This window comes from Oncorhynchus nerka, linkage group LG11, assembly GCF_034236695.1.
Source record: "Oncorhynchus nerka isolate Pitt River linkage group LG11, Oner_Uvic_2.0, whole genome shotgun sequence".
Taxonomy (NCBI): Eukaryota; Metazoa; Chordata; class Actinopteri; order Salmoniformes; family Salmonidae; genus Oncorhynchus; species Oncorhynchus nerka.
Window position 1 is genome coordinate 10,112,203 of NC_088406.1, and position 72,089 is coordinate 10,184,291.

The 72,089-nt window shown below is 43.4% G+C and overlaps 4 protein-coding genes across 4 annotated transcripts in view; all 4 read right to left on the reverse strand.

Moving 5' to 3' along the window:
• Positions 1-1,455, reverse strand: part of LOC115117510 (P2Y purinoceptor 13-like) — a 7,261-nt gene extending 5,806 nt beyond the window's left edge. The window contains 2 exon segments of the mRNA XM_029645983.2: positions 6-205; positions 355-1,455. Coding sequence (XP_029501843.2) covers positions 6-188 — 183 coding nt within the window. The 5' untranslated portion in view covers positions 189-205; positions 355-1,455.
• Positions 1,456-8,842: 7,387 nt separating this feature from the next.
• LOC115117512 (P2Y purinoceptor 13-like) lies at positions 8,843-10,886 on the reverse strand. Its single transcript, XM_029645984.2, has one exon. It carries the CDS (start codon positions 10,369-10,371, stop codon positions 9,394-9,396), a length of 978 nt encoding a protein of 325 aa, XP_029501844.1. The 5' UTR covers positions 10,372-10,886; the 3' UTR covers positions 8,843-9,393.
• Positions 10,887-17,063: 6,177 nt separating this feature from the next.
• On the reverse strand, positions 17,064-22,418 carry LOC115117513 (P2Y purinoceptor 14-like). Its single transcript, XM_065024209.1, has one exon. The coding sequence runs from the start codon at positions 22,043-22,045 to the stop codon at positions 21,020-21,022; it is 1,026 nt and encodes a 341-aa protein (XP_064880281.1). The 5' UTR covers positions 22,046-22,418; the 3' UTR covers positions 17,064-21,019.
• Positions 22,419-26,060: 3,642 nt separating this feature from the next.
• LOC115117508 (P2Y purinoceptor 12-like) lies at positions 26,061-31,153 on the reverse strand. The gene is made up of 3 exons (XM_029645978.2): positions 30,967-31,153; positions 30,349-30,608; positions 26,061-30,231 (listed from the first exon to the last, which is right to left on the reverse strand). The coding sequence occupies exons 2-3, from the start codon at positions 30,598-30,600 to the stop codon at positions 29,395-29,397; spliced, it is 1,089 nt and encodes a 362-aa protein (XP_029501838.1). The 5' UTR covers positions 30,601-30,608; positions 30,967-31,153; the 3' UTR covers positions 26,061-29,394.
• Between the last annotated feature and the right edge of the window lie 40,936 nt (positions 31,154-72,089).

Consider the following 72,089-nt stretch of genomic DNA (forward strand, 5'->3'; position numbering starts at 1 on the left):
CTTACTACGTTCTTCAGGTAGACCACGAAGGTGGTGGTGCTACGGATGTTGAAGAAGATCCATGCAGCCAGGCAGTTGAGTACCAGCGCAAACAGGAAGAGGGCGCTGTAGAGACAGGGGAAGACCACCGCCGTCACACTGGTGTCACGCACACACTTCAGAGACTGGTTTGATTGGCTGCCGTTCATCCTCACGCCCAGAAGTACTTTAGAGAGAGAGAGAGAGAGAGAGAGAGAGAGAGAGAGAGAGAGAGAGTGTAATATACAGCACAATTAGAATGCACTTTTTCATAAGAGAGCGGTTCAATTTATGCCGATGATAGACAGTACATTTACTGTGTCAGTCGTTTCTTACAATCTCCACCTGTCTGTCTGTCCGTCTGTCCGTCCGTCCGTCCGTCCGTCCGTCTGTCTGTCTCTGTATCCGCTTGGCCTTCCGCTTTACATAAGGAGTCTAAACAGCTTAGAATCACATTCAGTGCAGTAACAGGTGCTATGGCAACCGAGGCACATTTTCAAAGTCAGATCCATTCAGGGGTCTATAGGCTGTATCCCTTTAAAAATATGTTTCTACAACTTGATGAGAGATTTGAGCCAAATTCCTGAAAATACACTTGATGTCCCTACATGAATCTGCATTCATTCAGTCTGATTTGGACAGCTCAAGAAGAATGTGCTGTGAAGTAGGCCATTAAACGAAAAACTAAATTGAAATGCTTGAATGTATACTCTTCCCTGTGACATAAAAAAATATTCAATTGTTATGCAGAATTGTTATACACTGTCAAACATAATTATAAATTACATTAAATGCATAAATGAAAATGTCCTTACCCTCCCTTGATTGAAGTTTTAATGTTGAAGATGTGAAATTCACAGGGAACATTCAATATGAAGAGAAAAACTCAGCAGTCTTCACTCAATATGAAGACAAAAACTCAGCAGTCTTCACTCAATATGAAGACAAAAACTCAGCAGTCTTCACTCAATATGAAGAGAAAAACTCAGCAGTCTTCACTCAATATGAAGACAAAAACTCAGCAGTCTTCACTCAATATGAAGAGAAAAACTCAGCAGTCTTCACTCAATATGGACAAGTGAAATATCCAATTCAGCTGTTTTTTTTCCTTACAATCTTTCCAAGACTTAACAATTCCTCTTTATTTTCAACGGTCACATTGGGTTTCACACCGACCAACAAAACGGTCCATTTCAGCGTACTGTATGCACGTGTAATGGTATTTTCTGTAGGAGGTCTCTGGGTCTCTACATAGAGCTCGTGTGTGGCTGTCTCGTCACAATCCCAATGACTTTGCCAATGAGTGACTTTGCCTGTGTGAATGAGCCTGTACCTCCTCTCTTCCTGTTTAATTGTCCACTGAGAGGTTAGTACGGCATGGTGCCAGTCTCCCAGTGCCAGTGTGCGTCAGTTTCACTAGTTGGTGAACGAGCGGCGAACGCAGCAGGCAGGACACACTTCCTGACTGTGATCTTAAAGAGGCCCCCCAGGGCCACACCCCATCCACTCTCCCTGGCCTAGTCCTCCCACCCATTTCTCTTTCCTAAGTTCAAAGCCCTGTCTTAATGATGCCAAACCAGAGCAAAGCGGCAGTGTAGTGGCGAGCGTGCAGAAATCATTCATCTCTGCTGATTGCTTACTGTCTTCAACTGTGTATCTGTGGGGCCATCTTATCTCCTGACAGGTTTTGATTGAATAGGGCCCAGAGTCTTCAGCACCCTGTCTACTACGCTGCATTGTAGTGTGCATGGTAGTAGAGTTAGGGATAGCAGGAGCCTAGTGATTAGAGCGTTGGAACTTGTAAACGAAAAGTTTGCAAGATCGAATCCCCGAGCTGACAAGGTAAAAAGCTGTCGTTCTGCCCCTGAACAGGCAGTTAACCCACTGTTCCTAGACCAGTTAACCCACTGTTCCTAGACCAGTTAACCCACTGTTCCTAGACCAGTTAACCCACTGTTCCTAGACCAGTTAACCCACTGTTCCTAGACCAGTTAACCCACTGTTCCTAGGCCGTCATTGAAAATAAGAATGTGTTCTTAACTCACTTAAAAATAAAAATGTATAATAATAAAAGTGTGCATGGTAGTGGTGTGCATGGTAGTGGTGTGCATGGTAGTGGTGTGCATGGTAGTGGTGTGCATGGTAGTGTGCATGGTAGTGGTGTGCATGGTAGTGTGCATGGTAGTGTGCATGGTAGTGGTGTGCATGGTAGTGGTGTGCATGGTAGTGTGCATGGTAGTGTGCATGGTAGTGGTGTGCATGGTAGTGGTGTGCATGGTAGTGTGCATGGTAGTTTGCATGGTAGTGTGCATGGTAGTGTGCATGGTAGTCATGTGCATGGTAGTGGTAGTGGTGTGCATGGTAGTGTGCATGGTAGGGGTGTGCATGGTAGTGGTGTGCATGGTAGTGTGCATGGTAGTGTGCATGGTGGTATTGTGCATGGTATTGTGCATGGTAGTGGTGTGCATGGTAGTGTGCATGGTAGTGTGCATGGTGGTATTGTGCATGGTATTGTGCATGGTAGTGTGCATGGTAGTCATGTGCATGGTAGTGTGCATGGTAGTGGTGTGCATGGTAGTGGTGTGCATGGTAGTGTGCATGGTGGTGTGCATGGTAGTGTGCATGGTAGTGTGCATGGGGTGTGCATGGTGGTATTGTGCATGGTATTGTGCATGGTAGTGTGCATGGTAGTGGTAGTGGTGTGCATGGTAGTGTGCATGGTAGGGGTGTGCATGGTAGTGGTGTGCATGGTAGTGGTGTGCATGGTAGTGTGCATGGTAGTGTGCATGGTGGTATTGTGCATGGTATTGTGCATGGTAGTGGTGTGCATGGTAGTGTGCATGGTAGTGTGCATGGTGGTATTGTGCATGGTAGTGTGCATGGTAGTCGTGTGCATGGTAGTGTGCATGGTAGTGGTGTGCATGGTAGTGGTGTGCATGGTAGTGTGCATGGTAGTGTGCATGGTAGTGTGCATGGTGGTGTGCATGGTAGTGTGCATGGTAGTGTGCATGGTGGTATTGTGCATGGTAGTGTGCATGGTGGTTTTGTGCATGGTAGTGTGCATGGTAGTGGTGTGCATGGTAGTGGTGTGCATGGTAGTGTGCATGGTAGTGTGCATGGTGGTATTGTGCATGGTAGTGTGCATGGTAGTGTGCATGGTGGTATTGTGCATGGTAGTGTGCATGGTAGTCGTGTGCATGGTAGTGTGCATGGTAGTGTGCATGGTGGTGTGCATGGTGGTATTGTGCATGGTAGTGTGCATGGTAGTCGTGTGCGTGGTAGTGGTGTGTATGGTAGTGTGCATGGTAGTAGTGTGCATGGTGGTATTGTGCATGGTAGTGTGCATGGTAGTGGTGTGCATGGTAGTGTGCATGGTAGTGTGCATGGTAGTGTGCATGGTAGTCGTGTGCATGGTAGTCGTGTGCATGGTAGTGTGCATGGTAGTGGTGTGCATGGTAGTGTGCAGGGTAGTGTGCAGGGTAGTGTGCATGGTAGTGTGCATGGTAGTGTGCATGGTGGTATTGTGCATGGTATTGTGCATGGTAGTGTGCATGGTAGTCGTGTGCATGGTAGTGTGCAGGGTAGTGTGCATGGTAGTGGTGTGCATGGTGGTATTGTGCATGGTAGTGTGCATGGTAGTGGTGTGCATGGTAGTGTGCAGGGTAGTGTGCAGGGTAGTGTGCATGGTAGTGTGCATGGTAGTGTGCATGGTGGTATTGTGCATGGTATTGTGCATGGTAGTGTGCATGGTAGTCGTGTGCATGGTAGTGTGCAGGGTAGTGTGCATGGTAGTGGTGTGCATGGTGGTATTGTGCATGGTAGTGTGCATGGTAGTGGTGTGCATGGTAGTGTGCAGGGTAGTGTGCATGGTAGTGTGCATGGTAGTGGTGTGCATGGTGATGATGTGCATGGTAGTGATGTGCATGGTAGTGTGCATGGTAGTGTGCATTGTAGTGGTTTGCATGGTGGTGATGTGCATGGTAGTGTGCATGGCAGTGTGCATGGTAGTGGTGTGCATGGTGGTGATGTGCATGGTAGTGTGCATGGTAGTGGTGTGCATGGTGGTGATGTGCATGGTAGTGTGCATGGTAGTGGTGTGCATGGCGGTGATGTGCATGGTAGTGTGCATGGTAGTGGTGTGCATGGCGGTGATGTGCATGGTAGTGTGCATGGTAGTGGTGTGCATGGCGGTGATGTGCATGGTAGTGTGCATGGTAGTGGTGTGCATGGTAGTGTGCGTTGTAGTGTGCATGGCAGCATGCACGCAATGCAGAGTCGGAGTTAGCATGCAACAGGCAAGATATCTCAATGCCCTTGTTGTCCTCTATTATAATTTGTTTGTTGTTTGTGTGTTATAGTGCTTCTGTGTTTCTTTGACTTGGAGGGTTTGTTCTGTTGTGTAATCTCTAAAACCCACCATAATTCTGTGTAACATGCAACTGAAACATGAGGCTGAGAGTTTAAGGGCTGATATCTTTAGTGGAAAAAGTACCCAATTGTCATACTTTAGTAAAAGTAAAGATACCTTAATAGAAAATTACTCAAGAATGCGTGAAAGTCACCCAGTAAAATATTACTTGAGTAAAAGTCTAAAAGTATTTGGTTTTAAATAGACTTAAGTATCAAAACTAAAAGTATAAATCATTTCAAATTCCTTATATTAAGCAAACCAGACGGCACAAGTTTTTATGTTTTTTAAATTCACGAATAGCCACTGGTAAACTCAGACATCACTCAGACATAATTTACAAACAAAGTATTTGTGTTTAAGTGAATACGCCAGATCAGAGGCAGTAGGGATGACCAGGGATGTTCTCTTGATAATTCCGTGAACTGGACCATTTTCCTGTCTTGCTAAGCATTCAAAATGTAACTTTTGGTTGTCAGGGAAAATGTAAGGAGTAAAAAGTACATTATTTTCTTTTGGAGTAAAAGTTGTAAAATATATAAATAGTAAAGTAAAGTGCCCCAAAACTACTTAACTAGTACTTTAAAGTTTATTTTTATTTTTACTTAAGGACTTTATACCACTGCTATGAGAAATGGGCATGCTGAAGCTTGACTTTTTTCCACCACTGTCACTTTATTTTGCTACACAGTTTAGTTATCAAATATCTGACTTCCTGTGTAATAGGTTTTTTATTTTAATTTTATTTTAAAGAAGGCCAGAATGTGTAATGGAACCAGCAGTGAGTGACACACTTCTTTCCTTCGAAATATCCAACAACTGTTACAAAACATGCAAAACCATAATGAGAATAGTTTCTCTACCACTGAGGAACCTGTATGAAATTAAAGTCCAACTGACAAACTTCTATTATGGTATTTCATTGAAGTTTAAAGGTTATTTACAGAAGTGCTTGAAAAGGTCAGTTGTGTGTGATGTATATGAAATACCATTTACTATCACTACTATTATCATTGTTTTAATGGACTCATTTTTAGGTTAGTCACGCCCTGATCTGTTTCACCTGTCTTTGTGATTGTCTCCTCCCACCTCCAGGTGTCTCCTGTTTTCCCCATTAGACCCCGGTGTATTTATCCCTGTGTTTCCTGTCTCTCTGTGCCAGTTTGTCTTGTTCTCCTAGCTCCTATTTTTTTTCCCAAGTCTCTGTTTTTTCCGAACCCTCCTGGTTTTGACCCTTGCCTGCCCTAACACCGTCTCTACCTGCCTGTCCCGACCTCGAGCCTGCCTATCCCCTTGTACTGTTTGGACTAGGACCTGTTCACTGACCACTATGCCTGTCCCGACCTCGAGCCTGCCTATCCCCTGGTACTGTTTGGACTCTGACCTGGTTTATGAACTCTCGCCTGTCCCCGACCTGCCTTTTGCCTCCTCCCTTGTGTTTAAATATCGGAGCTCAACCATCTGCCTCCTGTGTCTGCATTTGAGTCTCGCCTGGTGCCCTTATAATAATCACCCACTCAAAAACACAGCCAAAAGTTCGTTGAATTTTCAATGTGTTAATACTATGCTTTCAACTATCTAAAAGCACAACAAAGTTCAAATGGGAATACAATGTCAGATATTTTACATCAACTCAATGTGTTATCACTGTGCTTCATCTAATAACCTGGATTGCAGTTGAGAATGAGATTACATCAAAGTACATGGTGTGATGTGATCAACGCTGTTCAATATTCTACACAGATTATTACAGCGATTGTGAAGATCTTCACAGACCTGCGACCTTTGCACACTATCTTGAAACATGCATTACCCCGAGGGTAATGACTCCGGAAGCTAATTGGAGTCAGGAGTCAGCTAACCTGGAGTCCAATCAATGAGACGAGATTGGATATGTTGGTTAGAGCTGCCCTGCCCTATAAAAAACACTCTCAAAATTTGAGTTCGCTATTCACAAGAAGCATTGCCTGATGTGAACCATGCCTCAAACAAAAGAGATCTCAGAAGACCTAAATGTTGACTTGCATAAAGCTGGAAAGGGTTACAAAAGTATCTCTAAAAGCCTTGATGTGCATTAGTCCACGGTAAGACAAATTGTCTATCAATGGAGACAGTTCAGCACTGTTGCTACTCTCCCTAGGAGTGGCCGTCCTGCAAAGATGACTGCCAGAGCACAGCACAGAATACTCAATGAGGTTAAGAAGAGTGTCAGCTAAAGACTTACCGAACATGCTAACATCTCTGTTGACGAGCCTACGATACGTGAAACACTAAACAAGAATGATATTCATGGGAGGACACTACGGAAGAAGCCACTGCTGTCCAAAAGTGCTGTTAGCAAAACAATTGAACTACAATTGAGTTGTTTGGAAGGAACACACAACACTATGTGTGGAGAAAAAAAGGCACAGCACACCAACATCAAAACCTCTTCCCAACTGTAAAGTATGGTGGAGGGAGCATTGTGGTTTGGGGCTGCTTTGCTGCCTCAAGTCCTGGACAGCTTGCTATCATCGACGGGGAAATGAATTCCCAAGTCTATAAATACATTTTTCAGGAGAATGTAAGGCTATCTGTCCGCCAATTGAAGCTCAACAGAAGTTGGGTGATGCAACAGGACAACGACCAAAAACAGAAGTAAAGCAGCAGTAGTATTTGGAGATGGCATGGTGTGCCATGCCGAATTTCTTCAGCCGCCTCAGGAAGTAGAGATGCTGTTACTCCCTCTTTACAAGAGTGGTGTTGTTAGTCCATGACAGGTCCTCGGTGATGTGGACGCTGAGGAACTTAAAACTTGAGACTCTCTACTGTAGTCCCGTTGATGTGGATCAGGGCATGTTCCTTCCTCTGCTTCCTGAAGTCATCAATCAACTACTTTGTTTTGCTGACGTTGAGGGTAAGGTTGTTGTCATGACACCACAATGCCAGTTCACTTACCCCCTCCCTATAGGCTGACTTGTCATCGTCGGTTATCAGGCCTACAACTGTAGTGTCGTCAGCAAACTGGTGGAGTTGGTGTCGTGCAAAGCAACACAGTCATGGGTGAACAGGGAGTACAGCAGAGGACAGAGGACAGACCCCTGGGGGGCCCCTACGGGAGTACAGCAGAGGGCTGAGGACACACCCCTGGGGGACCCCGTGTTAAGAGTCAGTCGTGGGTCAACAGGGAGTACAGCAGAGGACAGAGGACACACCCCTCGGGGGCCCCTGTGGTAAGAGTCAGTGGGGAGGAGGTGTTTTTGCCAATCCTCACAGCCTGTGGTGGTCTGCCCGTCAGGAAGTCCAGGATCCAGTTGCAGAGGGTGGTGTCCAGACCCATGGCTCTGAGCTTGGTGTCGAGCTTGGAGGGAACAATTGTGTTGAATGCTGAACAGTAGTCAATGAACAGCCTTCTCACATAGGTGTTCCTCTTGTCCAGAGGTTTTACGGCTGTGTGAATAGCGATGGAAATGACGTTTTCCATGGATCTTTTAGACAGTAGAAAAATTGTGTGCCAAGTATGCTGGCCTTGATGTGAGCCATGACCAGCCTCTCTAAGCACTTCACGACCGCCCTGCGCCAGCAGCATACCACCCTGCATCCCACTGCTGGCTTGCTTAAGAAGCTAACTAGGTTTGGTCCTGGTTGGTCCCTAGATGGGAGACCAGATGCTGTTGAAAGTGGTGTTGGAGGACCAGCAACCATTCCTCTGGTCCCTCAAATAAATATCCCAATGCCCCAGGGCAATGATTGAGGACGTTGCCCTGTGTAGGGTGCCATCTTTCAGATGGGATGTTTAACAGGTGTCCTGCCACTCTGTGGTCACTAAAGATCCCATGGCACTTATTGTAAGAGTAGGGGTGTTAACCCCGGTATCCTGGCTAAATTCCGAATCTGGCCCTCATATTGTCATGGTCAACTAATCATCCCCAGTTTACAATTGGCTCATTCACCCGCCCTCCTCTCCCCTGTAACTCTTCCCCAGGTCATTGCTGTAAATTAAAATGTGTTCTCAGTCAACTTACCTGGTAAAATAAGTGTTAAGTAAACTTAAAAAAGGACTGAGGTGAGGGCAACAGCACAATATTCATTTGGGCATGTCACCTTGTTTTTCTTGGGCACTGGGACAATGGTGATCTACTTAAAGCAGATTGGGACTACAACCTGGGACAGGGACTACAACCTGGGACAGGGACTACAACCTGGGACAGGGACTACAACCTGGGACAGGGACTACAACCTGGGACAGGGACTACAACCAGGGACAGGGACTACAACCTGGGACAGGGACTACAACCTGGGACAGGGACTACAACCTGGGACAGGGACTACAACCTGGGACAGGGACTACAACCTGGGACAGGGACAGGTTGAATATATCTGAGAAGACATCTGCCAGTTGGTCAGCACACACACTGAGGCCCGGGGGACGTCATCTGGGCTGGCGACTTTGTGATTATTCACTCTTTTGAGAGTTTTCCTCAAGTTAGCCTCAGAGACGGAAAGCACCTGGTCGTCAAATCCAATGTATTTTTTTCACGTAGATTCCACATCACAATACTTTGACAAATTACGTTAAAACAACATTGATTCAACCAGTTTATACCCAATGGGTGGTTTTACATGCTCTGTGATAACAAGCTAAATTAACAGTGAAATAACAGCTTGTGTGACCTAATTCATTTTACATTTAGATTTTAGTCATTAATCAGACACTCTTATCCAGAGTGACTTACAGTTAGTGCATCCATCTTAAGGTAGCTAGGTGAGACAACCACAAATCACAGTAATCCAACTTGCTCTCCAACAATTATGGGTAGAAACATTTGAACAAGTATAGAACAAAAGAAAACCCATCTAAGACAAAGTTATTTAGTTTTCCTCAGGAAATTTTATTCAAATCCCCTATTTAGCCTACAATGTGTTTTTGTCTCAATTAGAGAAATGTCTAATTGGATGATACTCCTCCCTGTCTATGTTGAGCGGTTCTATGTGGTGCCTGATGTTATTTGTGAAGGTGTCCCTTTTCTGTTCAGCATCCCCATAAGTTTCTCTTTGAACTCCCTGCACAGGAAGAAGTAGAGGAGTGGGTCCAGGCAGATGTTGACGGTGGACAGCCACAGGGTCACCTTTTGAGCCATGTTGATGGAGACTTGAGAACAGCCGTTGACATTGTTGGTCTGCTGAATGGTCCGTGGGATCCGCATGATGTGGAATGGAATGAAGCACACAGAGAACACGACCAGAACCAGGAAGACACGGACCTTTGTCTTTTGCTTGCCCTGACTGTTTTTGCTTCCGGAATTTCTGAAGGACTGGAGGACCTTGTTGGTGATGCACATGTAGCAAACTACAACCAGTATGCTTACGGCCCAGAACAAGACATCCATGAACACAACCACCACTGTGTGAAGTCTGACCCCGGCTGGGCTCTTCATGGACATACAGGAGGCATCCGTCTTGTTGCTGGCGTCCTGATTGGTCAGGATAATGGTAGGGAGAGCAGTGGCTCCAAACAGCGCCACCCACACAGAGACAGACAGTACCTTACCGAAGACCAGGTTCTGACCCAACAACCTGCCACAGGGCCTGACGATCTTGAAGAAGCGGTCCAGACTGATGAGGCCCAGTAGAGTGATGCTTGTGTACATGCATGTGTAGAAGATGACACCTGAGTAGCGACAGGAGAACAGTCGTAACCCCACAGATGACGTAGGAAGTTTACTGGCCGCCACAATAGGCATGGTCAGGGTCATGAGAAGGTCAGCGGCCAAAAGGTTCTTCAGATACACCATGAAGGTGGAGGTTGAGCTCAGGTGCAGGGAGACCCAGAACGCGACCCCATTCAACATCAAGGCAAGCGGGAACATTGCAAAGTACAGACATGGGATAACCACATCTAGGTCGTGATAATTGAAAGAGCCACAGTCCAGAAGAAACAGGGGGGATGTCAGGTTAGATGTCATTGTAGCATCTGAAAAAAGGGAGAAGAAAAGTTATGGAAATATCTCAGTCTAATCCATTGTTTGCCAAATGAGGAACTTATTCAAGGACTTTCCTAAGTCAATACAAAAACATGCAAAATGAAGACACAGAGGAAAACCTTTGAATCACCTTGCATCATTTATCATGATTTGCATTACTTTTGTTATCAATAACAAGCTAGCTCGCTAACACAGAGTGACCCAGCCCCAAAGCTAGCCCTGAGCCAGGCCCACCTCCTGGCCTACTCTGTGATCACTCGGCTACACAGTCGATGCCTCCCGGACTCTACCCCAACACGGATAGAATCCACTACTCCACCAGATCCTTGTCATAAGCTCTAGACCTTTGCATCGGATCATCGCTGCTAGCTAGCTGCTACAGAGTGGCTATGCTGGCTAACGTCCCTGCCCCAAAGCTAGCACCAATTAGCCGCGAGCCAGGCGCATCTCCCGGCTAGAAAACAAAATTACTACAACTACAATACCTCTTTCGCCACCACGACTGGTCCGCCGACGTAACTCCATCTGCTGTGCCCTCAACCGGCCAATGCCGGACGTCGGAGCAGATGCTCCTACTTACCCCAGCCTGCAAACTTTAAACACTGTGTCTCCCGCGTGCTAGCGTAGTAACGCTTCCCTGTTCTATCTGTTGCTGTTCACTGGATCCTATGATCACTTGGCTACATAGCTGATGCCTGCTGGACTGTTCATTAGTCACGATACTCCATTTAGTTTATTTTTTTGTTTATCTTTCGGCCCCAGCCTAGAACTCAGGCTCTATGTGTAGTTAACTGACCATCTCCGCCCATTCATCACCATTTTACCTGTTGTTGTTGCCTAAGCTGATTAGTGGTCGTTGTCTTACACGTTGTTGTCTTAGCTAGCTCTCCCAATCAACATCTGTGATTGCTTTATGCCTCACTTTATGTCTCTCCCAAATGTCAATATGCCTTGTATACTGTTGTTTAGAATAGTTATCATTGTTTTAGTTTACTGCGGAGCCCCTAGTCCCACTCAACATGCCTCAGACACCTCCTTTGTCCCACCTCCCACACATGCGGGGACCTCCCCCAGCATAACTAGCACGTCCAGAGATGCAACCTTTCTTATCATCACTCGGTGCCTGGGTTTACCTCCACTGTACCCGCACCCCACCACACCCCTGTCTGTACATTGTCGTGGAAGGATCAGAATTTGTTGGTAACATTTGTAAGATGTTTAATAGTCATCAAATGTGTGTAAGTTACTTCTCATCAGAATGGTATTGTTGTATAATACTGTGGCGAGGTTGCAGTTATCCGTTCTATGTCAAAACTAAGTTGCATGGGCCACAGAGAGGGGAGAGGTCAAAGTGTCATCATGTGTAAACATATCTTTTACTCCCTACCTTTCCCAGTGGGGAAAGGAGGGTTGCAGTGTCTGGAATCATTCTATGCTCCCTCTAATGTTGTTTCTATCTTAACCTATAGCCTCACCCTCCTCTCCGTGAGTTTGTCCAGGAGGTTGTATTTAGAGTTGGTTGTATCTAAATGACAATTTGATATATGCCTGTTGATATGGAGGATTGGTTTATGGTTCTGGGTTTGAGTAAGGAGACAAAGCTGAACGATGAATTATGTCTATGCTGTCTGACTATGTGTGATCTTTGCTATAAAGGATCCCATTTTGCCATTGTGTGGGAACTCTCAACTTTTCATTAGAGATACTGAACTGTTGAAAGTCAAAATGCTATAGAGCTTATAGAATTAAATATGGACTTTTATAAACTCTGACTTGTGTGTGTGTTTTGCTCCCATGATTTGGTAAATAGAGGAAATTTCCACGACAACATTATGCCCTGAATCTATTCTACCACGCCCAGAAATCTGCTCCTGAATTCTGAGATTTCCATACACAACTACAACATTTTCCATCAAAAAGGTGGAGGAGTTGCAATCTACTCCAGAGAGCCTGCAAAGTTCTATGCCCAAACAGTTTGAGCTTCTAATTAAAAAATTAATCTCTCCAGAAATAAGTCTCTCACTGTGGCCGCCTGTTATAGACCCCCCTAAGCTCCCAGCTGTGCCCTGGACACCATATGTGAATTGATTGTCCCCCATCTATCTTCAGAGTTCATTCTCTTAGGTGAGCTAAAGTGGGATATGTTTAACACTGTGGCAGTCCTACAATCTAAGATAGATGGCCTCAATCTCACACAAATTATCAAGGAACCCACCAGGTACAACCCTAAATCCGTAAACATGGGTACTCTCATAGATATTATCCTGACCAACTTGCCCTCCAAATACACCTCTTCTGTTTTCAATCAGTATCTCAGCGAGCATCCGCTATGGGTCCGCGGTCAAACAACCACCCCTCATCACTGTCACTAGTCCCCGGGATATGCAACTTTTCATGGAAGTCAGGAACCAATACCGCAGGCAGTCAGGAAATCAAAGACTATCTTTTTCAAACAGAAATTTGCATCCTGTAGCTCTAGCTCCAAAACGTTTTGGGACACTGTAAAGTCCATGGAGAATAAGAGCACCTCCTCCCAGCTGCCCACTGCACTGAATCTAGGAAACACTGTCACCACCGATAAATCCACGATACTCGAGAATTTCAACAAGCATTTCTCTACGGCTGGCCATGCTTTCCTCCTGGCTACCCCAACCCCGGCCAACAACTCCGCACCCCCTGCAGCTACTTGCCCAAGCCTCCCCAGCTTCTCCTTCACCCAAATCCAGATAGCAGATGTTCTGAAAGAGCTGCAAAACCGGGATCCGTACAAACCAGCTGGGCTAGACAATCTGGGCTAGACAATCTGGCTAGACAATCTGGACCCTCTCTTTCTAAAATTATCCGCCGCCATTGTTGCAACCCCTATTACCAGTCTGTTCAACCTCTCTTTCGTATCGTCCGAGATCCCTAAAGATTGGAAAGCTGCTGCATCCCCCTCTTAAAAGGGGGTGACACTCTAGACCCAAACTGTTATAGATCTATATCCATCCTGCCCTGCCTTTCTAAAGTCTTCAAAAGCAAAGTTAACAAACAGATCACTGACCATTTCGAATCCCACCTCACCTTCTTCGCTGTGCAATCCGGTTTCCGAGATGGTCACGGGTGCATCTCATCCACGCTCAAGGTACTAAACGATATCATAACCGCCATCGAAAAGACAGTAATGTGCTGCCGTCTTCATCGACCTGGCCAAGGCTTTCGACTCACGGTGAATCACCGTATTCTTATCGGCAGACTCAACAGCCTTGGTTTCTCAAATGACTGCCCTGCCTGGTTCACTAACTACTTCTCAGACAGAGTTCAGTATGTCAAATCGTAGGCCCTATTTTCTGTACCTCTGGTAGTCTCTATGGGGGTACCACAGGGTTAAATTCTCAGGCTGAGCAAATTCTCAGCATTGTTGCTCTTGCTGCGGGTAATTCCCTGATCCACCTCCACGCAGGCAACACCATTCTTTTACATCTGGCCCTTCTTTGAACACTGTTTTAACTCATCTCCAAACAAGCTTCAATGCCATACAACACTCCTTCAGTGGTCTCCAAATGCTCTTAAACGCTAGTAAAACCAAATGCATGCTTTTCAACCGTTCGCTGCCCGCACCCGCCCGCCAGACTAGCATCACTACTCTGGACGGTTCTGACTTAGAATATGTGGACAACTACAATTACCTAGGTCTGGCTAGACTGTAAAAACTCTCCTTCCAGACTTATATTAAACATCTCCAATCCAAAATTAAATCTAGAATCGGCTTCCTATTTCGCAACAAAGCCGCCAAAAATACCCTTGTAAAACTGACCATCCTACCAATCCTCGACTTCGGCGATGTCACTTACAAAATAGCTTCCAATAGCTTCCAATACTACTCAGCAAACTGGATGCAGTCTATCACAGTGCCATCCATTTTGTCACCAAAGCCCCTTATACCACCCACCACTGCGACCTGTATGTTCTAGTCAGCTGGCCCTCACTACATATTCGTCGCCAGATCCACTGGCTCCCGATCATCTATAAGTCTATGCTAGATAAAGCTCCGCCTTATCTCAGCTCACTGGTCACGATAACAACACCCACCCATAGCACACGCTCCAGCAGGTATATCTCACTGGTCATCCCCAAAGCCAACACCTCATTTGGCTGCCTTTCCTTCCAGTTGTCTGCTGCCAATGACTGGAACGAATTGCAGAAATCGCTTAAGCTGGAGACTTAAATTTCCCATACTAACTTTAAACCAGCTTTCTGAGCAGCTAACCGATCGCTGCAGCTGTACATAGCCCATCTGTAAATAGCCCACCCAATCTAACTACCTCATCCCCATATTGTTTTTATTTACTTTTCTGCTCTTTTGCACACCAGTATTTCTACTTGCACATCATCATCTGCTCATCTATCACTCCAGTGTTAATCTGCTAAATTGTAATTACTTTGCTACTGTGGCCTATTTATTGTCTTACCTCCTCATGCCATTTGCACACACTGTATATAGACTTTCTTTTTTTTCTATTGTGTTATTGACTGTACGCTTGTTTATTCCATGTGTAACTCTGTGTTGTTGTTTGTGCACTGCTTTGCTTTATCTTGGCCAGGTCACAGTTGTAAATGAGGACTTGTTCTGAACTAGCCTATCTGGTTAAATAAAGGTGAAATAAATAAAAATAAATTAGCTTATAGACTTGTATCTATATCACTGAACTATTCCCACCTCTATCCCTATATTTTGTTAGCATTAGCTTATAGACCTGTATGTACGTCCTCACTGAACTATTCCCACCTCTATCCCTATATTTTGTTAGCATTAGCTTATAGACCTGTATGTACATCCTCAATGAACTATCCCCACCTCTATCCCTATATTTTGTTAGCATTAGCTTATAGACCTGTATGTACATCCTCAATGAACTATCCCCACCTCTATCCCTATATTTTGTTAGCATTAGCTTATAGACCTGTATCTATATCACTGAACTATTCCCACCTCTATCCCTATATTTTGTTAGCATTAGCTTATAGACCTGTATGTACATCCTCACTGAACTATCCCCACCTCTATCCCTATATTTTGTTAGCATTAGCTTATAGACCTGTATGTACATCCTCAATGAACTATCCCCACCTCTATCCCTATATTTTGTTAGCATTAGCTTATAGACCTGTATGTACATCCTCACTGAACTATTCCCACCTCTATCCCTATATTTTGTTAGCATTAGCTTATAGACCTGTATCTATATCACTGAACTATTCCCACCTCTATCCCTATATTTTGTTAGCATTAGCTTATAGACCTGTATGTACATCCTCAATGATCTATTCCCACCTCTATCCCTATATTTTGTTAGCATTAGCTTATAGACCTGTATGTACATCCTCACTGAACTATTCCCACCTCTACCCCTATATTTTGTTAGCATTAGCTTATAGACCTGTATGTACATCCTCACTGAACTATTCCCACCTCTACCCCTATATTTTGTTAGCATTAGCTTATAGACCTGTATGTACATCCTCAATGAACTATCCCCACCTCTATCCCTATATTTTGTTAGCATTAGCTTATAGACCTGTATGTACATCCTCAATGAACTATCCCCACCTCTGTCTCTAAGTTACATACATAGTAGACTTGCCATTTTTGTGAATGACTTTAAGTTTCTTTCGTTAACAATTGATGCAAAAGCCGTGAGAACCAATGGCAGTAACAAGGGAGTGTGTGTTTGACACATTCATTATTTTTAATTTTCAATTAGTGTACAAAACAACGTCAATTGAGTATTGAGCATAAAGGATACCTTAAATAATCAGACTATTTGCTATAGGGAGTTATTTTAATGATTTGAAGTGACAACCAGCTGAAGTAGGACTGAAGCACTGAGACTGAAGTGAATGCTGAGAGGTGTAGTGTTTAGATAGCCCTACTAATTTGTGTTTTCCTCTGCCTAGGCTCTTTAATTCATTTGCGTTATTAAGCATTAGTAGTTAATATAATTATTCAAGTCAATGTAGTTGGTGTCATCTGAATCATATTTCATATTTCATAATGAAACTCACTTCAAATACCTGTTTTTGAGCACTAATGAAATCATAAAACCTTTTTTTCTCCGTGAATAGAAATCTCTTGAGACAACAAAAGGTCTGCCATGAGAGGTGACTGTATAGTTCCCCTAAGGAAAAGCACCTTTAGTAAATCTGCATTCTCTGTGAGAGCTTCCCATGTCTGGAATACACTGCCATCAGACACACATAACTGCACCACATATCACACTTTCACAAAATGCTTGAAGACCTGGCTGAAGGTCAATCAGATTTGTGAACATGGTCCCTAGCTGTGTGTTGCCGCTTTCCATGTTGTCTGTTGTCTAGCTTGTGAGGTGTGGAAACACTTTGTTGCTTTTATGAATTTTGTCTTGCTGCTTTTTGTTCTATGTTGCTCTGTCTGTATGCTATGTCTTGCTTGTCCTATGTTGCTATGTCTTGCTTGTTCTATGGTGTTATTGTCTATATTGTAATTGTTTTTAATAACCTGCCCAGGGACTGCGGTTGAAAATTAGCCGGCTGGCTAAAACCGGCACTTTTACTGAAACGTTGATTAATGTGCACTGTCCCTGTAAAAATAAAATGAACTAAACTAAAACAAGAGAAGACAACCCACAAATCTGTGTAAGGCAAAGAATCATGAATGTTTTACAACTCTTTATTACACATTTAGCTACTATAGAACCAATAAACAAATAAATAACAATTTATGAACTATACTTATAAACCCATTATAATTTATTTGAAGTGTACCTTGATGAAGCTATGCATAAAACAGAGCAGGATAAGAAGAGGCAAGTGAACTAACGATGTGCTCACCTACCTGAAGAGAATCAGTGATCAGACGGAACAGTACTGTGGTGTGGAACTCTGCCACAACGCCAGTGTACAATACATGGGACTCACATCTTGAATTACCCAAGAAGGCTCTACATGTTCAGACAGATGCAAATCCAGGGAAATCCAGGGAAATAGAGTGACACTAAAGCAACAGCGAGAACAGGTTGTAATGTTATTGTGACTCTCTAATGCAGTGTATCATTTACCCAACATTATTTTACACAATAGAGTCTTGTTTTGATATACTGTAGATTAACCTGACAACCAGAAATATATCTGAAACCTAATAGGACCACTTTATTCATTTTTTTGGTATGTAATTTAAATAGTACATGATATGAAGTATACTTCACTTGTCCATTTACATGGAAATTCATTTTGTGATTTCAACAAACAAACATAAACACACCATAGTAATACAATATGGAAAACACCAGAAAGCTAATAGTTAGCCTAATGCGCACACATTCAGTCCCTGCGGCCTACTGTCCAAACATGCATTGGTAGTATATGCAAACAAAAACATAATCATCACTGCAATCATCTTTACAAACATCAAATCAAATCAAATCAAATCAAATTTATTTATATAGCCCTTCGTACATCAGCTGATATCTCAAAGTGCTGTACAGAAACCCAGCCTAAAACCCCAAACAGCAAGCAATGCAGGTGTAGAAGCACGGTGGCTAGGAAAAACTCCCTAGAAAGGCCAAAACCTATGGTTTTTCATAAAAACAAGATGTATTCTGTCTCTTCTCTTAATGTAAATGTGTGGACTTCGGTAGTACATCACACCCAGTGGATTCATTTTCAATATACTAATATACTTTTTCCACATTTTGTTACGTTAAAACCTTATTCTAAAATGGATGAAATACTTTTTTCCTCTCATCAACCTTCACGCAATACCCCATAATGACATCACAATACCCCAAAATGACTTCACAATACCCCATAATGACTTCACAATACCCCTTAATGACTTCACAATACCCCATAATGACATCACAATACCCCATAATGACATCACAATACCCCGTGATGACTTCACAATACCCCATAATGACTTCACAATACCTCATAATGGCTTCACAATACCCCATAATGACTTCACAATACCTCATAATGACTTCACAATACCCCATAATGACATCACAATACCTCATAATGACTTCACAATACCTCATAAGGACTTCACAATACCCCATAATGACATCACAATACCTCATAATGACTTCACAATACCCCATAATGACTTCACAATACCCCGTAATGACTTCACAATACCCCATAATGACTTCACAATACCCCGTAATGACATCACAATACCTCATAATGACTTCACAATACCCCATATTGACATCACAATACCTCATAATGACTTCACAATACCCCATAATGACATCACAATACCCCATAATGACATCACAATACCCCATAATGACTTCACAATACCTCATAATGACTTCACAATACCCCATAATGACATCACAATACCTCATAATGACTTCACAATACCTCATAAGGACTTCACAATACCCCATAATGACATCACAATACCTCATAATGACTTCACAATACCCCATAATGACAAAGCAAAAACAGGTAAAAGAAAAACATGAAATACACATTTACATAAGTATTCAGACCCTTTACTCAGTACTTTCTTGAAGCACCTGTGACAGCGATTACAGCCTCTAGTCTTCTTGGGTATGACGCTACAAACTTGGCACGCATGTATTTGGGGAGTTTCTCCCATTCTTCTCTGCAGATTCTCTCAAGTTCTGTCAGGTTGGATGGGGAGTGTTGCTGCACAGCTATTTTCAGGTCTCTCCAGAGGTGTTAGATCGGGTTCAAGTCGGCGTTCTGGCTGGGCCAATCAAGGACATTCAGAGACTCGTCCCGAAGCCACTCCTGCGTTGTCTTGGATGTGTGCTTAGGGTCGTTGTCCTGTTGGAAGGTGAACCGTCGCCCCAGTCTGAGGTCCTGAACGCTCTGGAGCAGGTTTTCATCAAATATCTCTTTGTACTTTGATCCATTCATCTTTCCCTCTATCCTGACCAGTCTTCCAGTCCCTGCTGCTCGGAAGAGTTTTGGTGGTTCCAACTTATTCCATTTAAGAATGATGGAGGCCACTGTGTTCTTGGGGAACTTCAATGCTGCAGAAATGTTTTGGTACCCTTTCCCAGATCTGTGCCTTGACACAATCCTGTCTCGGAGCTCTACGGACAATTCCTTTGACCTCATGGCTTTGTTTTTGCTCTGACATGCACCGTCAACTGTGGGACCTTATATAGACAGGTGTGTGCCTTTCCAAATCATGTCCAATCAGTTGAATTTACCACAGGTGGACTCCAATCAAGTTGTAGAAACATCTCAAGGATGATCAATGGAAACAGGATGCACCTGAGCTCAATTTAGAGTCTCATAGCAAAGGGTCTGAATTCTTATGTAAATAAGGTATGTCTGTTTTTAGCAAACCATCCCAAAAATTGGTTTTGCTTTGTCATTACTGTTTTTGCTTTGTCATTACTGTTTTTGCTTTGTCATTACTGTTTTTGCTTTGTCATTACTGTTTTTGCTTTGTCATTACTGTTTTTGCTTTGTCATTACTGTTTTTGCTTTGTCATTACTGTTTTTGCTTTGTCATTCCAAATAAATCAAATCAAATCAAAACAAATGTTATTTATCACATGCGCCGAATACAACAGGTGTAGGTAGACCTTACAGTGACATGCTTACTTACAGGCCCTAACCAACAGTGCAGTTCAATAAATAGAGTTAAGGAAACATTTATTAAATAAACTAAAGTAAAAAATATAAAATAAAATAAAAAGTAACAGCAATAACGAGGCTATATACAGGGGCTTCCGGTATCAAGTCAATGTGAGGGGGTGGAGGTTTGTTGAGATAATTTGTACATGTAGGTAGGGGTAAAGTGACTATGCATAGATGATAAACAGCGAGTAGCAGCAGTGTAAAAACAAATGGAGGATGGGCGGTATCAATGTAAATAGTCCTGGTGGCCATTCAGCAGTGTTATGGCTTGGGGGTAGAAGCTGTTAAGGAGCCTTTTTGGACCTAGACTTGGCACTCCGGTACTACTTGCCGTGGGGTAACAGAGAGAACAGTCTATGACCTGGGCGACTGGAGTCTTTTACACATTTTAGGGCCTTCCTCTGACACCACCTATTATAAAGGTCTTCAATGGCAGGAAGCTTGGTCCCAGTGATGTACTGGGCCGTACTTACTACCCTCTGTAGCGCCTTACGGTCAGATGCCGGGTAGTTGCCATACCAGGCGGTGATGCAACCGGTCAGGATGCTCTCGATGGTGAAGAAGTATAACTTTTTGAGGATCTGAGTACCCATGCCAAATCTTTTCAGTCTCCTGAGGGGGAAAAGGTGTTGTAGTACCCTCTTCACGACTGTCTTGGTGTGTTTGGACCATGACAGTTTGTTGGTGATGTGGACACCAAGAATCTCGCTCCATTACAACCACATCGATGTTAAATGGGGCCTGTACGGCCCTCCATTATTGGGTATTGTGTGTAGATTTATGAGGGAAAAAATGTAGTTATTCTGTTTTAGAATAAGGCTGTAACGTAGCATTTCTAATATAAAGAGTAGGATAGTACATTACACCTGGTGGATTCATTTCTAGTATAACTCTTTGGATAGTTAACCCTCCACCAGGTAGCAGTATTATACTCTGTCAAACAGAAAATCTCACAACATGAAGTAGATATTTCCAAAGAGTTTTAATTTTCTGTACAGGCACAGGAGTCTCCCTCCTGTGTTGGGGTCTGATCCTCTATTGTGTTGGGTCCTCTCCCAGTGAGCCAGCTACAGGTCCCAGGTGGGAGACGGAGCGTCTTGAACAGGGTGATCCTGAAGGGCTTACACAGGAAGAAGTAGATGAGAGGGTCCAGACAGACGTTCATGGCTGACATCCACAAGGTGAACTCCTTAGAGATATGTAAGGTAACCTTAGTGCAGCTGGTTGTTGAGGTAACCTGAAGCAAGGTGTAGGGGAGCCGTATGGCGTGGTAGGGTCCGAAACACGTCAGGAAAACCACCAGAACCAAAAACACACGCACTTTGGTCTTATGCCTCCCTTCGTCATTGCTGCTTCCTGATTTCCTGTATGATTGAAAAACCTTCCTTGCTATGCATATGTAGCAGAAACAAATAAGAAGACACACCACCCAGAAGATTGCGTTGTTTAGTTTGACCACGCCACTGTGGAAATATTGTCCTGCATTGCTCTTCATTGCCATACAGAATAGTTTAGTCTTGTTTGTGGGATCCTGATTGGTCAGGATCATGGTTGGAATGACAGTAGTGGACAACAGTACCACCCAGATGGAAGCAGCCAGCACTTTGCCGAAGACAAGGTTCTGACCCAACAACCTGCCACAGGGCCTGACGATCTTGAAGAAGCGGTCCAGACTGATGAGGCCCAACAGAATGATGCTCATGTACATACAGAGGTAAAAAAGAACATCAGAGTAGCGACAGGCAAAGGCCTTCAGAGTCAGTGGAGTGCTGGGCAGGATATTGGCTGCTTTGACAGGGATGGTCAGGGTCATGAGAAGGTCAGCGGCCAGAAGGTTCTTCAGATACACCATGAAGGTGGACGTTGAACGAAGTTGCATGCAGACCCAGACTGCTACCCCATTGATGATGAGGGCCGGGATGAACAACAGGAAGTAGAGACTTGATATAGCCATTTTTAAGGTATCTTCATTAAAGCCACAGTCCTTTGGAGGGGAACGTGATGCCATTGTGGCTACTAGTTTTGAGGAATCTGCAAATGAGGTTAGCAAGAAAAATGATAAAAATAATAATACTTTCTAGATTAAAGGGGAAATCTGCATTGGTACATCAATTTTAGGAATTTTGGCACAAATTATATGTAGCTATTGCCTCTTGAAGAATACAATTTAAGAATATAAATGGATCATGTGCTTAGTGTCTTCAAAACATTACCGTCTGGTTTCCCAGAGACAGGTTAAACCTAGTCCTAGTTGGCATGTTCAATGGATAATGTCTATCTATCAATAAATTAACCCTCAACCTACCATTTTGACCCCAAGAAGAAACTATTGGAAAAGCAACAATCATAGCAAAACATAAACTGATTTCTTATCAAAACATATTTACACATGCAATTAATGTTATCTGAAATAAAATTAGACCAAAATGACCATTAACCTGAATTCCATATGTTACTAAGCTAACATATGGAATTGTTTTAAGATGGTCATACCATGGATCATTTACCCATTTGTTTTTGAATTTTAGGATGCCTTTAAGATATAAAAAAATATATATTGAAAAGTGATTTGATCAAATATTTGGCCTTTACTATTATAGCCCACGCATTGAATTACACATTCAGAAAAGACGCAAAAAAGACAGTAAACTAATTTATCATAAGAAATAAGGTTTTGAAGTCGTTGTCCTATATTTTGGAGGTATAAGAAATATCTCCATACTTCCATTCATTTGTATGGGTTACCTTCAGATGAAGGTTTAATATCTATATATATCTCCATACTTCCATTCATTTGTATGGGTTACCTACTTATGAAGGTTTAATAATATCTATATATATATCTCCATACTTCCATTCATTTGTATGGGTTACCTACTTATGAAGGTTTAATAATATCTATATATATATCTCCATACTTCCATTCATTTGTATGGGTTACCTACTTATGAAGGTTTAATAATATCTATATATATATCTCCATACTTCCATTCATTTGTATGGGTTACCTACTTATGAAGGTTTAATATCGATATATATCTCCATACTTCCATTAATTTGTATGGGTTACCTTCAGATGAGTCCCATGACACTTGTGGGGGATATAGAGCAAAAAGGAGAATAACATCGTGTCCAAGAGAGTCTCCTCTTTCCACAGAGGGGTTTGTAGCCCAAAAGGTTTGGACGCTACAGACATAGATGGATACGGTGGTTTGAGATGCAGCCCATGCAAAAAAAAACAGTCATTTTGCACGAGATCTGATCACTATATTCGGAGGAATTTCAGATTAGTCCCGTGTACCAGGTAGTGCTGAGACTGCGGCTGACCCCCGTAATTAAATACTGTAGTAGCCGACATACTACATCCACCTCTTCCTTTTCTCAACTCATTCCAGAGAGGAATGGTAAGAGCTCTACGTTAGAGTGTATAAGAGCAGAAGTGTACCGGCTGCTATTCAATAGCTTGGAGCAGCTAGCTAGTTAGCCTCTCTATCAGAAGACTCTATTAGAAGTGTACCAGCTGCTCTTCAATAGCTTGGATCAGCTAGCTAGTTAGCCTCTCTATCAGAAGACTCTATCAGAAGTGTACCGGCTGCTCTTCAATAGCTTGGAGCAGCTAGCTAGTTAGCCTCTCTATCAGAAGACTCTATCAGAAGTGTACCGGCTGCTCTTCAATAGCTTGGAGCAGCTAGCTAGTTAGCCTCTCTATCAGAAGTGTACCGGCTGCTCTTCAATAGCTTGGAGCAGCTAGCTAGTTAGCCTCTCTATCAGAAGACTCTATCAGAAGTGTACCGGCTGCTATTCAATAGCTTGGAGCAGTTAGCCTCTCCATCAGGGTGCTCTGCTGTCCCTCCATTCGGTTTTGGCTTGTGCCATCTCCTTTGGGTTCTTTCCTTGTTTTTATTGCTTGTGACAGTGTACCAACCTGGGCGATACTCAGTTTGTTCTATCAGTATTGCAGCGCTGAGGGTTTGTCTTAGTTGTGACAGCGCACCAACCTGGGCGATACTCAGTTTGTTCTACCAGTATTGTGGTGCTAGTTTTGTCGACTAAAACCCTCACGGTTCTAGCCTTCGCGTTCAGGGACCGTGCCTAACCCACAAGATTGGTAGACTGTGTATGTTCCACTGAGAGTAAGCCAGGTGTTTGGAGGTGCACCACAGTGAACAAGCTATGCAAAGTAGCTAGTTTAGCGAGAGATGATCGTTGCAGGATTAAGCACAGTTACAGTATAAACACACTTTCCCTTATATCCTGCCAACCTGAACCCTGTCTTATATAGCAAAAAATGAAGCCATAAACGTGACGTGAGGTAGAATGCCCTGCCCCTTCACGGTCAGGCAGTTCACACTCCACGTCTCCTCCTTCACATAGTGTATGAGACTAAGGCTGATACTGTAGGTCCGCAGTAATCTTTACTATTATCCAGTATTGCACAGTGTTTACTATAGGACACAGTATATTACATTGTTGGCTGAATTATTCTTCCACATTGAAAAGCTACAGCCATTCATGTCTCCTGTCCTTCAGATAGTGTATGAGACAAAGGCTGGTACTGTGGGTCCCATGCTACACTATAATACAGTAGTGTGCAGTGTATACTATAGACACAGTATATTACACTGTTGGCCTCATTCTCCAGTATTGGGTATAGATAAACACAGGCTGTACCGTGATCAGGTTCCGACTGGAGTCTGGAGTAGAACCCTTCAACGACCTGGTCTTCGGGTGGAACCGTCATGAGGTGGCCAGTCTATGCTAGACTGACCTTAGTGATATTACACGGGTGTTTTTTCACAAAGTTGCTGGGTGACAATAGTTTCTGTTACACTATTTGACAGTACAAAGAGTAACTATCTTAGTTTCCCATGGAAACTCACATCTCATCTCTATTACAGTTTCTCGTTGTGTTTATTGTAGTTCTGTTACACTATTTTACAGTACAAACAGTAACCTATCCTAGTTTTTAAAATTTAAATGTTACATTACTTAGATTGACGCACAAGTGTCAATAGACACTTATGGATTAATTTGCATATTCTATCAAATGAAATGTAGTTTTGTACAGTTTTGAGTTTTGAACAGAATTTTGTCATATTTTTGTGGTAAAAATGACTGCCATGTAGCCCTTTCCTGCTGCCAATGACCAAAAGCACCCTCTTTGCCCTCATGGGTGGAATGTTATTAATATTTTTCATAATTACTCAAGGTTATAAAAAATTTAACAAGATGAAAATCTGGTGTTTCTATGTCAAACTGTTTTGTTATATTTCAGTCTTCTGTGCAAACTCAAAATGTAATACATTTTCAATATCTGACCTGGTACAGGTGTCTTCTTTTCGTTAAGCCTATAATCATGTGTGTGAGGTGTAGACTTTCGTTTCAAAGTAGATATGTTTAAGACTGCCAAGAATCTACAGTAAAATGTTTTAGAGGCAGTACACAATATTTTGAAATATACTTAATTTGTATTAAGAAAAGGCCAATTCAATTCACTTCAAAAAGTTATCATGAGAGTCATTGACCAAAATATGGCTTTGTTTCCTTCATTTACTTACCCCACCAACAGCATCTCTGCGAGTGAAACAATGGGAGGGGTAGGGGCTACATTTTCTAAGCCACTTCAAACCAAATGGTATAGCACTCAAAATAGCATAACAAGTTGTCCATATAGAATATTGGAGGTTATACAATGGGTGGGTCTAATCATGGATGCTGATTGGTTAAAACCGCGTTCCTGCCAGTGTCCATTCCACAAGTTACCACCGCCTAAATCTATGATGTTGAAATGCCTATTTAATCTGTTCCATCTCACTGCGCAATCCATTGTCTCATCTGCCCAGCCAGGCATTTTATAAACTTGATCTCCACTGTAAAAATCATTTAAAAATGAAAAGCTCGAATGTCTTGAGTCAACAAATATTCAACCCCTTTGTTGTAGCAAACAAGTCACATAATAAGTTGCATGGACCCAAAATCCCAAAGTATTTCTTCAAAAAGTCCAAACATATACCAAACACAGATTGCCCCTTTAATGTTTGTTTTTTAATTAAAACCTAAATTTGACACCACGATGTGGTTCATTTTCATTGTGTGAATTAATAGTTTATTGTTATTGCAAAATACAATTGAAAGCATAAAAGTCTAATGATTGTGATTCATAAAGTTCACAAGAAACATTTCTCAAAAAATTCACAGCTTGTTCTTTCTGTGTTCAAAGGCAACCTTTTGTCAGATTTGGGATATTTACGAACAATGTTATTTAAGAAAAAAATGTCTATGATGTATTATTATAAATAAATAAGGAAACTCACCGGTGAAGTTGAGAAAAACCATCTTATCATGGAGGGAAAGTCACTACGATGTCTTTCGTGTGAGATATGTTACTGTGATGTATTGGGCCTGCGTTTGTTACATCACCTAATACACTTCCTGAAGATGGGGAAGTGGTAAAATAAGAGCTCACGCACAGGGTTAGTTATCAATATCTTCGGCTTTTTGACCACAACTGAAAAAAAAGCCACCCTTGTTTGTCAAACTTCTTATAATATAACAATATCATGCAATTTAGCAGATGATTTTATCCAAAGTTACTGACAGTCATTCATGCATATATTTTGTGTGTGGGTGACCCAGGAATCAAACCCACAATTCTGGCATTGCAAGAGCCATATGATGGGACTGATGGAACTGCTGCTGTTAGCATCTGCCCATGCAGATGGTATTTCTCCTACTAGTGACCTGGATTCGGCAGGTTAGGGAGGTTATGTATGTTTGTTATATTTTCACAGGGAGGTTGGTGTTTTTTTAAACATTTTTTATCCTGGAACTAATTATTATTTAAAAGATCAGACGTGTTGATCCCATGTTTCTCTCTCTCATGCTCTTACACTATGCACACACACCATTTCTTTCACATGAACTATTGTTTCGCATTAACTTTCAGCTGTCTTTCGCAGTGTGGTTTTTACTGGTGTTGTTTTCACATCTTGCTACTTCCACGGAAAGCCTCCGGCCACTCACAGCTTGTTTTTCTAGGTTCCTCTGTGGTCACTGTACAGCAGTAAGTAGCAGCCTCCCACCTGCCCTTAGGCCAACTGTTAAAAGGTTGTATACTGTCTGTCTAAACATACAGCACATCTGGCTTTCAATGCATCAGAGAAATCAGGGGATTTTTCCCTCAGTATCATATTGATTTGTTGAAGAATGGTTAAAGACATGGATCAACGAATGGGAGAGAAAAAATATTTAGGTTTCACAAGTTTATGTAGTATAGGACGTTTTGCTGTCCATTATAGGCATACGTGTTGTGCCATGGTTACACATAATTACATACAGTGCCTTGCGAAATTTTTCGGCCCCCTTGAACTTTGCGACCTTTTGCCACATTTCAGGCTTCAAACATAAAGATATAAAACTGTATTTTTTTGTGAAGAATCAACAACAAGTGGGACACAATCATGAAGTGGAACGACATTTATTGGATATTTCAAACTTTTTTAACAAATCAAAAACTGAAAAATTGGGCTTGCAAAATTATTCAGCCCCTTTACTTTCAGTGCAGCAAACTCTCTCCAGAAGTTCAGTGAGGATCTCTGAATCATCCAATGTTGACCTAAATGACTAATGATGATAAATACAATCCACCTGTGTGTAATCAAGTCTCCGTATAAATGCACCTGCACTGTGATAGTCTCAGAGGTCCGTTAAAAGCGCAGAGAGCATCATGAAGAACAAGGAACACACCAGGCAGGTCCGAGATACTGTTGTGAAGAAGTTTAAAGCCGGATTTGGATACAAAAAGATTTCCCAAGCTTTAAACATCCCAAGGAGCACTGTGCAAGCGATAATATTGAAATGGAAGGAGTATCAGACCATTGCAAATCTACCAAGACCTGGCCGTCCCTCTAAACTTTCAGCTCATACAAGGAGAAGACTGATCAGAGATGCAGCCAAGAGGCCCATGATCACTCTGGATGAACTGCAGAGATCTACAGCTGAGGTGGGAGACTCTGTCCATAGGACAACAATCAGTCGTATATTGCACAAATCTGGCCTTTATGGAAGAGTGGCAAGAAGAAAGCCATTTCTTAAAGATATCCATAAAAAGTGCCGTTTAAAGTTTGCCACAAGCCACCTGGGAGACACACCAAACATGTGGAAGAAGGTGCTCTGGTCAGATGAAACCAAAATGGAACTTTTTGGCAACAATGCAAAACGTTATGTTTGGCGTAAAAGCAACACAGCTCATCACCCTGAACACACCATCCCCACTGACAAACATGGTGGTGGCAGCATCATGGTTTGGGCCTGCTTTTCTTCAGCAGGGACAGGGAAGATGGTTAAAATTGATGGGAAGATGGATGGAGCCAAATACAGGACCATTCTGGAAGAAAACCTGATGGAGTCTGCAAAAGACCTGAGACTGGGACGGAGATTTGTCTTCCAATAAGACAATGATCCAAAACATAAAGCAAAATCTACAATGGAATGGTTCAAAAATAAACATATCCAGGTGTTAGAATGGCCAAGTCAAAGTCCAGACCTGAATCCAATCGAGAATCTGTGGAAAGAACTGAAAACTGCTGTTCACAAATGCTCTCCATCCAACCTCACTGAGCTCGAGCTGTTTTGCAAGGAGGAATGGGAAAAAATTTCAGTCTCTCGATGTGCAAAACTGATAGAGACATACCCCAAGCGACTTACAGCTGTAATCGCAGCAAAAGGTGGCGCTACAAAGTATTAACTTAAGGGGGCTGAATAATTTTGCACGCCCAATTTTTCCGTTTTTGAATTGTTAAAAAAGTTTGAAATATCCAATAAATGTCGTTCCACTTCATGATTGTGTCCCACTTGTTGTTGATTCTTCACAAAAAAATACAGTTTTATATCTTTATGTTTGAAGCCTGAAATGTGGCAAAAGGTCGCAAAGTTCAAGGGGGCCGAATACTTTCGCAAGGCACTGTATCTCTTGTTTCAGTTCCTGAAGCCTAAAAAATAACGAGGTCAAAGCAGAATGCCGGTATGGGGAACTAAGCTGTTATGAGAGAGACATGGTGATTAGGTGATTTCCTTTGGCATGAGGTTATGGTGACGTTTAGAGGGGGTTATGACATTCTACAAAATGTTACAGACTGGTGTTACAGACTGGTGTTACAGACTGGTTTGCATATTATTGTAATTATCACTGGTCTGTGCAGAGTTTCCTACTCTACTCTTTCCATTGCCCAGACAGAGCTACAATCAACACACAGTTGATGTTTCCGTCAGTCTTCCAGCAGAGGGCAGTATGATACTCTGTGAAACATTCATCAGACCACAATACATGGAAGTCCTTCAGAAGAGAGCTTTAGTTCACTACAGACAAGCAGAGGAGTCTCCCAGAGGGGTACTGCCTGTGTTGGGGTCCGGCCCTCTCCCAGTGAGACAGCTACAGGTCCCAGGTGGGAGACGGAGCGTCTTGAACAGGGTGGTCCTGAAGGACTTACAGAGGAAGAAGTAGATGAGAGGGTCCAGGAGGGAGTTGAGGGAGGACAGCCAGAGTGTACTCTCCTTTAATTGGAAGAAGAACAGCTTGAGGTTGCAGTCAAACATGCGTCCCCGGGTCTGGCTCATGGTGTACGGCACGCGGGAGAAGTGGAACGGCACGAAGCACACAAAGAACACAGCCAGCACCAGGAAGACGTTTGAACTCACAGTCTTTCTCTGGGGCTGGCGCTGCCCTTTACCAGTCCCAGTACTGCTGGCTCCACCAGCACGGTAAGCGTTGGCGCGGGCGTAGGAACTGTACAGCTCTTTGGTGATGAGGGCATAACACACTATCACCGTCACCAGGTTGCCCCAGAAGATGACCTGGCACACATGGTTGACCACCTCATGCCAATGCAGCCCAGCCGCCGTCTTCAGATCACTGCACTTGAAGTAGACTGAGGTGGGGCTGCGGCTGGTCAGGACCATGTTGGGCAGGGAGAGGGCCAGCAGGGAGCACCAGATAACCCCAGAGAGCAGTTTCCTGTGGGACAGACGAGCCGCGTTGGTTCCCTTGAAGGGCTGGAGGGTCTTCCTGCAGCGGTCGATGCTGATGAGGCCAAAGAAAAGGATGCTGATGTACATGGTGAGATAGAAGAGCACAGAGGAGACACGACAGACGAAGACACGCAGACCCACGGACGCCATGTTGGAGTCAGACAGCACCTACAGCAAAATACATTAATAAAGTCAGTGATTTAATTGCTGTTTTTTCATACTTTTTCATAGTTATCAATATTATAACTTTTATTAATATTATGATTATTATAATTGTAACTGCACCTTGAAGGGGAAGGTGAGGGTCATGAGGACGTCGGCCACCACAATGTTCTTGAGGTAGATGATGAAGTGGGAGCGGCTGGGGATGCTGAAGAACACCCACACTGCCAAGCCGTTGAGGGACAGGCCCAGCAGGAAGAGGAGGGAGTAGAGAACAGGAAACACCACAGTCTTCAGCACGTTGTCACGGGAACAGCTGCTGTTGGTGTGGTTGTGATTGACAGGGGTCCGGGCGAATCCTGTTGTGCTGTCCATATCTAGGGCTGTGACGTATGAAGCAAAATAAAAAAAGGAAAGTTGTACAGTACTGTATACTTCCTCATTTCATCCATTACTTACTGTAATGATGACTGGCTTAGAGATAATATAGCTGCCCTCCCATACAAAACAACTTGTTTGGATATTCAGAATACATTACTAAATTGAATTAAAAAATGATGATGAATACACTCACAAAATGTACTGCAGACGAACTTTGGAACCACGTACAGCCAGGAAGTTTTTTTTTTTAAACAATTAACAAAGCTAAACATTTTTAACAATCAAAATTACACGAGTTGTAATATCTTATTCTATTTTGTTTTGGGTGTAAGCCTGTTTGATGTGTCTAAGTGAACCCACCTGAGTAGGCCAGGGGGAGATTGAGACTGACGGGTCCTGATAGAGGATCCTGGAGGACCGTGACTTCTTCTCTCTCGGCAGGTTGGATTCGTTAGATTACTTGGAATGCAGGGGTTTGGGCTCTTCAAGACAGAGAAATGCATGAAAATACCCCTTTCTCTCTCTCTTTAAATCACTGTCAATCTGATCTGACACTAGAGAAAAGTGACAAAATGTGTGGAGATGTTCTCTCATCTCTCTCTCTCTCTTTCCCCCTTCTGCTTTTGTTTCCGGTCATGCCATTCAGAGGAAAGACAGTCTGGTCCCCCCCCAGGATCCTGCAGTCCACAACACCCTCTCATGAATGTTATCCTGTTGCACAATCTGACCATCAGCTGATGTGTGTGTGTTAATACACAGTACACTGAGTGGACAAAACATTAAGAACACTTGTTGAGTTGCACCCCCCCTGTTTTTGCCCTCAGAGCAGCGCCAATTCGTCGGGGCATGGACTCTACAAGGTATTAAAAGGGTTCCACAGGGATGCTGGCTGAAGTTGACTCCAATGCTTCCTACAGTGTCAACTTAGCTTGATGTCCATTGGGTGGCAGACCATTCTTGTGTCGACACACAGGAAACATTTGAGTGTGAACAACCCAGCAGCATTGCAGTTCTTGACACAAACCTGTGTGCCTGGCACCTGCTACCATGCTCCGTTCAAAGGCACTTCAATATTTTGTCTTGTCCATTCACCCTCTGAATGGGACACATACACAATACATGTCTCAATTGTCTCAAGGCTTAAAAATCCTTCTTTAACCCGTCTCCTCCCCTTCATCTACACGGATTGAAGTGGATTTAACAAGTGACATCAATAAGAGATCATAGCTTTCACCTAGATTCACCTGGTCAGTCTGTGTCATGGAAAGAGCAGGTGTTCTTAATGTTTTGTATATTCAGTGTATAGTGAGCTACTTTTGACCAGAGCCCAATCCCATATGTCATAGACAATACTGTCATAGTACAGTATATCTGTTTAGTCATGGACAATACTGTCATAGTACAGTATATCTGTTTAGTCATGGACAATGCTGTGATAGTACAGTATATCTGTTTAGTCATGGACAATGCTGTGATAGTACAGTATATCTGTTTAGTCATGGACAATGCTGTGATAGTACAGTATATCTGTTTAGTCATGGACAATGCTGTGATAGTACAGTATATCTGTTTAGTCATGGACAATACTGTGATAGTACAGTATATCTGTTTAGTCATGGACAATGCTGTGATAGTACAATATATCTGTTTAGTCATGGACAATACTGTGATAGTACAATATATCTGTTTAGTCATGGACAATGCTGTGATAGTGTAATATATCTGTTTAGTCATGGACAATGCTGTGATAGTACAATATATCTGTTTAGTCATGGACAATGCTGTGATAGTGCAATATATTTGTTTACTATGGACAATGCTGTGATAGTACAGTATACAGTGTGCAGCCTACTGTAGGTCACCATATTTGTGTTTTCATGCTGAGCAGATGCAGGTGTGTGTGTGTGTGTGTGTGTGTGTGTGTGTGTGTGTGTGTGTGTGTGTGTGTGTGTGTGTGTGTGTGTGTGTGTGTGTGTGTGTGTGTGTGTGTGTTTTAGTATGCCGAATACGATGGGTGGTTTTGGTTATCATATTTCACATTTTGGGGTTTTGTTTATTCAACAAGTTATTTCCATTTGAAGCATTTATCAGCACCGTTACGGACCAACAGTCTCTGAATAAAAAACACATGGAAAACTGACCCTTTAATGAGACAGACTGGTTTCCTTTCGGGACACAATTCAATGACTTAAGAGGAGCTTTGTGACATCACTGTCCCACTGGCCTCACACTCTGTATGTTCTCTTCACTCTTCAATCTATGACATCATAGAATTGGCCCAGACCATAGAAATAATACGCCCCCTACTGTCATAAAACGTCTCCCTGTACAGAAACCCAGCATAAAAACCACAAACAGCAAGCAAGGCTAGGAAAAACTCCCTAGAAAGGCAGGAACATAGGAAGAAACCTAGAGAGGAACCAGGTTCTGAGGGGTGCCCAGTCCTCTTCTGTCTGTGCCGGGTGGAGATTATAAGGGCACAAAGCCATTAAGGCCAGATTGTTCTTTAAGATGTTCAAACATTCATAGATGACCAGCAGGGTTAAATAATAATAACAGCGGTTGTGGAGGGTGCAACAGGTGAGAGAGAGAATTAGATCAAATCAAATTGTATTGGTCACATACACATATTTAGCAGATGTTATTGCGGGTTTAGCGAAATGCTTGTGTTCCTATCTCCCACAGTGCAGAATTATAGAGAGCATATATAAAATCACACAGGACACCAGATAAGACAGGAGAATTACACCAGATAGGACAGACTGACCCAACCCGAAAGGTTTCTGTATTGAATCCCAGAGCTGTCGTTCTGCCCCTGAACAAGGCAGTTAATCAACTGTTCCACCGGTAGGCCGTCATTGTAAACATTAGTTATTTTTCTTATCTGACTTGCCTAGTTAAATAAAGGTTAAATAAAAAACAACTTTACAAAATGTAATGGTACATCAACTGGTGAAAGCTTGCTAAGTTTATTTACTTCTGAAATGTAACAAAACAAAGGCTACAAAACACGTCCTTACAAACAACTGCTGTTAGATAGTAATAATAGCCACCTCATATCTGACAGATAACTAGAGGCTAGAGCTGACCTGGCTGTGGTAGCTACTAACTAGTGTAGCTTATTCATTCACCTCAGTCCAAAAGGGATGAAATATTAGCTAACGTTACATGTCAGTTACAATAATAGTTCAGCATTGCGAATAAACACTAGTTTCGTTTTTTCTTCCTCTGTTAAGTTAAACAGCAGTTACCTTGCCAGCTACATCAGTCAATTAAAGAGTAGCCAGTTTCTGTTCCTTCCACAACTTGGTGAAAGAGCGTAACGTGTACACTGAACTTTTGCCCAACTCTCCCGTGCCGGTCCAGCCAGCCTTCCAGAAGCTTTGCCTTCACACAGCCTGTCAGTCCACTCTGTGGTGTCTGTGTGGTCCTAAATCCAGTCGGATAAACACTGCGAACAGCCTACCGACTACTCGGAGGCGTCCGCATGGTCCTAAAGCACATTATTGCCTTGTTTGTATCCCATTCCAATGATAAAAGTGGAGGGGGGGGACAAAAATACAATTTCAGAATGTGGGAGGGACATGTCCCCCCCATCCCCAGTGGACATGTCCCCCCCATCCCCAGTGAACATGTCCCCCCCATCCCCAGTGGACATGTTCCCCCCATCCCCAGTGGACATGTCCCCCCATCCCCAGTGGATATGTCCCCCCATCCCCAGTGAACATGTCCCCCCATCCCCAGTGGACATGTCCCCCATCCCCAGTGGACATGTCCCCCCCCAACCCCAGTGGACATGTCCCCCCATCCCCAGTGGACATGTCCCCCCATCCCCAGTGGACATGTCCCCCCATCCCCAGTGGACATGTCCCCCCATCCCCAGTGAACATGTCCCCCCATCCCCAGTGAACATGTCCCCCCATCCCCAGTGGACATGTCCCCCCCAACCCCAGTGGACATGTCCCCCCAACCCCAGTGGACATGTCCCCCTCAACCCCAGTGGACATGTCCCCCCATCCCCAGTGGACATGTCCCCCCAACCCCAGTGGACATGTCCCCCCATCCCCAGTGGACATGTCCCCCCCAACCCCAGTGGACATGTCCCCCAACCCCAGTGGACATGTCCCCCCAACCCCAGTGGACATGTCCCCCATCCCCAGTGGACATGTCCCCCATCCCCAGTGGACATGTCCCCCCATCCCCAGTGAAAGTTGTGCCCTGGTTTACATACCTTTATATGTAGGGTTTGTATGCAGTAAGGTTTGTGAACATATATATTTGAGGTTTGTATACAGTATAAGGTTTATTTTGAATTGGAATAAAAAATATATAAAAAAATCGCAGCACACAGAGTCTTCGGAAGGTATTCAAACCACTTGACATTCAAATCAAATCAAATCAAATCAAATTGTATTGGTCACTTACACGTGATTAGTAAATGTTATTGCGGGTGTAGTGAAATGCTTGTGCTTCTAGCTCCGACAGTGCAAGTAATATCTAACAAGTAATATCTAACAAGTAATATCTAACAAGTTACACAAATTACACACAAATCTAAGTAGGAATGAATTAAGAATATATACATATAGAGGAGCGATGTCAAAGCGGAACGGACCAAAATCATCTCATTCCAGAATCATCGGCATTAATATGGAGTTGGTCCCCACTTTGCTGTTATAACAACCTCCACTCTTCTGGGGAGGCTTCCCACTAGATGTTGGAACATTGCTGCTATAACAGCCTCCACTCTTCTGGGAAGGCTTTCCACTAGATGTTGGAAAATTGCCGCGGGGACTGGCTTCCATTTAGCCACAAGAGCATTAGTGAGGTCGGGCACTGATGTTGGGCAATTAGGCCTGGCTCGAAGTCTGCGTTCCAATTCATCCCTAAGGTGTTCGAGCTCAGGGCTCTGTGCAGGCCAGTCAAGTTCTTCCACACCGATCTCGACAAACCATTTCTGTGTGGTCCCTGCAGCAATGTTCCAACATCTAGTGGAAAGCCTTCCCAGAAGAGTGGAGGCTGTTATAGCAGCAAAGTGGGGACCAACTCCATATTAATGCCCATGATTCTTGAATGAGATGTTTGGCGAGCAGGTGTCCACATACTTTTGGCCATGTTGTGTATATAATAGAACAGCAGCGTTGACTGTGTGTGTGTGTGGTGTGTGTGTATGTGAATTTGTGTGTGTGTGTGAATTTGTGTGTGTGTGTGTGTGTGTGTGATTTTGTGTGTGTGTATATGTGTGTGTGTGTGTGTGTGTGTGTGTGTGTGTGTGTGTGTGTGTGTGTGTGTGTGTGTGCGTGTGTGTGTGAATTTGTGTGTGTGTGTGTGTGGTGTGTGTGTGTGTGTGAATTTGTGTGTGTGTGTGTGTGTGTGATTGTGTGAGTGTGTATATGTGAATTTGTGTGTGTGTGTGTGTGTGTGTGAATTTGTGTGTGTGTGTGTGAATTTGTGTGTGTGTGTGTGTGTGTGTGTGTGTGTATGTGCGTTTGTGTGGGTGTTTATGGATATTTGCCATCTCTTCTGCTTCCCATGAATGTCCCAGTGATATATAGGTATCAGGTGTGGTGATCCGTTCTGACTGGTGCCTTTCAGGAGAAAGAGGAGAGAAGAGAGAAAAGAGAAGAGAGAGAGAAACAGAGAGGAAGTGAGAGTGTTCTCCTCTGATCAGAGAGAGAGAGGATGTGAGTGTTCTCTCACAGCTGAGGATACCCGGTTTGTGTCTGCATGCTAGTTGACCCCTGCCCCTTTAGGGCACGCACGCACGCACGCGCACACACACACACACACACACACACACACACACACACACACACACACACACACACACACACACACACACACACACACACACACACACACACACACACACACACACACATGGCGCTTTGTTCAGACAGCCTGGCGAGGGGAGAGACAGGATGAAATAAAGGAATTCAACACCAACCCTGTTGTTTTTCACGTTCAAACCCTCACAACCTCCACCCCTCTCCTTTCCCCAATCTCTGCTGTAGGAGCACTCTTCACTCGCTTAATCTGCCCCTCCTCCAACCCCCATGACTCCACTTCAGCTCTCTAATTGATTCAGCAGCCCAGCTTATGGCTCATAATCATTCCAAGGCATGGATGAAGCAATAAACAGAGGGGTGGCGATGGATGATGAAAGCCAGGGATTGACCGGAGAGGGAGAGGAAGGGTCAAACTCGGCGGAAAATCTGTCCTCCTCCGGCAGGTGGCGTTTTTTTCATTGTTTCGCCCACCAAGTGAGTTTTTGTATGGAGGTCAATGAGAGTTTCGAATTTGGTCAACAAAAACATGAATGGCATTTTTAGCGCACGTGAGGTTTATTTGTTACAATCGACGTTTCATAATGCTTAAGGGGTTACGAGTGTACTGATATAAGTAGGACACGTGACATCCTGCCAACTTTGAGGAAAACACTTTATATCGGAGTTGTCTGGAGATGGCTATGCATATTCATGGCATGAGGCTAGTAGCATAACATCTCTCGCCATTGAATACAGGCGGTTGACATTAACAACCCTCATCGAATATTGCAAAAAGGATTACAGTAATAAGATTTATTCACCAATCCAAAGAAAGTATAGGCGGGGGCTAGACAGCCCGCCGTGCCGCTTTGAGGACAACGACTCCCATTGTTACGGCGGAGAGACAGTATCTTGTCAGTATATCCATCATCTCCGGAATGACTGCCTGTCTGGTTTTCTTCTCCGGTCTCTTCCTGGTGTGATGACATCATAATGTCAAAGTGTTCTCCCCGGGCCTGAGGGAGGGGGAGAGAGACCTAAACATCAGGAGATGTAATAAGAGAATGAGCAATGACAGAGATGGGGACATGGACCATGGGCATGGAGGATCCTGGGGGTGGAAAAAGCAGTAGATCAACTTTGATCCTTAACCCCTACACGATGTGGACCATATCTGTTCGAGAGATGAAGGGGTATTGAAGAATTAGGAGATCTTTTATTTAGGGTTCAGTGACCTTTCGGGTGGTCTCTATGTTTGTTCGCGCGCGCGTGTGTGTGTGTGTGTGTGTGTGTGTGCGTGCGTGCGTGCGCGTGTGTGTGTGTGCGTGCGTGCGTGCGTGTGTTTAGAATGGCAGCCTGTCAGGCTAGCTCCTGAACACACACCCTGAACGTGCAGGCTGCTCTATGTTTTGAAAGTGTAAGGTTACTACAGCTACTGATGTTGGCAGCCTGTTCAGTCAGATCAGCCATAGCTTTTCCACATGGCTCCGACACTTGCAAAACAGAAGCTTTAAAAAAGGCACTGGAAAAGTCCATGGAAAAACAATTTCAGGCCTATACCATGTTGTGGGTGTTTTGGTAAGGGGGTTGAGGGCCACTAACTAACCTGGGCCACTAACACCAGCAGCATATAAACTAACCTGACACCAACAGGATATAAACTAACCTGACACCATCAGGGTATAAACTAACCTGACATGTCGTGGAAATTTCCTTAATTATCAAATGATGAGAGAGCAAATCACACACCAGTCAGTTATGCTTAATCTTCACCTTTAATTATAATGAAGCTTTTGCAATAGCATTTTGACTTTCAACAGTTCAGTATCTCTAATGAAAAGTTGAGAGTGATCAACATAATGGCAACTGGGATCCTTTATAGCAAAGATCCACCCCCCCTAGTTGACATGACAAACCACAGGTCTTAGGAACTTACACAAAGAAAGACTTTACTTCAGAGAGGAGTATCCCCTAGTCAGACAGAGTTGGCTATAAATTATCGTTCAGTTTGGTCTCCAAAACAAAGCTCTTATCTCGTCCTTGGTACAAAATGGTACCAAGACATTACCCCCACCCTATGATATATATCAAATTGTCATTTTAGATACCCCATCCTAAATACAACCAATTCTGGACAGGCTCACGGAGAGGAAAGTGAGCCTTTAGGTCAAGATAGGGGCAACGAGAGAGGGAACATAGAATGGTTCCAGACACTGCCATCCTCCTCTCCCCGATGGGAAAGTAGGGAGTGACTGGCACACAGACACAGTGGAGCCAAAAGATAATTGGTTCCCCATCAATCATCCCTTCACATGGTTCAAAAGATATGTTTACACATGACACCTTGACCTCTCCCCTCTCTGCGGCCCAAGCAACTTAGTCTTGACAGAGAACAGATAATTGCAAATGGCCACCACTATAGTACAACAAAATACATTCTCATGAGAAATAACTCATAAGCATATCATGAAAATAAAACATCTTATCTATGTTACCCAACTAATTCTGATTAATCCCCAACAGACACCATCAGGGTATGAACTAACTGGACACCAGCAGGGTATAAACTACCCTGACACCATCAAGGTATAAACTAACCTGACACCATCAGGGTGTATACGTGTGGGCCCACACACACACACCTCTCAGGTTTAACTGGCTGCTGGACTTTCCTCTCCACCAATAAATTATATTTTTGATTCCGTTCTGAGCTTTGTTTTTTTTGCACACACACAAAGGGAGTCCATGGCATTTACTGAACAAAAGTTATAAGGAACGTTATCACTCATTTAATAGGTCTGGCACCACCATCCGCCCTCTGACCTACAAAACATTTTACATCACTTATGCAGCTTATGTTTTACAGATTTTCCAGGAGTGATCCAGGTAGCCAGACCTTTTCCCACCGAAACACGGTTCTGCTCCATTTGAGGATATATTTACTTCCAGCGCCGACAGAGATGGCCGCCTCGCTTCGCGTTCCTAGGAAACTATGCAGTTTTTTGTTTTTTTTACGTGTTATTTCTTACATTAGTACCCCAGGTCATCTTAGGTTTCATTACATACAGTCGAGAAGAACTACTGAATATAAGATCAGCGTCAACTCACCATCAGTACGACCAAGAATATGTTTTCCGCGACGCGGATCCTGTGTTCTGCCTTACAAACAGGACAACGGAATGGATCGCATGCAGCGACCCAAGGAAACGACTCCGAAAAAGAGGGAAACGTAGCGGTCTTCTGGTCAGACTCCGAAAAAGGGCACATCGCGCACCACTCCCCAGCATTCTTCTTGCCAATGTCCAGTCTCTTGACAACAAGGTTGATGAAATCTGAGCAAGGGTAGCATTCCAGAGGGACATCAGAGACTGCAACGTTCTCTGCTTCACGGAAACATGGCTTACTGGGAAGACGCTATCCGATGCGGTGCAGCCAACGGGTTTCTCCACGCATCGCGCCGACAGAAACAAACATCTTTCTGGTAAGAAGAGTGGCGGGAGCGTATGCCTCATGACTAACGAGACATGGTGTGATGAAGGAAACATACAGGAACTCAAATCCTTCTGTTCACCTGATTTAGAATTCCTCACAATCAAATGTAGACCGCATTATCTTCCAAGAGAATTCTCTTCGATTATAATCACAGCCGTATATATCCCCCCCCAAGCAGACACGTCGATGGCTCTGAACGAACTTTATTTAACTCTTTGCAAACTGGAAACCATTTATCCGGAGGCTGCATTCATTGTAGCTGGGGATTTTAACAAAGCTAATCTGAAAACAAGACTCCCTAAATTTTATCAGCATATCGATTGCGCAACCAGGGGTGGTAAAACCTTGGATCACTGTTACTCTAACTTCCGCGACGCATATAAGGCCCTGCCCCGCCCCCCTTTCGGAAAAGCTGACCACGACTCCATTTTGTTGATCCCTGCCTACAGGCAGAAACTGAAACAAGAGGCTCCCACGCTGAGGTCTGTCCAACGCTGGTCAGACCAAGCTGACTCCACACTCCAAGACTGCTTCCATCACGTGGACTGGGACATGTTTCGTATTGCGTCAGATAAAAATATTGACGAATACGCTGATTCGGTGTGCGAGTTCATTAGAACGTGCGTTGAAGATGTCGTTCCCATAGCAACGATAAAAACATTCCCTAACCAGAAACCGTGGATTGATGGCAGCATTCGCGTGAAACTGAAAGCGCGAACCACTGCTTTTAATCAGGGCAAGGTGTCTGGCAACATGACCGAATACAAACAGTGCAGCTATTCCCTCCGCAAGGCTATTAAACAAGCTAAGCGTCAGTACAGAGACAAAGTAGAATCTCAATTCAACGGCTCAGACACAAGAGGCATGTGGCAGGGTCTACAGTCAATCACGGACTACAAGAAGAGCCCAGCCCAGTCACGGACCAGGATGTCTTGCTCCCAGGCAGACTAAATAACTTTTTTGCCCGCTTTGAGGACAATACAGTGCCACTGACACGGCCTGCAACGAAAACATGCGGTCTCTCCTTCACTGCAGCCGAGGTGAGTAAGACATTTAAACGTGTTAACCCTCGCAAGGCTGCAGGCCCAGACGGCATCCCCAGCCGCGCCCTCAGAGCATGCGCAGACCAGCTGGCCGGTGTGTTTACGGACATATTCAATCAATCCCTATACCAGTCTGCTGTTCCCACATGCTTCAAGAGGGCCACCATTGTTCCTGTTCCCAAGAAAGCTAAGGTAACTGAGCTAAACGACTACCGCCCCGTAGCACTCACTTCCGTCATCATGAAGTGCTTTGAGAGACTAGTCAAGGACCATATCACCTCCACCCTACCTGACACCCTAGACCCACTCCAATTTGCTTACCGCCCAAATAGGTCCACAGACGATGCAATCTCAACCACACTGCACACTGCCCTAACCCACCTGGACAAGAGGAATACCTATGTGAGAATGCTGTTCATCGACTACAGCTCGGCATTCAACACCATAGTACCCTCCAAGCTCGTCATCAAGCTCGAGACCCTGGGTCTCGACCCCGCCCTGTGCAACTGGGTACTGGACTTCCTGACGGGCCGCCCCCAGGTGGTGAGGGTTGGCAACAACATCTCCTCCCCGCTGATCCTCAACACGGGGGCCCCACAAGGGTGCGTTCTGAGCCCTCTCCTGTACTCCCTGTTCACCCACGACTGCGTGGCCACATACGCCTCCGACTCAATCATCAAGTTTGCGGACGACACAACAGTGGTAGGCTTGATTACCAACAACGACGAGACGAGACGGCCTACAGGGAGGAGGTGAGGGCCCTCGGAGTGTGGTGTCAGGAAAATAACCTCACACTCAACGTCAACAAAACTAAAGAGATGATTGTGGACTTCAGGAAACAGCAGAGGGAACACCCCCCTATCCACATCGATGGAACAGTAGTGGAGAGGGTAGCAAGTTTTAAGTTCCTCGAGAGACTGAAAAACAGCTTCAGCAACCACTAACATTGACTGGCTGTTGCCAACACACTGTCATTGACACTGACCCAACTCCAGCCACTTTAATAATGGGAATTGATGGGAAATGATGTAAATATATCACTAGCCACTTTAAACAATGCTACCTTATATAATGTTACTTACCCTACATTATTCATCTCATATGCATACGTATATACTGTACTCTACATCATCGACTGCATCCTTATGTAATACATGTATCACTAGCCACTTTAACTATGCCACTTTGTTTACTTTGTCTACATACTCATCTCATATGTATATACTGTACTCGATACCATCTACTGTATGCTGCTCTGTACCATAACTCATTCATATATCCTTATGTACATATTCTTTATCCCCTTACACTGTGTATAAGAGAGTAGTTTTGGAATTGTTAGTTAGATTACTTGTTGGTTATCACTGCATTGTCAGAACTAGAAGCACAAGCATTTCGCTACACTCGCATTAACATCTGCTAACCATGTGTATGTGACAAATAAAATTTGATTTGATTTGATTTGATTTTTATAATTCTACTAATTACATAACACTTGAAATAAACGCTGGCTCTGATGAAATGTTGGGTCCACAGAACTGTCTGGACGGCCAGGAATGTTTGACTGAGCTGGGTATCTTGTACAGTGGTTCATGCTTTAAAAGTTGCGTCATACTGCGGCACACCTTGCTGCAGCATTCTGTGGCATACTAATTGTCAGCCATTTTTTCTGTTAATGTAAGTTATTGCTAGTTTGACCACCAGAGGGCATCTTTGAGAAGCATTTGATAATTTTCCATATTGCAGGCTCGCGGGAGACCGGGGTTCAATCCCCCAACGGGCAGGAAGGAGTAGGCTGTCCTTGTAAATAAGTTAGTTCTTAACTGATTCCATTTGTGTTATTTCATAGTTGTGATGTCTTCACTATTATTCTACAACGTAGAAATATCCTGGAATGAGTAGGTGTTTCCAAACTTTTGACTGGTACTTTCTCAATTAATTTGATTAAAATGATGGTGTTTCTATTCCATGAAAAACAAAAAACCCTCTGAATTTCTATTAGGATGGAATGGAAAATATGGCGCTGTACAACATGACGGTCGGCAGTACAGTACTGGGCTATTTAGCTAAAGAATCCCTGTGTCTTGCGGTCGGGGCAACTCATAAGCTGGCCATGTCCTATTTGTTTCATAGTCGATATATAATCACATTTCATGACAGTGTAACGGTAGCTTCTTTTACAGGAGGATGAAAGAACACAATATGTCTGTCAGGGAATGCTATTCTGATATGTCAGATGAAGAGTTAGACCAGAAAGTCAGGGCCATTAAGGCAAGGATGCCCCTTGCCGGCTTTAAGATGGTCAAAGAAAGTCTCAGAGCAATGGGCCATCGTGTACAATGGAGAATATTTAGGGAGTCAGGTACTGTATCATTGCCAGATTGATCCAGCTTTGTTGCGTTGCTCGGCAAAAATACTCTCTTCCTGCTCCCCTGTCTCTCGTCCACATTGATCCAAAACATAAATTGATAAGGTATTAAGATGTATAGTGTCTCCATCAAATCTAAGAAGTCATTTGAACTTTTTTATTCTTACTTATTCCAAGACACATTTTCAATGATGTATGAAATTGGAGTTGTTCTTCATCAACTGGTAATACATACATAATGAAGCAGGCTAATAGATTTAACATTTCACTTTTAATTCCAATGCTTTCAAGATACAACAGGTATGTATATTATTTTGTATGCGTATTGCAGATATCCCATCACCTAATGAACAACCACAATACCAGTCTGGTGTTAATCTTTCTGTGTTGTGTTGGCGTCAAAATGACATCTGCTGCTTTAGATTCAACGGTCATATCTCAGTTATTGTTTTCATATCTACAAAAAATAAACAATTTTATTTACTTTCAGAGTGCAAGCTGATCAACTGGTCAAAAATGTAGATATTGCCAGATGTTCACTGTCCGAGGAACAGGCCGTGGAATCTTTATTCATGGCGATCGTGTCCATAACCAGAGGTAATTCAACTGTTCTGTGTTCTCTTTCTCTCTTCCTCTCTGTCTTGTTGTACATGGAACCTGTCTCACATGCACAGTTTGGAGGAAGAAGGATACCCTGACCTGTCTAATTCTATCCACCTCTTCTGTGTGGGATATGTGTTCCTACCTCGTCTGCAGCATTTCACAGAGAGTTGGAATAATCACCCTTTAAGTACAGAGGCAAATCTGACACCTCAGCAGCTGTTGTCTTAGCACTACACAACTGATTCAAACGATCAAGTCATCATCAAGCAAGTGGTATTTATGTCTAATAATGACATTATCTTCTATTGTTTGTCCTCATGTGTCGGTTTTTCAGCATAAGGTTTTCTGTAAGGTACAGGCTACAATGTGGGGATCTCAAGACTGGTACAATGCATGTACGTATATAGGACTTGCATCCTTGGCACAATAAAGTTATTATATTCAAAATCAAATCAAATACAAATCAAATGTATTTGTCACATACACATGGTTAGCAGATGTTAATGCGAGTGTAGCGAAATGCTTGTGCTTCTAGTTCCGACAATGCAGTAATAACCAACGAGTAATCTAACCTAACAATTCCAAAACTACTACCTTATACACACAAATGTAAAGGGATAAGAAATTGTACATAAAAATATATGAATGAGTGATGGTACAGTGGCTAATGATACATGTATTACATAAAGATGCAGTAGATGATAGAGTACAGTATATACCTATACATATGAGATGAATAATGTAGGGTATGTAAACATTATATTAAGTAGCATTGTTTAAAGTGGCTAGTGATATATTTTAAATCAATTTCCATCAATTCCCATTATTAAAGTGGCTGGAGTTGAGTCAGTGTGTTGGCAGCAGCCACTCAATGTTAGTGGTGGCTGTTTAACAGTCTGATGGCCTGGAGATAGAAGCTGTTTTTCAGTCTCTCGGTCCCAGCTTTGATGCACCTGTACTGACCTCGCCTTCTGGATGATAGCGGGGTGAACAGGCAGTGGCTCGGGTGGTTGTTGTCCTTGATGATCTTTATGGCCTTCCCGTGACATCGGGTGGTGTAGGTGTCCTGGAGGGCAGGTAGTTTGCCCCCGGTGATGCGTTGTGCAGACCTCACTACCCTCTGGAGAGCCTTACGGTTGTGGGCGGAGCAGTTGCCGTACCAGGCGGTAATACAGCCCGACAGGATGCTCTCGATTGTGCATCTGTAGAAGTTTGTGAGTGTTTTTGGTGACAAGCCGAATTTCTTCAGCCTCCTGAGGTTGCTGTCTGTGTGAGTGGACCAATTCAGTTTGTCTGTGATGTGTATGCCGAGGAACTTAAAACTTACTACACTCTCCACTACTGTCCCATTGATATGGATAGGGGGGTGCTCCCTCTGCTGTTTCCTGAAGTCCACTATGATCTCCTTTGTTTTGTTGACATTGAGTGTGAGGTTATTTTCCTTCTCCTCTTCTACCCACTCTGTTACTTCCCCTCTTCTATCCACTCTGTTACTTCCCCTCTTCTATCCACTCTGTTACTCCTCCTCTTCTACCCACTCTGTTACTTCTCCTCCTCTACCCACTCTGTTACTTTCCCTCTTATATCCACTCTGTTACTTCTCCTCTTCTACCCACTCTGTTACTTCCCCTCTTCTACCCACTCTGTTACTTCTTCTCTTCTACCCACTCTGTTACTTCTTCTCTTCTACCCACTCTGTTACTTCTTCTCTTCTACCCACTCTGTTACTTCCCCTCTTCTATCCAACTCCTCCCTGTAGGCCGTCTCGTCGTTGTTGGTAATCAAGCCTACCACTGTAGTGTCGTCCGCAAACTTGATGATTGAGTTGGAGGCGTGCGTGGCCACGCAGTCGTGGGTGAACAGGGAGTACAGGAGAGGGCTCAGAACGCACCCTTGTGGGGCCCCAGTGTTGAGGATCAGCGGGGTGGAGATGTTGTTACCTACTCTCACCACCTGGGGGCGGCCCGTCAGGAAGTCCAGTACCCAGTTGCACAGGGCGGGGTCTTTTTTTTTTTTTACCTTTATTTTACTAGGCAAGTCAGTTAAGAACAAATTCTTATTTTCAATGACGGCCTAGGAACAGTGGGTTAACTGCCTGTTCAGGGGCAGAACGACAGATTTGTACCTTGTCAGCTCGGGGATTCGAACTTGCAACCTTTCGGTTACTAGTCCAACGCTCTAACCACTAGGCTACGCTGGTGGCCCTCTTGAAGCATGTGGGAACAGCAGACTGGGATAAGGATTGATTGAATATGTCCGTAAACACACCAGCCAGCTGGTCTGAGCATGCTCTGAGGGCGCGGCTGGGGATGCCGTCTGGGCCTGCAGCCTTGCTACTATTCTACTCAATCCATAGGCTTCATTAATGCCATTCAGACTTGAAGTTGATTCAACAACCATGATAGCTGAGGTATGAATATTAGTTCAGAACCTAACGGTTTATGGTCCATACACAGATCGGCTACATACTCCGGCTACATACACATCAGTATTTTTATCCCCCAATACACAATAAGAAAGTAAATAGTTAGATAGCTATGTTACTTCTGCTGCATTGCACGGTAAGGCAAGCTTACACAATTGTATATTTGCATTAAATGCTTTAGCTACCTGGATTCTTTACATCCACTGTTTCCATAGACAACAGCCTGGTTTGCTGGTTTTCTCAGGAGTCCCTAAAACAGTAAACAACATGAATTACAATGTCATACTGTACTCATGTCACAACACCAGCTAGCTAGCTGGCTAATGTGAGCTAATCAGTTAACCTCTTACCTCTACCTGGGACGCTTGCGTCCCAACTAGAGCTCTGGAAATGCAAATGCGCTACGCTAAATGCTAATAGTATTAGTTAAAACTCAAAAGTTCATTAAAATACACATGCAGGGTATCAAATTAAAGCTACACTCGTTGTGAATCCAGGCAACAAGTCAGATTTTTAAAATGCTTTTCGGCGACAGCATGAGAAGCTATTATCTGATAGCATGCACCAATACACTACAACAGAAAAGCACAGCAGGGGACGTAAACAAAATAATTAGCATTTCGGCGTTACACAAACCGCACAATAAAATAGAAAACAGTCATTACCTTTCACCATCTTCTTTGTTGGCAATCCTAGATGTCCCATAAACACTATTGGGTCTTTATTTCGATTAAATCGGGCCATATAAAGCCAAGATATCGTTATATGTAGACTGTGTGATAAACGAAAAAAACAGCGATTTCACAACGTAACGTCATTTTTTAAAATTCAAAAAGTAGACGATAAACTTTCACAAAACACTTCGAAATACGTTTGTAATGCTACTTTAGGTATTAGTAAACGTTAATAAGCGATAAAAATAATCCGTAGGCGATGTAGATATCATTAGCTGTCGTCTTGGAAAAAATTTCAGGAGAGAGCTCTTCCGGAATGATCTGGGCGGAGACCGGAGGTAAGCGGTGCCCTCTTTCGGTTCAACCAAGAATCAAAGATGATTAAATTCACAAGATACTCGACAACATGGGGATGCTGTGGGAGTTGAATGCTCGGTCTTATCTAATTCGGCTCACTGTTAACAATTGCGGTAGTGGCGCAAGGATATTTATTTCCATTTTCTGTGATCAGGTTTTCCTGCGCTTTCCGATGTAACGCACGTTATGTAATAGCCACAGTCGTGATTTAACCAGTTTTAAAAACGTCCGAGGGTTTCCTATACACACATTCTAACCATATGAACGTACTATATTCCTGGCATGAGTAGCAGGGCGCTGAAATGTTGCGCGATTTTTAACAAAATTTTCAAAAAAGTAGAGGGTCGACTGAAGAGGTTAACTTGCTAAATCACAACTTTTTTAAATTAACTTTATGACCAAAAAATATGCACAATCATTTGTCTCTACATTAACTAACATATTCCTCTCAATTGTACATTTTTAGCTTAACTCGTAGTGACGTTATAATTACTTACATTTGCTTCCTCCGTAATGTTTTGTCAGCCATCTTTGTTGAAGAAAGTCACCAGGGATGGGTGGCTGGCATCAAATTCATCATTGGAACCACTCGACATGATTGGTCATATAAAAACCTTGGCACACAAATGCATAATGAGTGCTCTAACTCCCCTTGTGGTGGTCTGGAGCGGGGTGAACTTGCAACCTTTAAAGAAGGAACCACCGTACAGGTAGGTTGGGGTCCTGCTGGTTACTTTTTTTTGTGGTTGCTTTGAAAAACAACTGAACAGAGGATTATTTTGATGTTCACCGTACCCCAGATATGGCTGCATCTTCCTCCCCTTGTCCTTCAGAGCGATGTTATCTATAGATGGCTCTTGCTGTTCCTTGTCCTTCAGAGCGATGCGATCTTTAGATGTCTGTGCTGTTCCATGTCCTTCAGAGCGAGGCTATCTTTAGATGTCTGTGCTGTTCCTTGTCCTTCAGAGCGATGCTATCTTTAGACAGCTGTGCTGTTCCTTGTCCTTCAGAGCGAGGCTATCTTTAGATGTCTGTGCTGTTCCATGTCCTTCAGAGCGATGAACCACCATTTTGACCTTACTACGCCAATGAACCGCCATTTTGACCTTACTACACAAATGAACCGCCATTTTGACCTTACTACGCCAATGAACCACCATTTTGACCTTACTACGCCAATGAACCGCCATTTTGACTTTACTACGCCAATGAACCGCCATTTTGACCTTACTACGCCAATGAACCGCCATTTTGACCTTACTACGCCAATGAACTGCCATTTTGACCTTACTACGCCAATGAACTGCCATTTTGACTGCAACATTCTAACAGTTTAATAAATAAAAGCTTTCGGAAAAATAATCATTTGGTTGTTTTTATGAAAGTCTTGGGTAACATTAGAATATGAAAAACAATTATTTAAAAGAACACAATAGCATTTTTATTAGTTTGTTACTTTAGGTGATATGCTACTATAGGATAGCAGTGGTTATTCTTGGAAAAAGTTATATTTTGAAACAGAGCTCATCTCTTAATTTTTGGGGGGGAGATATTTTGCAAAGGTACATGTTTTGGAAACCTCGGAATTTGCTCTTTCTGATACTATATAGAAATCAAAACGTCTTACCTGCATGGAACTCTGTAGGAGTATTTGAAAAGGTCACTTTTGGGCATGCCGAGAAAAGAAACACGTCCTCCTAAAACTGCTTGGAACACAAATTATGTTTGTGATATCGAACTTCGTACAACATATGTGTGTTAATACTCTCCTCTCTGTCAGAATGTGTAGTTTAATACTCTCCTCTGTGTCAGAATGTGTAGTTTAATATCCTCTGTGTCAAAAGGTGTAGTTTAATACTCTCCTCTATGTCAGAATGTGTAGTTTAATACTCTCCTTTGTGTCAGAAGGTGTAGTTTAATACCCTCTGTGTCAGGCAGTGTAGTTTAATACTCTCCTCTCTCAGAATGTGTAGTTTAATACTCTCCTTTGTGTCAGAAGGTGTAGTTTAATACCCTTTGTGTCAGGCAGTGTAGTTTAATACTCTCCTCTCTCAGAATGTGTAGTTTAATACTCTCCTTTGTGTCAGAATGTGTAGTTTAATACCCTCTGTGTCAGGCAGTGTAGTTTAATACTCTCCTCTCTCAGAATGTGTAGTTTAATACTCTCCTTTGTGTCAGAAGGTGTAGTTTAATACCCTCTGTGTCAGGCAGTGTAGTTTAATACTCTCCTCTCTCAGAATGTGTAGTTTAATACTCTCCTTTGTGTCAGAAGGTGTAGTTTAATACCCTCTGTGTCAGGCAGTGTAGTTTAATACTCTCCTCTCTCAGAATGTGTAGTTTAATACTCTCCTTTGTGTCAGGCAGTGTAGTTTATTATCCTCTGTGCCAAAAAAGGGAAAATCTAGTAGACATTTTGCCAGGGGCCACAGCTTGTTTAGATTTCAAGGAAACAGTTTCATATTCACAGGGCTTTGACTGTCACAGAAGATGGACAAAGGTACAAATCACTTCCCATGAATGTGAAATTTGTTTGGACAGGACTTGTTTTGATAACACACATGTTTTTAGAGTACTGCATATAACATGACATAGGGTAGGTTATATTGACGAGTGTCCCCTACTTAGACAACCAGCCAGCCATAGGAATAATATTGCACACTATGATAGTGTTACACCCCGCATACCATAAACATTGACATTAAACCCCAGGTCACAGGCAGAGCAGTGTAGTGACTGCCAGCATTAGCCTGCTCTTTACAAGCCTGTGTAAAGACCAGTTACATTGATCTAAAGCACAGTCGGGATATGAGACAGCCCACCGCCAGTCAGACCCTGGAGTATTATCTTTGTTGAGCTTTTATAAATCATATGGCCACAAATGTAGCAGTTTGAATATGTTCGACCAAACAGTATAACAATGAAGACCCAATATATACCTGTATAGCCTGTACAGTCATTCAGAAGTCAATAGCTGTGTTTGAAAAACCCATACTAACATAATGTATACTACATACTTATTAATGAGTATATACTACATCAAATCGAATCACATTTTATTGGTCACATACACATGGTTATCAGATGTTATTGCGAGTGTAGCTAAATGCTTCTAGATCTGACAGTGCTGCAGTATCTAATAGGTAATATCTAACAACAGTGCTGCAGTATCTAATAGGTAATATCTAACAACAGTGCTGCAGTATCTAATAGGTAATATCTAACAACAGTGCTGCAGTATCTAATAGGTAATATCTAACAACAGTGCTGCAGTATCTAATAGGTAATATCTAACAACAGTGCTGCAGTATCTAATAGGTAATATCTAACAACAGTGCTGCAGTATCTAATAGGTAATATCTAACAACAGTGCTGCAGTATCTAATAGGTAATATCTAACAACAGTGCTGCAGTATCTAATAGGTAATATCTAACAACAGTGCTGCAGTATCTAATAGGTAATATCTAACAACAGTGCTGCAGTATCTAATAGGTAATATCTAACAACAGTGCTGCAGTATCTAATAGGTAATATCTAACAACAGTGCTGCAGTATCTAATAGGTAATATCTAACAACAGTGCTGCAGTATCTAATAGGTAATATCTAACAACAGTGCTGCAGTATCTAATAGGTAATATCTAACAACAGTGCTAGTATCTAATAGGTAATATCTAACAACAGTGCTGCAGTATCTAATAGGTAATATCTAACAACAGTGCTGCAGTATCTAATAGGTAATATCTAACAACAGTGCTGCAGTATCTAATAGGTAATATCTAACAACAGTGCTGCAGTATCTAATAGGTAATATCTAACAACAGTGCTGCAGTATCTAATAGGTAATATCTAACAACAGTGCTGCAGTATCTAATAGGTAATATCTAACAAAGTGCTGCAGTAATATCTAACAACAGTGCTGCAGTATCTAATAGTATCTCTAGTATCTAATAGGTAATATCTAACAACAGTGCTGCAGTATCTAATAGGTAATATCTAACAACAGTGCTGCAGTATCTAATAGGTAATATCTAACAACAGTGCTGCAGTATCTAATAGGTAATATCTAACAACAGTGCTGCAGTATCTAATAGGTAATATCTAACAACAGTGCTGCAGTATCTAATAGGTAATATCTAACAACAGTGCTGTATCTAATAGTAATATCTATCAGTGCTAATAGGTAATATCTAACAACAGTGCTGCAGTATCTAATAGGTAATATCTAACAACAGTGCTGCAGTATCTAATAGGTAATATCTAACAACAGTGCTGCAGTATCTAATAGGTAATATCTAACAACAGTGCTGCAGTATCTAATAGGTAATATCTAACAACACCTAATACAGACAATCTAGTAAAGGATGAGAATATATAATATAAAATATATGGATGAACAGTGACAGAGAGGCTAAGATGCAATAGATAGTAAAGAATAGATAGTGAAGGATGCAGTATTCAGTATAAACATATGAGATGAGTAATGTGAGATATGTAAACATTATTAAAGTGGCATTATTAAAGTGACTGGTGTTCCATTTATTAAAAGTGGCCAATGATATCAAGTCTGTAGGTAGGCAGCCACCTCTCTGTGTTAGTGGTGGCTGTTAAACAATCAGATGGCCTTGAGATAGAAGCTGTTTTTCATTCTCTCTGTCCCAGCTCTGATGCACCTGTACTGACCTCGCCTTCTGGATGGAAGTGGGATGAACAGGTAGGGGCTCAGGTGGTTATTGTCCTTGATTTCTTTTTTCCTTCCTGTGACATTGGGTGTCCTGGAGGGCAGGTAGTTTGCCCCCGGTGATGCGTTGTGCAGTACCAGGCGGTCATACAGCCCGACAGGATGCTCTCAATTGTGCACCTGTAAAAGTTTGTGAGGGTTTTCGGTGACAAGCCACATTTTTTTCAGCCTCCTGAGGTTGAAGAGGCGCTTTTGCGCAACCTTCACCACACTTTCTGTGCGTGGACCATTTCAGTTTGTACACCGAGGAACTTAAAACTTTCCACTTTCTCCACTGCTGTCCCGTCGATGTGGATAGGGGGGTGCTCCCTTTGCTGTTCACTGAAGTCCATGATCATCTCTTTTGTTTTGCTGACATTGAGTGAGAGGTTATTTTCCTGACACCACACTTCGAAGGCCCTCACCTCCTCCCTGTAGGCTGTCTCGTTGTTGTTGGTAATCAAGCCTACTACTGTAGTGTCGTCTGCAAACTTGATGATTGAGTTGGAGGCGTGCATGACCACGCAGTCGTGGGTGAACAGCCAGTACAGGAGAGGGCTGAGAACACACCCTTGTGGGGTTCCAGTGTTGAGGATCAGCGGAGTGGAGATGTTGTTTCCTACTTTCACCACCTGCGGGCAGCCCGTCAGGAAGTCCAGGACCCAGTTGCACAGGGCGGGGTTGAGACCCCGAACTCAATCCCTCCAAACTCAAGCTTAATGATGAGTTTGGAGAGATTGCATCGTCTGTGGACCTATTGGGGCGGTAAGAAAATTGAAGTGGGTCTAGGGTATCAGGTAAGGTGATGTTTTATTTATTTTACCTTTATTTAACTAGGCAAGTCAGTTAAGAACAAATTCTTATTTTCAATGATGGCCTAGGAACTGTGGGTTAACTGCATGTTCAGGGGCAGAACGACAGATTTGTACCTTGTCAGCGCAGGGGTTTGAACTTGCAACCTTCCGGTTACTAGTCCAACGCTCTAACCACTAGGCTACCCTGCCGTCCCATGATCCTTGACTAGTCTCTCAAAGTACTTCATGATGACAGAAGTGAGTGCCACGGGGCAATAGTAATTTAGTTCAGTTACCTTAGCTTTCTTGGGACAGGAACAATGGTGGCCATCTTGAAGCATGTGGGGACAGCAGACTGGGATTGATTGAATATATCCGTAAACATACCAGCCAGTTGGTCTGCGCATGCTCAGAGGACGCGGCTAGGGATGCTATCTAAACCTTGGGAGGGTTAACACGTTTAAATATTTTACAGAGAGCCCACTTTCTTGGGTAGCGGGCCGTGTCGGTGGCACTGTATTGTCCTCAAAGCGCTCAAATAAGTTGTTTAATTTGTCTGGGAGCAAGATGTCTCGTGTTTGAGCCATTGAATTGCGACTCCACTTGGTCTCTATCGTGACGCTTGCTTATTTGATTGCTTTATAGAGGGAATAACTACACTGTTTGTATTCGGTTCTTTCCAGTCACCTTGCCATGACTAAATGCAGTGGTACGTGTTTCCAGTCACCTTGCCATGACTAAATGCAGTGGTACGTGTTTCCAGTCACCTTGCCATGACTAAATGCAGTGGTACGTGTTTCCAGTCACCTTGCCATGACTAAATGCAGTGGTATGTGTTTCCAGTCACCTTGCCATGACTAAATGCAGTGGTATGTGTTTCCAGTCACCTTGCCATGACTAAATGCAGTGGTATGTGTTTCCAGTCACCTTGCCATGACTAAATGCAGTGGTACGTGTTTCCAGTCACCTTGCCATGACTAAATGCAGTGGTACGTGTTTCCAGTTTTGCCCGAATGCTGCCATCAATCCACAGTTTCTAGTTAGGGAAGGTTTTAATAGTCGCTGTGGAAACAACATCTCCTATACACTACCTTATATACTCGCTCACCGAATCTGCGTATACAATGTTATTGTCTGAGGCTACCTGGAACATATTCTTGTCCACGTGATCGAAGCAATCTTGAAGCATGGAATCCGATTGGTCAGACCAGCGTTGGATAGACCTAAGCACGGGGGCTTCCTGTTTTAGTTTCTGCCTATAGGAGGGGAGCAACAAGATGGAGTCTTGGCCAGATTTGCCAAAGGTAGGGCGGGGGAGGGCCTTATAAGCATTGCAGAAGTTAGAGTAGTAGTGGTCGAGTGTGCTACTCGCTCGTGTACTGCAATCGATATGCTGATAGAATTTAGGTAGCCTTGTTCTCAGATTAATTCTGTTAAAATCCCCAGCTACAATAAATGCAGCCTCAGGATATATGGTTTCCAGTTTGCATAAAGTCCAGTGAAGTTCCTTGATGGCCGTCTTGGTATCCGCTTGCAGGGGTATATACACGGCTGTGACGATAATCGAGGAAATGCCCTGGGAGGTGCAGACAAAGGATCTGCTTGTGCTGGTAAGTTGACATCTTTCTGATATCCAATAGTTCTTCCCGGATGTATTTAATAACACTTAAGGTTTTCTGGGCTAACAATGTAAGAAATAATACATAAAAAAACAAAATACTGCACAGTTTCCTAAGGACTTGAAGCGAAGCTGCCATCTCTATCTTGCATACTATATACTATATACTGCTAGATTTTTTTAGTATACTGTAAACGAAAGGTATCATTTCAGTTGAGCATACTAGGGCTTTGACTGTCCACTGGAAGTTGATGCTGTTGCTAGGCAACCTCTTGCTAGTTTGTTAGCATGTGTGGTTAGTGTGGTTAGTGTAGTTCGTATGAGTAGTATGGTTAGTGTGGTTAGTGTGGTTAGTGTGGGTAGTGTGGTTAGTGTGGTTAGTGTAGTTAGTGTAGTTAGTGTAGTTCGTATGGGTAGTGTGGTTAGTGTGGTTAGTGTGGTTAGTGTAGTTCATATGGGTAGTGTGGTTAGTGTGGTTAGTGTAGTTAGTGTGGGTAGTGTGGTTAGTGTAGTTCATATGGGTAGTGTGGTTAGTGTGAGTAGTGTGGGTAGTGTAGTTAGTGTGGGTAGTGTGGTTAGTGTAGTTAGTGTGGGTAGTGTGGTTAGTGTAGTTCGTGTGGGTAGTGTGGTTAGTGTGGGTAGTGTGGTTAGTATGGGTAGTGTAGTTAGTGTGGGTAGTGTGGTTAGTATGGGTAGTGGGGTTAGTGTAGTTAGTGTGGGTAGTGTGGGTAGTGTGGTTAGTGTGGTTAGTATGGGTAGTGTGGTTAGTGTGGGTAGTGTGGTTAGTGTAGTTAGTGTGGGTAGTGTGGGTAGTGTGGTTAGTGTGGTTAGTATGGGTAGTGTGGTTAGTGTGGGTAGTGTGGGTAGTGTGGGTAGTGTGGGTAGTGTGGGTAGTGTGGGTAGTGTGGTTAGTGTGGTTAATGTGGTTAGTGTGGTTGGTGTGGTTGGTGTGGTTGGTGTGGTTAGTGTGGTTAGTGTGGTTAGTGTGGTTAATGTGGTTAGTGTGGTTAATGTGGTTAGTATGGTTAATGTGGTTAGTATGGTTAATGTGGTTAGTGTGGGTAGTGTGGTTAGTATGGGTAGTGTGGTTAGTATGGGTAGTGTGGTTAGTGTGGTTAGTGTGGGTGGTGTGGTTAGTGTGGTTAATGTGGTTAGTGTGGGTGGTGTGGTTAGTATGGGTAGTGTGGTTAGTATGGGTAGTGTGGTTAGTGTGGTTAGTGTGGTTAGTATTGGAACACAGCTAGTATCTCTATATGTTCCTGTTCAGGGAGTCATATCAACCGTCACGAGTAAACCGTTAGTCTGACGTTATTAAGCGTTGGTACTGTTATGGAACCTCCAGGAATGGCTTTGACAATATGTTTCACACCAGTAGCAAGTTTCAGTCATTACCATGACATCACTGAGGCCACATGGTCTCTGAAGTCTGTCCCACAGAGATGACCTCATAGCGTTCGGCAGCAGAACAATTTCACTATGACATCACAGTTAAAACAGACATTCTTAATAGTCATTGTAAGGGGGGGGGGTCTTTCATTGCTATACCATCACATCCATTACTAACGTGCTGTAGTACACATACATCTTTGTGACAGTTATAATGACTAAAACAGGGAGGGATCCTTTCATTAGCGTCTAGTGTTCAAATATCATGTTTCTGTATTTGACTCTGTCCAGGTCTCTGCCTGTGACTCTGTGAACAGAGAACACCACCATGTTCGTGAGAGTCTCGTTTTTTAATAGAAGAGTCATATTAGGAGTCATATTAGTTTGTAGCCCAAACTGTTCAGAAGCTACATACGTTTTTGTGAGAAGACTGATTTTCGGGATGTCTCCCGGATGTTCTTCGGATGTTCCTCGGAGGTCTCCTGGATGTCTCCAGGATGTCTCCAGGATGTCTCCAGGATGTTCTTCGGATGTTCCTCGGAGGTCTCCCGGATGTCTCCAGGATGTTCTTCGGATGTTCCTCGGAGGTCTCCCGGATGTCTCCCGGTCTGACAAACACCATTGTGGCTCGGCCACTTTCCATCACTGATGCAGATGGCCGACATCTACGGATGCGGTGGATTGAGACACAGCTCATGATAAATGTAAATTAAAAGTGTGGAAAAAAGTGTTGACAGTCCTGAATAAAATCTTAAACATAAATTCACTTGTAAAAAACAGCAGCTCCTTGCTGTATTTGTTGACAGTCTCTCTAGTCATGGTTTTTAAAGTTTCGAAATCTCACACAGTGGAGTCGACTATCAACTTCCCTTTGGGCTCCTGGAAGCTGCAGAGTGCAGACAATGTGATCTGATTGGCCAGCGGTAGGCCTACAGGTGCACTTGATATTCTCTCCGTGCCCCGTCAGGTAGGCGGAGTTTGTACCTTCAGACACATGAAATGGGACAGGAAGACAGCTCTTCTGTCCCATAGAGTCTCTATAGAGACAGGGAGCCAGCTCTTCTGTCCCATAGAGTCTCTATAGAGACAGGGAGACAGCTCTTCTGTCCCATATAGTCTCAATAGAGACCGGAAGACAACTCTTCTGTCCCATAAAGTCTCTATAGAGACAGAAAGACAGCTTTTCTGTCTATAGACGCAGGAAATTGCTGTCACTTCAAATGCCATGGAAATAATTCAGAACCAGGCCACCAGCACTCAGAACTAGCATTGTGTTCAAATCGCTCACCGCACATTCCATGGCACTTCATCGACACCATGCGCCTTGAGTTCAGCTGGGGAATAATTACACACTTGCATACCTCCTCTGTCCCTTGGGGTGAGGAGCTGGCCTACTGTTTCTACTCTTTAGGAGCGTGTTTCCATGTTCTGTGAAGTGACATCTCATTGTTTCCAGTGGGAGTAAGAGGCCCAGGTCTGAGGGATGATGAAGGGCAAAACGTGTTGAAATGATACGTTCCACAGCCCTGACACAGGACCCTTCTAGAGAGTAGGTGTTCTGAGTTCTAGTAGAAACATTCCACAGCCCTGACACAGGACCCTTCTAGAGAAACAGTGTTCTGAGCTCTAGTAGAAACATTCTACAGCCCTGACACAGGACCCTTCTAGAGAGTAGGTGTTCTGAGGTCGAGTAGAAACATTCCACAGCCCTGTGACAGGACCCTTCTAGAGAGTAGGTGTTCTGAGGTCTAGTAGAAACATTCTACAGCCCTGACACAGGACCCTTCTAGAGAGACAGCGTTCTGAGCTCTAGTAGAAACATTCTACAGCCCTGACACAGGACCCTTCTAGAGAAACAGTGTTCTGAGCTCTAGTAGAAACATTCTACAGCCCTGACACAGGACCCTTCTAGAGAGACAGCGTTCTGAGCTCTAGTAGAAACATTATACAGCCCTGACACAGGACCCTTCTAGAGAAACAGTGTTCTGAGCTCTAGTAGAAACATTCTACAGCCCTGACACAGGACCCTTCTAGAGAGACAGTGTTCTGAGCTCTAGTAGAAACATTCCACAGCCCTGACACAGGACCATTCTAGAGAAACAGTGTTCTGAGCTCTAGTAGAAACATTCTACAGCCCTGACACAGGACCCTTCTAGAGAGACAGTGTGCTGATGTCTAGTAGAAACATTCTACAGCCCTGACACAGGACCCTTCTAGAGAGTGTTCTGATGTCTAGTAGAAACATTCCACAGCCCTGACACAAGACCCTTCTAGAGAGTGTTCTGATGTCTAGTAGAACTCACTCTAGAAAAACCTCCAAAGAGTTCTACTGTGAACAGTATGCTATCTATTCTATCAAGGTTAATGAGACAGCCTCATCATGCCATGAATAAGGGTAGAGGTGGGGAAGTAGGGGGGGGGTGAAGTTCCTTATCTTTGATAACACATTCTCTGTGAACATTGATATGTACTGTATCCAACCAAGAGAAGTCATAACAGTGTGCTGCTACCTTTCCATTAACCTCTGTTAAGAATCAGGCATGTTTCCACCAGTCTATACCTGTCAAACACATTATTCATACACAGGACAACATCCCCAATCACTGCACTAATACAATATTTATTTAGACCAGGGGAAAGTGTGCCTCCTACTGTCCATCCAACACCACTTCCAGCAGCATCTGGTCTCCCATCCAGAGCACAACCATGTGTGTGTGTCTCCTGACCCCTCCTGTCTCAGCCTACAGTATTTATGCTGCAGTAGTTTATGTGTCGGGGGGCTAGGGTCAGTTTGTTATATCTGGAGTACTTCTCCTGTCCTATTCGGTGTCCTGTGTGAATCTTAGTGTGCGTTCTCTAATTCTCTCCTTCTCTCTTTCTTTCTCTCTCTCGGAGGACCTGAGCCCTAGGACCATGCCCCAGGACAACCTGACATGATGACTCCTTGCTGTCCCCAGTCCACCTGACTGTTCTGCTGCTCCAGTTTCAACTGTTCTGCCTTATTATTATTCGACCATGCTGGTCATTTATGAACATTTGAACATCTTGGCCATGTTCTGTTATAATCTCCATCCGGCACAGCCAGAAGAGGACTGGCCACCCCACATAGCCTGGTTCCTCTCTAGGTTTCTTCCTAGGTTTTGGCCTTTCTAGGGAGTTTTTCCTAGCCACCGTGCTTCTACACCTGCATTGCTTGCTGTTTGGGGTTTTAGGCTGGGTTTCTGTACAGCACTTTGAGATATCAGCTGATGTACGAAGGGCTATATAAATAAATTTGATTTGATTTGAACCAGGACCAACCCTGCTTAGCTTCAGAAGCAAACCAGCAGGTGGTCTACTCACCAGAAGGTGTAGTTTAATACCCTCCTCTGTGTCAGAAGGTGTAGTTTAATACTCTCCTCTGTGTCAGAAGGTGTAGTTTAATACTCTCCTCTGTGTCAGAAGGTGTAGTCTCTGTGTCAGAAGGTGTAGTCCCTGTGTCGGAAGGTGTAGTTTAATACTCTCCTCTGTGTCAGAAGGTGTAGTTTAATACTCTCCTCTGTGTCAGAAGGTGTAGTTTAATACTCTCCTCTGTGTCAGAAGGTGTAGTCTCTGTGTCAGAAGGTGTAGTCCCTGTGTCAGAAGGTGTAGTTTAATACTCTCCTCTGTGTCAGAAGGTGTAGTTTAATACTCTCCTCTGTGTCAGAAGGTGTAGTTTAATACTCTCCTCTGTGTCAGAAGGTGTAGTTTAATACTCTCCTCTGTGTCAGAAGGTGTAGTTTAATACTCTCCTCTGTGTCAGAAGGTGTAGTTTAATACCCTCCTCTTTCAGAAGGTGTAGTTTAATACTCTCCTCTGTGTCAGAAGGTGTAGTCTCTGTGTCAGAAGGTGTAGTTTAATACCCTCCTCTGTGTCAGAAGGTGTAGTTTAATACCCTCCTCTGTCAGAAGGTGTAGTTTAATACCCTCCTCTGTGTCAGAAGGTGTAGTTTAATACCCTCCTCTGTGTCAGAAGGTGTAGTTTAATACCCTCCTCTGTGTCAGAAGGTGTAGTTTAATACCCTCCTCTTTCAGAAGGTGTAGTTTAATACCCTACTCTTTCAGAAGGTGTAGTTTAATACCCTCCTCTTTCAGAAGGTGTAGTTTAATACTCTCCTCTGTGTAAGAAGGTGTAGTTTAATACTCTCCTCTGTGTCAGAAGGTGTAGTTTAATACTCTCCTCTGTGTCAGAAGGTGTAGTTTAATATCCTCTGTGTCAGAAGGTGTAGTCTCTGTGTAAGAAGGTGTAGTTTAATACTCTCCTCTGTGTCAGAAGGTGTAGTTTATTTTTACCCTCCTCTGTGTCAGAAGGTGTAGTTTAATACCCTCCTCTGTGTCAGAAGGTGTAGTTTAATACCCTCCTCTTTCAGAAGGTGTAGTTTAATGACCCTACTCTTTCAGAAGGTGTAGTTTAATACCCTCCTCTTTCAGAAGGTGTAGTTTAATACTCTCCTCTGTGTAAGAAGGTGTAGTTTAATACTCTCCTCTGTGTCAGAAGGTGTAGTTTAATACTCTCCTCTGTGTCAGAAGGTGTAGTTTAATACCCTCCTCTTTCAGAAGGTGTAGTTTAATACTCTCCTCTGTGTCAGAAGGTGTAGTCTCTGTGTCAGAAGGTGTAGTTTAATACCCTCCTCTGTGTCAGAAGGTGTAGTTTAATACCCTCCTCTGTCAGAAGGTGTAGTTTAATACCCTCCTCTGTGTCAGAAGGTGTAGTTTAATACCCTCCTCTGTGTCAGAAGGTGTAGTTTAATACCCTCCTCTGTGTCAGAAGGTGTAGTTTAATACCCTCCTCTTTCAGAAGGTGTAGTTTAATACCCTACTCTTTCAGAAGGTGTAGTTTAATACCCTCCTCTTTCAGAAGGTGTAGTTTAATACTCTCCTCTGTGTAAGAAGGTGTAGTTTAATACTCTCCTCTGTGTCAGAAGGTGTAGTTTAATACTCTCCTCTGTGTCAGAAGGTGTAGTTTAATATCCTCTGTGTCAGAAGGTGTAGTCTCTGTGTAAGAAGGTGTAGTTTAATACTCTCCTCTGTGTCAGAAGGTGTAGTTTAATACCCTCCTCTGTGTCAGAAGGTGTAGTTTAATACCCTCCTCTGTGTCAGAAGGTGTAGTTTAATACCCTCCTCTTTCAGAAGGTGTAGTTTAATACCCTACTCTTTCAGAAGGTGTAGTTTAATACCCTCCTCTTTCAGAAGGTGTAGTTTAATACTCTCCTCTGTGTAAGAAGGTGTAGTTTAATACTCTCCTCTGTGTCAGAAGGTGTAGTTTAATACTCTCCTCTGTGTCAGAAGGTGTAGTTTAATATCCTCTGTGTCAGAAGGTGTAGTTCAATACTCTCCCTTGTGTCAGAAGGTGTAGTCTGTGTCAGAAGGTGTAGTCTCTGTGTCAGAAGGTGTAGTCTCTGTGTCAGAAGGTGTAGTTTAATACCTCCCCACTGTTCTCATCTCCTCTCTGACTACTAACACTAAGCAGGTTATTTTTCACTCTGCCCATTTTAAAATAAATGACAAACTGTATCATGGTCTTCTAAATCTGCAGTCTGTTTGTCTATGTGCAACTGAGTGCAACTGGGTCCTGGACTTCCTGACGGGCTGCCCCCCAGCTGGTGAAGGTAGGAACAACATTTCCACTCCGCTGATCCTCAACACTGGGGCCCCACAAGGGTGTGTTCTCAGCCCTCTCCTGCATTCCCTTTTCACACACAACTGCGTGGCCATGCACGACTCCAACTCAATCATCAAGTTTGCAGACGACACTACAGCAGTAGGCTTGATTACCAAGAACGACGAGACGGCCTACAGGGAGGAGGTGAGGGCCCTCGGAGTATGGTGTCAGGAAAATAACCTCTCACTCAATGTCAGCAAAACAAAAGAGATGATCGTAGAAACAGCAGAGGGAGCACCCCCCTATCCACATCGACGGGACAGCAGTGTAGAAGGTTGGACATTTTAAGTTCCTCAGTGTACATATCACCGACAAACTGAAATGATCCACTCACACAGACAATGTGGTGAAGATGGCGCAACATGGTTACCCGGACTATTTGCATTGAGTGCCTCCTCCACCCCAAACCCTCTTTTACGCTGCTGCTACTCTCTGTTTATCATATATGCATAGTCACTTTCACTATACATTCATGTACATACTACCTCAATTGGCCCGACCAACCAGTGCTCCCGCACATTGGCTAACCGGGCTATCTGCATTGTGTCCAACCCACCACCCGCCAACCCCTTTTTTACGCTTCTGCTACTCTCTGTTCATCATATATGCAATAGTCACTTTAACCATATCTACATGTACATACTACCTCAATCAGCCTGACTAACCGGTGTCTGTATGTAGCCTCGCTACTTTTGTAGCCTCTCTACTGTACATAGCCTGTCTTTTTACTGTTGTTTTATTTCTTTACTTACCTATTGTTCACCGAACACCTTTTTTGCACTATTTGTTAGAGCCTGTAAGGAAGCATTTCACTGTAAGGTCTACCTACACCTGTTGTATTCGGCACACGTGTCAAAGAAACTTTGATTTGATCTGATCTGTGGACTGACTGGATATAGTCAAGGGTAGTATCTGGGGACTGACTGGGTATAGTCAAGGGTAGTATCTGGGGGCTGACTGGGTATAGTCAAGGGTAGTATCTGGGGACTGACTGGGTATAGTCAAGGGTAGTATCTGGGGCTGACTGGGTATAGTCAAGGGTAGTATCTGGGGGCTGACTGGGTATAGTCAAGGGTAGTATCTGGGGACTGACTTGGTATAGTCAAGGGTAGTATCTGGGGACTGACTTGGTATAGTCAAGGGTAGTATCTGGGGACTGACTTGGTATAGTCAAGGGTAGTATCTGGGGACTGACTTGCGAGGTAAAAGTGCACCAGGTGACCCACCTGGTTATGCTCAGAGGACAAACCCTACATCTGGGCCCAATCAGGACAGGGAACCCCATGAAAGTACTCTCTTTTCCCCCAGGGCAAGGGATCCCAGAGAAATGACACAATTATAACACATACTTCCTGGGCTGTTGAGACTGGGTTTCATGTGATGAAATGGAACCATTAGAACCCATAAGATTGACAATTTATTGTATTATTTTAACTATTTATTTGATTGACTTTTTATAATGGTCCACTTTGGCTCTGGGCACTTTGCAAATCATTATATTTTTCTAATGGAAGAATGCTTCATGGTCCTCATTGCTAGAGGATAACCACATTAGTCCATTGAATGTTGTTGGGGTCACTTTACACCGTGGAACTGAGAGGCTCTGAGCAGGGGATCCCCAACCCAAGGAGATGCAGACCTGGATGGTAAGCGGGAAGATGAATCTGTCCCTTGTGTCTGGAAGATGGAGGTGAGGATTCTAGAATGCTGACGTGAAATTCTTGCCTCACGGCAGATACATAGACGGGACACTGAACCATGAACAAGTGTGTGTGTGTGTGTATGGGTGTGTGTATGTGGGAGGTGTGTGTGTGTGTGTGTGGGTAGGGTGGGTGGGAGGGTTCTCACCTAAAAGGCCCCTACTGGACTCTGGCCCACACTAAACGTGTGGTCCACCGTTTTCCATCATTAAGTTTGACTAGTTGAGAACTTCATAGCTTTAGAGAAATAACACATTTCCTCCCACAGCAATGGTAGCAGCAGCGTCATTATCAACAGTGACTTTGGCCAGCACACCTGATAGGCCTCTGCTGGCATCCAAGTTTTCAGAACGTTCTAGTATGTTAAAGACATTTTGGATATCATGTGGGCAGGAAGTCCTGCCGCAGACCAGAAATATGTCTCACCCTTCCCTTGTATCACTCCTCTATCCACTCTGTTACTTCCCCTCTTCTACCCACTCTGTTACTTCTCCTCTGCCCACTCTGTTACTTCTCCTCTTCTACCCACTCTGTTACTTCTCCTCTTCTACCCACTTTGTTACTTCTACTCCTCTACCCACTCTGTTACTTCCCCTCCTCTACCCACTCTGTTACTTCCCCTCTTCTACCCACTCTGTTACTTCTCCTCTTCTACCCACTCTGTTACTTCCCCTCTTCTACCCACTCTGTTACTTCTCCTCTTCTACCCACTCTGTTACTTCTCCTCTTCTACCCACTCTGTTACTTCTCCTCCTCTACCCACTCTGTTACGTCTCCTCTTCTACCCACTCTGTTACGTCTCCTCTTCTACCCACTATGTTACGTCTCCTCTTCTACCCACTCTGTTACGTCTCCTCTTCTACCCACTCTGTTACGTCTCCTCTTCTACCCACTCTGTTACTTCTCCTCTTCTACCCACTCTGTTACTTCTCCTCTTCTACCCACTCTGTTACTTCTCCTCCTCTACCCACTCTGTTACTTCTCTCTTCTATCCACTCTGTTACTTCGCCTCTTCTATCCACTCTGTTACTTCGCCTCTTCTATCCACTCTGTTACTTCCCCTCTTCTATCCACTCTGCTACTTCTCCTCTTCTATCCACTCTGCTACTTTCTCCTCTTCTATCCACTCTGTTACTTCCCCTCTTCTATCCACTCTGCTACTTCTCCTCTTCTATCCACTCTGCTACTTTCTCCTCTTCTACCCACTCTGTTACTTACCCTCTTCTATCCACTATGTTACTTCTTCTCCTCAAACCATTCTGTTACTTCCCCTCCTCTGTCCACTCTGTTACTTCCCCTCTACCCACTCTGTTACTTCCCCTCTTCTACCCACTCTGTTACTTCTCCTCTTCTACCCACTCTGTTACTTCCCCTCTTCTTCCCACTCTGTTACTTCCCGTCTTCTATCCACTCTGTTACTTCTCCTCTTCTACCCACTCTGTTACTTTTCCTCTTCTACCCACTCTGTTACTTCCCCTCTTCTATCCACTCTGTTACTCCTCCTCTTCTACCCACTCTGTTACTTCTCCTCCTCTACCCACTCTGTTACTTCTCCTCCTCTACCCACTCTGTTACTTCTCCTCTTCTACCCACTCTGTTACTTCTCCTCTTCTACCCACTCTGTTACTTCTCCTCTTCTACCCACTCTGTTACTTCTCCTCTTCTACCCACTCTGTTACTTCCCCTCTACCCACTCTGTTAATTCTCTCCTCTACCCACTCTGTTACTTCCCCTCCTCTACCCACTCTGTTACTTCCCCTCCTCTACTCACTCTGTTACTTCCCCTCTTCTACTCACTCTGTTACTTTACCTCTTCTACCCACTCTGTTACTTCTACTCTTCTACCCACTCTGTTACTTCTGTCTTCTACCCACTCTGTTAATTCTCTCCTCTACCCACTCTGTTAATTCTCTCCTCTACCCACTCTGTTACTTCTCCTCTTCTACCCACTCTGTTACTTCTCCTCTTCTACCCACTCTGTTACTTCTCCTCTTCTACCCACTCTGTTACTTCTCCTCTTCTACCCACTCTGTTACTTCTCCTCTTCTTCCCACTCTGTTACTTTCCCTCTTCTACCCACTCTGTTACTTCTCCTCCTCTACCCACTCTGTTACTTCTCCTCCTCTACCCACTCTGTTACTTCCCTTCTTCTACCCACTCTGTTACTTCTCCTCCTCTACCCACTCTGTTACTTCCCCTCTTCTATCCACTCTGTTACTTCTCCTCCTCTATCCACTCTGTTACTTCTTCTCCTCTATCCACTCTGTTACTTCTTATCCTCAACCCACTCGGTTACTTCTCCTCTTCTATCCACTCTGTTGCTTCTTATCCTCAACCCACTCTGTTACTTCCCCTCTACCCACTTTGTTACTTCCCCTCTTCTATCCACTATGTTACTTCTTCTCCTCAACCCACTCTGTTACTTCCCCTCTTCTACCCACTCTGTTACTTCCCCTCCTCTACCCACTCTGTTACTTCCCCTCCTCTACCCACTCTGTTACTTCCCCTCCTCTACCCACTCTGTTACTTCTCCTCCTCTACCCACTCTGTTACTTCTCCTCCTCTACCCACTCTGTTACTTCTCCTCCTCTACCCACTCTGTTACTTCTCCTCCTCTACCCACTCTGTTACTTCCCCTCCTCTACCCACTCTGTTACTTCCCCTCCTCTACCCACTCTGTTACTTCCCCTCCTCTACCCACTCTGTTACTTCCCCTCCTCTACCCACTCTGTTACTTCCCCTCCTCTACCCACTCTGTTAATTCTCTCCTCTACCCACTCTGTTACTTCTCCTCCTCTACCCACTCTGTTACTTCTCCTCCTCTATCCACTCTGTTACTTCTCCTCTATCCACTCTGTTACTTCTCCTCTATCCACTCTGTTACTTCTCCTCTATCCACTCTGTTACTTCTCCTCTATCCACTCTGTTACTTCTCCTCTATCCACTCTGTTACTTCTCCTCTACCCACTCTGTTACTTCTCCTCTACCCACTCTGTTACTTCCCTTCCTCTATCCACTCTGTTACTTCTCCTCCTCTACCCAACCTGGTCTCAGAGCATTTCGTATTATTCTGTACGTAAGACACTCCATTCAGTATGATATGCTACATTTAGTTTGGTATGTATTCATTTGTGGATGTCCATCACTCATTTTGTATGATATGCTACTAATTACAATTAGTATTACAGTTGATGTCAAAAGTTTACATACACTTAGTTTACAACTAGGTTGGTGTCATTAAAACTCGTTTTTCAACCACTCCACAAATTTCTTGTTAACAAACTATAGTTTTGGCAAGTCGGTTAGGACATCTACTTTGTGCATGACACAAGTAATTTTTCAAACAATTGTATACAGACAAATTATTTCAATTATAATTCACTGTATCACAATTCCAGTGGGTCAGAAGTTTACATACACTAAATTGACTGTGCCTTTAAAAAGCTTGGAAAATTCCAGAAAATGATGTCATGGCTTTAGAAGCTTCTGATAGGCTAATAGACATCAATTGAATAATTGGAGGTGTACCTGTGGATATATTTCAAAGCCTACCTTCAAACTCAGTGCATCTTTGCTTGACATCATGGGGAAATCAAAATAAATAAGCCAAGACCTCCAAAAATTGTAGACCTTCACAAGTTTGGTTAATCCTAGAGGGGGATATTTGCAAACTCCTGAAGGTACCACGCTCATCTGTACAACCAATAGTACGCAAGTATAAACACCATGGGACCACGCAGCCGTCATACCGGTCAGTAAGGAGACACGTTCTGTCTCCTAGAGATGAACGTACTTTGGTGTGAAAAGTACAAATCAATCCCAGAACAACAGCAAAGGACATTGTGAAGATGCTAGAGGAAACAGGTACAAAAGTATCTATATCCACAGTAAAACGAGTCCTATATCGACATAACCTTTAAGGCCGCTCAGCAAGGAAGAAGCCACTGCTCCAAAACCGCTATAAAAAAGCCAGACTACTGTTTGCAACTGCACATTGGGACAATTATGGTACTTTTTGGAGAAACGTCCTCTGGTCTTCTGCAACAAAAATTGAACTGTTTGGCCATAATGACCATCGTTATGTTTGGAGAAAAAAACACTACTTCCATGTTCGCCTTAAGTAACAATCTGTCTCATGTAAACATACCAATTGTAACGTATCGTACTAATTTGAGAGTCACGGATTTACATTTACTATGTTATGTCTAGTCTATGAGACCAGGTTCCTCTACCTACTCTATTACTTCCCCTCCTCTTTCAGGATTACACAACGACCTTTCAGTTATTTCTCTCTTTCCACTGGTCACTGCCCTGCCCTGGTATCCCCACACAAAGACCTGTATCAGACAAGTCTTACAATACCTATCCAGGTGTTGTAAGATCTGGCATCCATCAGCAACGCTTGGCTAGAGGAATGTGCCCTATGTGTTGAGGTTACATGGGGAGCTGTACGTAGCAGGGCCTGAGTGATTAATGTGTCTGACAGACTGGCTGCCATAACAAACCCTCTGGCTCCTGTGATGTGGACAAAATGTAGGCCAAACATGAAACATTCTGCATTTTGGAACCTGACTGCTGATGAGAGTTAAGTGACAATGAGTTAGAGATGAGAGGAGGGCTGGGATGGGCTCTATACTCACAGTGGAAGAGATGAGAGGAGATCTGGGAAGGGCTCTATACTCACAGTGGAAGCAACACAGTAGCAGAACAATAATTTCACTGTCTGGACTCTTTGGATCCTTGTTGAGATTTAGTGTATATTACCATCTGGCATTGCAGGAGAAAATGGAAATAATGGAGCAGCAAGAGGTTGAGTTATGGTAGATGAGAGATTGAGTTGAGGTATGGTAGGTCAAAGGTTGAGGTATGGTGGATCAGAGGTTGAGTTGAGATATGGTAGATCAGAGGTTGAGATATGGTAGATCAGAGGTTGAGGTATGGTAGATCAGAGGTTGAGTTGAGGTATGGTGGATTAGAGCTTGAGGTATGGTGGATTAGAGCTTGAGGTATGGTGGATCAGAGGTTGAGGTATTGTTTATGAGAGGTTGAGGTATTGTTTATGAGAGGTTGAGGTATTGTTTATGAGAGGTTGAGGTATGGTAGATGAGAGGTTGAGGTATGGTAGATGAGAGGTTGAGGTATGGTAGATGAGAGGTTGAGGTATGGTAGATGAGAGGTTGAGGTATGGTAGATGAGAGGTTGAGGTATGGTGGATGAGAGGTTGAGGTATGGTGGATCAGAGGTTGAGTTGAGATATGGTAGATCAGAGGTTGAGGTGAGATATGGTAGATCAGAGGTTGAGATATGGTAGATCAGAGGTTGAGATATGGTAGATCAGAGGTTGAGGTATGGTAGATCAGAGGTTGAGGTGAGATATGGTGGATTAGAGCTTGAGGTATGGTGGATTAGAGCTTGAGGTATGGTGGATCAGAGGTTGAGGTATGTTAGATGAGAGGTTGAGGTATGTTAGATGAGAGGTTGAGGTATGTTAGATGAGAGGTTGAGGTATGTTAGATGAGAGGTTGAGGTATGTTAGATGAGAGGTTGAGGTATGGTAGATGAGAGGTTGAGGTATGGTAGATGAGAGGTTGAGGTATGGTGGATGAGAGGTTGAGGTATGGTGGATCAGAGGTTGAGTTGAGATATGGTAGATCAGAGGTTGAGGTGAGATATGGTAGATCAGAGGTTGAGATATGGTAGATCAGAGGTTGAGGTATGGTAGATCAGAAGTTGAGGTGAGATATGGTGGATTAGAGCTTGAGGTATGGTGGATTAGAGCTTGAGGTATGTTGGATCAGAGGTTGAGGTATGTTAGATGAGAGGTTGAGGTATGTTAGATGAGAGGTTGAGGTATGTTAGATGAGAGGTTGAGGTATGTTAGATGAGAGGTTGAGGTATGTTAGATGAGAGGTTGAGGTATTGTTTATGAGAGGTTGAGGTATGTTAGATGAGAGGTTGAGGTATTGTTTATGAGAGGTTGAGGTATTGTTTATGAGAGGTTGAGGTATGGTAAATGAGAGGTTGAGGTATGGTGGAACAGAGGTTGAGGTATGGTGGAACAGAGGTTGAGGTATGGTAGATGAGAGGTTGAGGTATGGTAGATGAGAGGTTGAGGTATGGTAGATGAGAGGTTGAGGTATGGTAGATCTGAGGTTGAGTTGAGGTATGGTGGATCTGAGGTTGAGTTGAGGTATGGTGGATCTGAGGTTGAGTTGAGGTATGGTGGATCTGAGGTTGAGTTGAGGTATGGTGGATCTGAGGTTGAGTTGAGGTATGGTAGATGAGAGGTTGAGGTATGGTAGATGAGAGGTTGAGGTATGGTAGATCTGAGGTTGAGTTGAGGTATGGTGGATCTGAGGTTGAGTTGAGGTATGGTGGATCTGAGGTTGAGTTGAGGTATGGTGGATCTGAGGTTGAGTTGAGGTATGGTGGATCTGAGGTTGAGTTGAGGTATGGTAGATGAGAGGTTGAGGTATGGTAGATGAGAGGTTGAGGTATGGTAAATGAGAGGTTGAGGTATGATGGATCAGAGCTTGAGGTAATGTAGTGAGAGATTAAGTTGAAGTATGGTAGATGGACTCAAATCAAATCAAGTGTTATTAGTCACATGCGCCGAATACAACAGTTGTTGACTTTACGGTGAAATCCTTACTTACGAGCCCCTAACCAACAATGCAGTTAAAAAAATATGGATAAGAATAAGAAATAAAAGTAACAAGTAATTAAAGAGCAGCAGTAAAATCACAATAGCGAGACTATATACAGGGGGTTACTGGTACAGAGTCAATGTGCGGGGGCACCGGTTAGTTGCGGTAATATGTACAGTGCCTTGCGAAAGTATTCGCCCCCCTTGAACTTTGCGACCTTTTGCCACATTTCAGGCTTCAAACATAAAGATATAAAACGGTATTTTCTTGTGAAGAATCAACAACAAGTGGGACACAATCATGAAGTGGAACGACATTTATTGGATATTTCAAACTTTTTTTAACAAATCAAAAACAGAAAAATTGGGCTTGCAAAATTATTCATATAGATAGACATCTCCTCTGGAAGGCTGGGTTGGGGGTGAGGGAAAACAGGGAGAGGGCTCTACCTAGAATAAAAGCTTTACAGATGGTAACAGTAATTTCACTTTAAATCACAAAGATTAATAAACACAATTATTGGTGTTCTTTGAAAGAGTCAGTTTGGCTAGACTACTTTTGGCACGAACAACCACTCACCCTCCGGCACACTCTCTGGAGCTCAGGGTTCACATTTCAGAAGCTCGTTATAAAAAAAATCATGTTTAAAAACTGCAGTTATTTGACATTGGCCCTTCTCTCAACTGCACTCTGAGGAACAGGAGCGAATGAGAAAAGCACATGCTTAGATTCCATCGTAAATATCCACGATGGAAGATAAACTCAACATAAACCCCAAAACCCAGAACTGAAAAAATGCACAAACACTACCACATAATATGTTGGCATTTGGTTGAATGAATAATGAATGGGCTTCAACAATGTGGTTGGATAAAGACATGGATATTTGTTGCAGATGCCATCTTGCTGTCCCAATTAGTTGTGTTTGGTTGTCCTCTTGCATGCAACTGCAAGAAGTTTCTCCCGAGCACAAAGCAGTGGCTCACATTCCAAAGGTTGTAGAAGAGAATTCCCTATGGCCCCATCCCAGTTACTGACATATCCCACTGCTTCGGACTGGCTCCAGTCTACTGAAAATAACCCAGTTACTGACCCCGGACCTGTATATCAGACCTGTATATCAGACCTGTATATTATATAACATTCTCGTGTTTCTTATATTTTTTTCTTGTTTTTTCTTCTCTCGCATTTCACATGTTTTATTTCGTATTTCTATGAGTACCTTTATTGTGCGTTGTTAGGAGAGAGCCCATCCCAGACACTGGCATATCCCACTGCTCCAGACTGGCTCCTGTCTACAGAAAATACTATATACAGTAGATGTTGTCATTTAACCTCCTCATTTCAGAACCAACCATTGATGCCCTCTGTGAATCCCTGTTAAACTTGAGCTGTTAATAGAATGCCATTGTTAATGAATTGTGTCCTGTTTAATGGGACAGAGTGACGTGTTTATGGGCTTCCTCCATGCTTCACGGACCAGGAAGGGACTGTGGTGGAAATTCTAATCAAGTGAGAGAGACTTTGTTACAATTATACTTTAATATCGATTAATTATTTATTTGATTTATTTATTTTATTTCACCTTTATTTAACCAGGTAGGCCAGTTGAGAACAAGTTCTCATTTACAACTGCGACCTGGCCAAGATAAAGCAAAGCAGTGCGACAAAAACAACACATAGTTACACATGGAATAAACAAGTGCACAGTCAATAACACAATAGAAAAGGTCTATATACAGTGTGTGCAAATGGAGTAAGGAGGCAAGGCAATAAATAGGCCATAGTAGCGATATATTTACAGTTTAGCAAATTAATACTGGAGTGATAGATGTGCAGAAGATGAATGTGCAAGTAGAGATGCTGGGGTGCAAAGGAGAAAAATATATATAACAATATGGGGATGAGGTAGTTGTGTGGGCTATTTACAGATGGGCTGTGTACAGGTGCAATGATCGGTAAGCTGCTCTGACAGCTGATGCTTAAAGTTAGTGAGGGAGATATAAAACTCCAGGTTCAGGGATTTTTGCAATTCGTTCCAGTCATTGGCCTCATAGAACTGTAAGGAAAGGCGGCCAAAGGAAGAGTAGGCTTTGGGGAAGACCAGTGAAATATACCTGCTGGAGCGCATGCTACGGTTGGGTGTTACTATGGTGACCAGTGCGTTGAGATAAGGCGGAGCTTTATCTAGGAAATACTTATAGATGACCTGG

Coding starts and splice junctions, on each gene's coding strand:
- LOC115117512 (XM_029645984.2), bottom strand. CDS start 10,371: ATGACATCTAACCTGACATCCCCCCTGTTTCTTCTGGACTGTGGCTCT.
- LOC115117513 (XM_065024209.1), bottom strand. CDS start 22,045: ATGGCATCACGTTCCCCTCCAAAGGACTGTGGCTTTAATGAAGATACC.
- LOC115117508 (XM_029645978.2), bottom strand. CDS start 30,600: ATGGACAGCACAACAGGATTCGCCCGGACCCCTGTCAATCACAACCAC. Junction 30,232..30,348: donor CCCTCACCTTCCCCTTCAAG/GTGCAGTTACAA, acceptor ATTTTGCTGTAG/GTGCTGTCTGACTCCAACAT.